General features: G+C 43.5%; 1 protein-coding gene across 1 annotated transcript; it reads right to left on the bottom strand.

Moving 5' to 3' along the window:
- Positions 1 to 38706: 38706 nt before the first annotated feature.
- Positions 38707 to 61894, bottom strand: VAX1 (ventral anterior homeobox 1). Its single transcript, XM_075257425.1, has 3 exons — positions 61530 to 61894; positions 53038 to 53225; positions 38707 to 39253 (listed from the first exon to the last, which is right to left on the bottom strand). The coding sequence occupies exons 1-3, from the start codon at positions 61756 to 61758 to the stop codon at positions 38786 to 38788; spliced, it is 885 nt and encodes a 294-aa protein (XP_075113526.1). The 5' UTR covers positions 61759 to 61894; the 3' UTR covers positions 38707 to 38785.
- Between the last annotated feature and the right edge of the window lie 10195 nt (positions 61895 to 72089).

Raw genomic sequence — 72089 nt, 5'->3', positions numbered from 1 at the left:
GCCTGAGATATATCCTGTATTATACCCCAGAGCTGCGCTCACCAGTATACATCACCTATACACTATACCGAGCCTGAGATATATCCTGTATTATACCCCAGAGCTGCGCTCACCAGTATACATCACCTATACACTATACCGAGCCTGAGATATATCCTGTATTATACCCCAGAGCTGCGCTCACCAGTATACATCACCTATACACTATACTGAGCCTGAGATATATCCTGTATTATACCCCAGAGCTGCGCTCATCAGTATACATCACCTATACACTATACCGAGCCTGAGCTATATCCTGTATTATACCCCAGAGCTGCGCTCACCAGTATACATCACCTATACACTATACTGAGCCTGAGATATATCCTGTATTATACCCCAGAGCTGCGCTCACCAGTATACATCACCTATACACTATACCGAGCCTGAGATATATCCTGTATTATACCCCAGAGCTGCGCTCACCAGTATACATCACCTATACACTATACCGAGCCTGAGATATATCCTGTATTATACCCCAGAGCTGCGCTCACCAGTATACATCACCTATACACTATACCGAGCCTGAGATATATCCTGTATTATACCCCAGAGCTGCGCTCACCAGTATACATCACCTATACACTATACTGAGCCTGAGATATATCCTGTATTATACCCCAGAGCTGCGCTCACCAGTATACATCACCTATACACTATACCGAGCCTGAGATATATCCTGTATTATACCCCAGAGCTCCCACATTACCCCACATGATATGATGTCATCTCAGGATAACTTTATAAGTCCGAGCTCCATCCACATGTTACAGGACACGACTGGTGACGGCTCATAAAGTCTTATGTTTGTGTAATGACAGTCACCTCTATTACAGAAGTGTCTGACCCCTGTATAAGCAATGCCGCCCCTGCTACCTCCTGTGTCACCCCCTCTACCTAATAGATTGTAAGCTCTTGTGTCCCCCCCTCTACCTCATAGATTGTAAGCTCTTGTGTCACCCCCTCTACCTCATAGAGTGTAAGCTCTTGTGTCCCCCCCTCTACCTCATAGATTGTAAGCTCTTGTGTCCCCCCCTCTACCTCATAGATTGTAAGCTCTTGTGTCACCCCCTCTACCTCATAGATTGTAAGCTCTTGTGTCCCCCCCCTCTACCCCATAGAGTGTAAGCTCTTGTGTCACCCCCTCTACCTCATAGATTGTAAGCTCTTGTGTCCCCCCCTCTACCCCATAGAGTGTAAGCTCTTGTGTCCCCCCCCTCTACCTCATAGATTGTAAGCTCCTGTGTCCCCCCTCTACCTCATAGATTGTAAGCTCCTGTGTCACCTCCTCTACCTCATAGATTGTAAGCTCTTGTGTCCCCCCCTCTACCTCATAGATTGTAAGCTCTTGTGTCACCCCCTCTACCTCATAGATTGTAAGCTCTTGTGTCCCCCCCCTCTACCTCATAGATTGTAAGCTCCTGTGTCCCCCCTCTACCTCATAGATTGTAAGCTCCTGTGTCACCTCCTCTACCTCATAGATTGTAAGCTCTTGTGTCCCCCCCTCTACCTCATAGATTGTAAGCTCTTGTGTCACCCCCTCTACCTCATAGATTGTAAGCTCTTGTGTCCCCCCCTCTACCTCATAGATTGTAAGCTCTTGTGTCACCCCTCTACCTCATAGATTGTAAGCTCTTGTGTCACCCCCTCTACCTCATAGATTGTAAGCTCCTGTGTCACCCCCTCTACCTCATAGATTGTAAGCTCCTGTGTCACCCCCTCTACCTCATAGATTGTAAGCTCTTGTGTCACCCCCCTCTACCTCATAGATTGTAAGCTCTTGTGTCCCCCCTCTACCTCATAGATTGTAAGCTCTTGTGTCCCCCCTCTACCTCATAGATTGTAAGCTCTTGTGTCACCCCCTCTACCTCATAGATTGTAAGCTCTTGTGTCCCCCCTCTACCTCATAGATTGTAAGCTCTTGTGTCCCCCCCTCTACCTCATAGATTGTAAGCTCTTGTGTCCCCTCTCTACCTCATAGACTGTAAGCTCTTGTGTCCCCCCCCTCTACCTCATAGAGTGTAAGCTCTTGTGTCCCCCCCTCTACCTCATAGAGTGTAAGCTCTTGTGTCCCCTCCTCTACCTCATAGACTGTAAGCTCTTGTGTCACCCCCTCTACCTCATAGATTGTAAGCTCTTGTGTCCCCCCTCTACCTCATAGATTGTAAGCTCTTGTGTCCCCCCCTCTACCTCATAGATTGTAAGCTCCTGTGTCACCCCTCTACCTCATAGAGTGTAAGCTCTTGTGTCACCCCCTCTACCTCATAGATTGTAAGCTCTTGTGTCACCCCCTCTACCTCATAGATTGTAAGCTCTTGTGTCCCCTCTCTACCTCATAGATTGTAAGCTCTTGTGTCACCCCCTCTACCTCATAGATTGTAAGCTCTTGTGTCCCCCCCTCTACCTCATAGATTGTAAGCTCTTGTGTCCCCCCTCTACCTCATAGATTGTAAGCTCTTGTGTCACCCCCTCTACCTCATAGATTGTAAGCTCCTGTGTCACCCCTCTACCTCATAGAGTGTAAGCTCTTGTGTCACCCCCTCTACCTCATAGATTGTAAGCTCTTGTGTCACCCCCTCTACCTCATAGATTGTAAGCTCTTGTGTCCCCTCTCTACCTCATAGATTGTAAGCTCTTGTGTCCCCCCTCTACCTCATAGATTGTAAGCTCTTGTGTCCCCCCCTCTACCTCATAGATTGTAAGCTCTTGTGTCACCCCCTTCTACCTCATAGATTGTAAGCTCTTGTGTCACCCCCTCTACCTCATAGATTGTAAGCTCTTGTGTCCCCCCCTCTACCTCATAGAGTGTAAGCTCTTGTGTCCCCCCCCTCTACCTCATAGATTGTAAGCTCTTGTGTCACCCCCTCTACCTCATAGATTGTAAGCTCTTGTGTCCCCCCTCTACCTCATAGACTGTAAGCTCTTGTGTCCCCTCCTCTACCTCATAGATTGTAAGCTCTTATGTCACCCCCTCTACCTCATAGATTGTAAGCTCTTGTGTCCCCCCTCTACCTCATAGACTGTAAGCTCTTGTGTCCCCCCCTCTACCTCATAGATTGTAAGCTCTTGTGTCCCCCCCCTCTACCTCATAGATTGTAAGCTCTTGTGTCACCCCCTCTACCTCATAGATTGTAAGCTCTTGTGTCCCCCCTCTACCTCATAGATTGTAAGCTCTTGTGTCCCCCCCTCTACCTCATAGATTGTAAGCTCTTGTGTCCCCCCTCTACCTCATAGATTGTAAGCTCCTGTGTCACCCCTCTACCTCATAGAGTGTAAGCTCTTGTGTCACCCCCTCTACCTCATAGACTGTAAGCTCTTGTGTCCCCCCCTCTACCTCATAGATTGTAAGCTCTTGTGTCCCCCCTCTACCTCATAGATTGTAAGCTCTTGTGTCACCCCCTCTACCTCATAGATTGTAAGCTCTTGTGTCCCCCCTCTACCTCATAGATTGTAAGCTCTTGTGTCCCCCCTCTACCTCATAGATTGTAAGCTCGTGTCCCCCCCTCTACCTCATAGATTGTAAGCTCTTGTGTCCCCCCTCTACCTCATAGATTGTAAGCTCCTGTGTCCCCCCCCTCTACCTCATAGACTGTAAGCTCCTGTGTCCCCCCCTCTACCTCATAGATTGTAAGCTCTTGTGTCCCCTCCTCTACCTCATAGATTGTAAGCTCTTGTGTCCCCCCCTCTACCTCATAGATTGTAAGCTCTTGTGTCCCCCCCTCTACCTCATAGATTGTAAGCTCTTGTGTCCCCCCTCTACCTCATAGACTGTAAGCTCTTGTGTCACCTCCTCTACCTCATAGATTGTAAGCTCTTGTGTCCCCCCTCTACCTCATAGATTGTAAGCTCTTGTGTCCCCCCTCTACCTCATAGATTGTAAGCTCTTGTGTCCCCCCTCTACCTCATAGATTGTAAAGCTCCTGTGTCCCCCCCCTCTACCTCATAGACTGTAAGCTCTTGTGTCCCCCCTCTACCTCATAGATTGTAAGCTCTTGTGTCCCCCCTCTACCTCATAGATTGTAAGCTCTTGTGTCACCCCTCTACCTCATAGAGTGTAAGCTCTTGTGTCACCCCCTCTACCTCATAGATTGTAAGCTCTTGTGTCACCCCCTCTACCTCATAGAGTGTAAGCTCTTGTGTCACCCCCTCTACCTCATAGATTGTAAGCTCTTGTGTCCCCCCCTCTACCTCATAGATTGTAAGCTCTTGTGTCCCCCTCTACCTCATAGATTGTAAGCTCTTGTGTCCCCCCTCTACCTCATAGAGTGTAAGCTCTTGTTGTCACCCCTCTACCTCATAGATTGTAAGCTCTTGTGTCCCCCCTCTACCTCATAGATTGTAAGCTCTTGTGTCCCCCCTCTACCTCATAGAGTGTAAGCTCTTGTGTCCCCCCTCTACCTCATAGATTGTAAGCTCTTGTGTCCCCCCTCTACCTCATAGATTGTAAGCTCTTGTGTCCCCCTCTACCTCATAGATTGTAAGCTCTTGTGTCCCCCCCTCTACCTCATAGATTGTAAGCTCTTGTGTCCCCCCCTCTACCTCATAGAGTGTAAGCTCTTGTGTCACCCCCTCTACCTCATAGATTGTAAGCTCTTGTGTCCCCCCTCTACCTCATAGATTGTAAGCTCTTGTGTCCCTCCTCTACCTCATAGACTGTAAGCTCTTGTGTCACCCCCTCTACCTCATAGATTGTAAGCTCTTGTGTCACCCCCTCTACCTCATAGATTGTAAGCTCCTGTGTCACCCCCTCTACCTCATAGATTGTAAGCTCTTGTGTCCCCCCTCTACCTCATAGATTGTAAGCTCTTGTGTCCCCCCTCTACCTCATAGATTGTAAGCTCTTGTGTCCCCCCCTCTACCTCATAGATTGTAAGCTCTTGTGTCCCCCCCTCTACCTCATAGAGTGTAAGCTCTTGTGTCCCCCCCTCTACCTCATAGATTGTAAGCTCTTGTGTCACCCCCTCTACTTCATAGATTGTAAGCTCTTGTGTCACCCCCTCTATCTCATAGATTGTAAGCTCCTGTGTCACCCCTCTACCTCATAGACTGTAAGCTCTTGTGTCACCCCCTCTACCTCATAGATTGTAAGCTCTTGTGTCACCCCCTCTACCTCATAGATTGTAAGCTCTTGTGTCACCCCCTCTACCTCATAGATTGTAAGCTCTTGTGTCACCCCCTCTACCTCATAGATTGTAAGCTCTTGTGTCACCCCCTCTACCTCATAGATTGTAAGCTCTTGTGTCACCCCCTCTACCTCATAGATTGTAAGCTCCTGTGTCACCCCCTCTACCTCATAGACTGTAAGCTCCTGTGTCACCCCCTCTACCTCATAGATTGTAAGCTCTTGTGTCCCCCCCCCCCTCTACCTCATAGATTGTAAGCTCCTGTGTCACCCCTCTACCTCATAGATTGTAAGCTCTTGTGTCACCCCTCTACCTCATAGAGTGTAAGCTCTTGTGTCACCCCCTCTACCTCATAGATTGTAAGCTCCTGTGTCACCCCTCTACCTCATAGATTGTAAGCTCTTGTGTCACCCCTCTACCTCATAGAGTGTAAGCTCTTGTGTCCCCCCCCTCTACCTCATAGATTGTAAGCTCTTGTGTCACCCCCTCTACCTCATAGAGTGTAAGCTCTTGTGTCCCCCCCTCTACCTCATAGATTGTAAGCTCCTGTGTCACCCCCTCTACCTCATAGAGTGTAAGCTCTTGTGTCCCCTCCTCTACCTCATAGACTGTAAGCTCTTGTGTCCCCCCCCTCTACCTCATAGAGTGTAAGCTCCTGTGTCCCCTCCTCTACCTCATAGACTGTAAGCTCTTGTGTCCCCCCCCTCTACCTCATAGACTGTAAGCTCTTGTGTCACCCCCTCTACCTCATAGATTGTAAGCTCTTGTGTCCCCCCCTCTACCTCATAGATTGTAAGCTCTTGTGTCACCCCCTCTACCTCATAGATTGTAAGCTCTTGTGTCACCCCCTCTACCTCATAGATTGTAAGCTCTTGTGTCACCCCCTCTACCTCATAGATTGTAAGCTCTTGTGTCACCCCCTCTACCTCATAGATTGTAAGCTCCTGTGTCACCCCCTCTACCTCATAGACTGTAAGCTCCTGTGTCACCCCCTCTACCTCATAGATTGTAAGCTCTTGTGTCCCCCCCCCCCTCTACCTCATAGATTGTAAGCTCCTGTGTCACCCCTCTACCTCATAGATTGTAAGCTCTTGTGTCACCCCCTCTACCTCATAGAGTGTAAGCTCTTGTGTCACCCCCTCTACCTCATAGATTGTAAGCTCCTGTGTCACCCCTCTACCTCATAGATTGTAAGCTCTTGTGTCACCCCTCTACCTCATAGAGTGTAAGCTCTTGTGTCCCCCCCCTCTACCTCATAGATTGTAAGCTCTTGTGTCACCCCCTCTACCTCATAGAGTGTAAGCTCTTGTGTCCCCCCTCTACCTCATAGATTGTAAGCTCCTGTGTCACCCCCTCTACCTCATAGAGTGTAAGCTCTTGTGTCCCCTCCTCTACCTCATAGACTGTAAGCTCTTGTGTCCCCCCCCTCTACCTCATAGAGTGTAAGCTCTTGTGTCCCCTCCTCTACCTCATAGACTGTAAGCTCTTGTGTCCCCCCCCTCTACCTCATAGATTGTAAGCTCCTGTGTCCCCCCCTCTACCTCATAGATTGTAAGCTCTTGTGTCCCCCCCTCTACCTCATAGATTGTAAGCTCTTGTGTCACCCCCTCTACCTCATAGAGTGTAAGCTCTTGTGTCACCCCCTCTACCTCATAGATTGTAAGCTCTTGTGTCACCCCCTCTACCTCATAGATTGTAAGCTCTTGTGTCACCCCCTCTACCTCATAGAGTGTAAGCTCTTGTGTCCCCTCTCTACCTCATAGACTGTAAGCTCTTGTGTCCCCCCTCTACCTCATAGATTGTAAGCTCTTGTGTCACCCCCTCTACCTCATAGATTGTAAGCTCTTGTGTCACCCCCTCTACCTCATAGATTGTAAGCTCTTGTGTCCCCTCTCTACCTCATAGACTGTAAGCTCTTGTGTCACCCCCTCTACCTCATAGATTGTAAGCTCTTGTGTCACCTCCTCTACCTCATAGATTGTAAGCTCTTGTGTCCCCCCTCTACCTCATAGACTGTAAGCTCTTGTGTCACCCCCTCTACCTCATAGATTGTAAGCTCCTGTGTCACCCCTCTACCTCATAGATTGTAAGCTCTTGTGTCACCCCCTCTACCTCATAGAGTGTAAGCTCTTGTGTCACCCCCTCTACCTCATAGAGTGTAAGCTCTTGTGTCACCCCCTCTACCTCATAGATTGTAAGCTCTTGTGTCCCCCCTCTACCTCATAGATTGTAAGCTCTTGTGTCACCCCCTCTACCTCATAGACTGTAAGCTCTTGTGTCACCCCCTCTACCTCATAGAGTGTAAGCTCTTGTGTCACCTCCTCTACCTCATAGATTGTAAGCTCTTGTGTCACCTCCTCTACCTCATAGATTGTAAGCTCTTGTGTCCCCTCTCTACCTCATAGACTGTAAGCTCTTGTGTCACCTCCTCTACCTCATAGATTGTAAGCTCTTGTGTCCCCTCTCTACCTCATAGACTGTAAGCTCTTGTGTCCTCCCCTCTACCTCATAGATTGTAAGCTCTTGTGTCACCCCCTCTACCTCATAGATTGTAAGCTCTTGTGTCACCTCCTCTACCTCATAGATTGTAAGCTCTTGTGAGCAGGGCCCTCAGTCCCATTGTGTGAAATGATTTTCTTTGTAATGTATCTTTCTGTCTGTATTTGAACCCTACAGATTGTACAGCGCTGCGGAATATGTTGGCGCTATAGAAATAACATTTATTATTATTATTATTACTACCTGTATATTTGTAAAGACCATTTAGGCATATGCTTATCTAAAATAGCGAAAATATAGTGATAGAGCCCCTTTAATAATCCAGTGATAGAGCCCCTTTAATAATCCAGTGATAGAGCCCCTTTAATAATCCAGTGAAGAGCCCCTTTAATAATCCTGTGATAGAGCCCCTTTAATAATCCAGTGATAGAGCCCCTTTAATAATCCAGTGATAGAGCCCCTTTAATAATCCAGTGAAGAGCCCCTTTAATAATCCTGTGATAGAGCCCCTTTAATAATCCTGTGATAGAGCCCCTTTAATAATCCAGTGATAGAGCCCCTTTAATAATCCAGTGATAGAGCCCCTTTAATAATCCAGTGATAGAGCCCATTTAATAATCCAGTAATAGAACCCCTTTAATAATCCAGTGATAGAGCCCCTTTAATAAGCCTGTGATAGAGCCCCTTTAATAATCCAGTGATAGAGCCCCTTTAATAATCCTGTGATAGAGCCCCTTTAATAATCCAGTGATAGAGCCCCTTTAATAATCCAGTGATAGAGCCCCTTTAATAATCCAGTGATAGAGCCCCTTTAATAATCCAGTAATAGAGCCCCTTTAATAATCCAGTAATAGAGCCCCTTTAATAATCCAGTAATAGAGCCCCTTTAATAATCCAGTGATCGAGTCCCTTTAATAATCCAGCAATAGAGCCCCTTTAATAATTCAGTGATGGAGCCCCTTTAATAATCCAGTAATAGAGCCCCTTTAATAATCCAGTGATAGAGCCCCTTTAATAATCCAGTGATAGAGCCCCTTTAATAATCCAGTGATAGAGCCCCTTTAATAATCCTGTTATAGAGCCCCTTTAATAATCCAGTGAAGAGCCCCTTTAATAATCCAGTGAAGAGCCCCTTTAATAATCCAGTGATAGAGCCCCTTTAATAATCCAGTGATAGAGCCCCTTTAATAATCCAGTGATAAAGCCCCTTTAATAATCCAGTGAAGAGCCCCTTTAATAATCCAGTGAAGAGCCCCTTTAATAATCCAGTGATAGAGCCCCTTTAATAATCCAGTGATAGAGCCCCTTTAATAATCCAGTGAAGAGCCCCTTTAATAATCCATAATAATCCAGTGATAGAGCCCCTTTAATAATCCAGTGATAGAGCCCCTTTAATAATCCAGTGATAGAGCCCCTTTAATAATCCAGTGATAGAGCCCCTTTAATAATCCAGTGATAGAGCCCCTTTAATAATCCAGTGATAGAGCCCCTTTAATAATCCAGTGATCGAGCCCCTTTAATAATCCAGTGATAGAGCCCCTTTAATAATCCAGTGATAGAGCCCCTTTAATAATCCAGTGATAGAGCCCCTTTGTAAGGCTCCCCATCAGTTACAGGGGGTTCTCCAGCAGGTTTTGGAGTGTGATGCAGCTGTGGTGCGATGTCTCGGGGGCCCCTGTAACAATGTGATGGGGGGTCCGCACATCTGTCACAGAAGATACACCCACGGAATCTACTTTTGGCCTTTGTTCTCCTCTAGAATATTTTGCTATTTGTTGAATATTTAGCATTCCGGACGCTCTGCCCTGATACATTGTAACAAACTGGACACAAGGCAGATGTGAGGAGGATTGTCAGGTACAGGACGGCTCAGAAACGTTCCCCGAGCAGCGGATGTTATAGGGTCTATGGAATCCTCCTATGACCTGTAATCTTGAGCTGCTGTAGAACTACAAGCACCAGCATTTCCACAGATGTCTGAGAGCCGAAAAATGTACAGAGGTGGCGGCAGTATTATAGGGAGACAATGGAAATAATTACCAAGCCAGGGTGAGAGCCACTTAGAGGGTGACCGCGTGCGCAGGAGCATTATGCAAACCATCACCATCATCATCATCCCCATCATCATCATCATCACCATCATCATCATCCCCATCATCATCACCATCACCATCATCATCATCACCATCATCATCACCATCATCATCACCATCATCATCATCACCATAATCATCACCATCATTATCATCACCATCATCATCATCATCACCATCATCATCATCATTATCATCACCATCATCATCATCACCATCATCATCACCATCATCATCATCCCCATCATCATCATCATCACCATCATCATCATCCCCATCACCATCATCATCACCATCATCATCACCATCATCATCACCATAATCATCACCATCATTATCATCACCATCATCATCATCATCATCATCACCATCATCATCATCATTATCATCACCATCATCATCATCACCATCATCATCATCATCACCATCATCATCATCATTATCATCACCATCATCATCATCACCATCATCATCACCATCATCATCATCCCCATCATCATCATCATCACCACCATCATCATCATCCCCATCATCATCATCATCCCCATCACCATCATCATCACCATCATCATCACCATCATCATCACCATAATCATCACCATCATCATCACCATCATCATCACCATAATCATCACCATCATCATCATCATCACCATCATCATCACCATCATCATCATCACCATCACCATCACCATCATCATCACTATCATCACCATAATCATCATCATCACCATCACCATCATCACCATAATCATCATCATCATCATCACCATCATCAACCATAATCATCATCATCATCATCACTATCATCACCATAATCATCATCATCACCATCACCATCATCACCATAATCATCATCATCATCATCATCACCATAATCATCACCATCACCATCACCATCATCATCACTATCATCACCATAATCATCATCATCACCATCATCACCATAATCATCATCACCATCATCACCATAATCATCATCATCACCATCACCATCATCACCATAATCATCATCATCATCATCACCATCATCACCATAATCATCATCATCACCATCATCATCACCATCATCATCACCATAATCATCACCATCATCATCACCATCATCATCACCATAATCATCACTATCATCATCATCATCACCATCACCATCACCATCATCACCATCACCATCACCATCACCATCATCACCATAATCATCATCATCATCATCACCATCATCATCATCGCGCTCATTTCACCTTCATCTCATAATACTCTTTACACACAAATGAGCGGAAGATCCAGAACGTAAACAGAAATAGCGCAACACTTGTGGGGGGACATTTATGCCGAGGCCTATAGAGGTACAGGGGGTCTGTGCAGAGGAATAAGGGGGTGTATGCAGAAGGACTGGGGTCCTATGTATAGAACTGGTTGGGGTCTATGCAGTGCTCACTGCAACCCCACGGACCTCACTGCAACCTCACAGCTCTTACAGTAAGAACCGGCTCCTGAGGTGACTATTCTACAGATATACAGCTCTTACAGTAAGAACCGGCCCCTGAGGTGACTATTCTACAGATATACAGCTATTACAGTAAGAACCGGCTCCTGAGGTGACTATTCTACAGATATACAGCTATTACAGTAAGAACCGGCTCCTGAGGTGACTATTCTACAGATATACAGCTCTCACAGTAAGAACCAGCTCCAGAGGTGACTATTCTACAGATATACAGCTCTTACAGTAAGAACCGGCCCCTGAGGTGACTATTCTACAGATATACAGCTCTTACAGTAAGAACCGGCTCCTGAGGTGGCTATTCTACAGATATACAGCCCTTACAGTAAGAACCGGCTCCTGAGGTGACTATTCTACAGATATACAGCTCTTACAGTAAGAACCGGCTCCTGAGGTGACTATTCTACAGATATACAGCTCTTACAGTAAGTACCGGCCCCTGAGGTGACTATTCTACAGATATACAGCTCTTACAGTAAGAACCGGCTCCTGAGGTGACTATTCTACAGATATACAGCTCTTACAGTAAGAACCGGCTCCTGAGGTGACTATTCTACAGATATACAGCTCTTACAGTAAGAACCGGCTCCTGAGGTGGCTATTCTACAGATATACAGCTCTTACAGTAAGAACCGGCTCCTGAGGTGACTATTCTACAGATATACAGCTCTTACAGTAAGAACCGGCTCCTGAGGTGACTATTCTACAGATATACAGCTCTTACAGTAAGAACTGGCTCCTGAGGTGACTATTCTACAGATATACAGCTCTTACAGTAAGAACCGGCTCCTGAGGTGACTATTCTACAGATATACAGCTCTCACAATAAGAACCGTCTCCTGAGGTGACTATTCTACAGATATACAGCTCTTACAGTAAGAACCGGCTCCTGAGGTGACTATTCTACAGATATACAGCTCTTACAGTAAGAACCGGCTCCTGAGGTGACTATTCTACAGATATACAGCTCTTACAGTAAGAACCGGCTCCTGAGGTGACTATTCTACAGATATACGGCTCTTATAGTAAAGAACCAGCTCCTGAGGTGACTATTCTACAGATATACAGCTCGTACAGTAAGAGCCGGCTCCTGAGGTGACTATTCTACAGATATACAGCCCTTACAGTAAGTACCGGCCCCTGAGGTGACTATTCTACAGATATACAGCTCTTACAGTAAGAACCGGCTCCTGAGGAGACTATTCTACAGATATACAGCTCTTACAGTAAGAACCGGCTCCTGAGGAGACTATTCTACAGATATACAGCTCTTACAGTAAAGAACCAGCTCCTGAGGTGACTATTCTACAGATATACAGCTCTTACAGTAAGAACCGGCTCCTGAGGTGACTATTCTACAGATATACAGCTCTTACAGTAAGAACCGGCTCCTGAGGTGACTATTCTACAGATATACAGCTCTTACAGTAAGAACCGGCTCCTGAGGTGACTATTCTACAGATATACAGCCCTTACAGTAAAGAACCAGCTCCTGAGGTGACTATTCTACAGATATACAGCTCTTACAGTAAGAACCGGCTCCTGAGGTGACTATTCTACAGATATACAGCCCTTACAGTAAAGAACCAGCTCCTGAGGTGACTATTCTACAGATATACAGCTCTTACAGTAAGATTCGGCTCCTGAGGTGACTATTCTACAGATATACAGCTATTACAGTAAGAACCGGCTCCTGAGGTGACTATTCTACAGATATACAGCTCTTACAGTAAGATCCGGCTCCTGAGGTGACTATTCTACAGATATACAGCCCCTACAGTAAGATCCGGCTCCTGGGGTGACTATTCTACAGATATACAGCTCTTACAGTAAGAACCGGCTCCTGAGGTGACTATTCTACAGATATACAGCTCTTACAGTAAGAACCGGCTCCTGAGGAGACTATTCTACAGATATACAGCTCTTACAGTAAAGAACCAGCTCCTGAGGTGACTATTCTACAGATATACAGCTCTTACAGTAAGAACCGGCTCCTGAGGTGACTATTCTACAGATATACAGCTCTTACAGTAAGAACCGGCTCCTGAGGTGACTATTCTACAGATATACAGCTCTTACAGTAAGAACCGGCTCCTGAGGTGACTATTCTACAGATATATAGCCCTTACAGTAAGAACCGGCTCCTGAGGTGACTATTCTACAGATATACAGCTCTTACAGTAGGAACCGGCTCCTGAGGTGACTATTCTACAGATATATAGCCCTTACAGTAAGAACCGGCTCCTGAGGTGACTATTCTACAGATATACAGCTCTTACAGTAAGAACCGGCTCCTGAGGTGACTATTCTACAGATATACAGCTCTTACAGTAGGAACCGGCTCCTGAGGTGACTATTCTACAGATATACAGCTCTTACAGTAAGAACCGGCTCCTGAGGTGACTATTCTACAGATATACAGCTCTTACAGTAAGATCCGGCTCCTGAGGTGACTATTCTACAGATATACAGCTCTTACAGTAAGAACTGGCTCCTGAGGTGACTATTCTACAGATATACAGCTCTTACAGTAAGGACCGGCTCCTGAGGTGACTATTCTACAGATATACAGCTCTTACAGTAAGAACCAGCTCCTGAGGTGACTATTCTACAGATATACAGCCCTTACAGTAAAGAACCAGCTCCTGAGGTGACTATTCTACAGATATACAGCCCTTACAGTAAGAACCGGCTCCTGAGGTGACTATTCTACAGATATACGGCTCTTATAGTAAGAACCGGCTCCTGAGGTGACTATTCTACAGATATACAGCTATTACAGTAAGAACCGGCCCCTGAGGTGACTATTCTACAGATATACAGCTCTTACAGTAAGAACCGGCTCCTGAGGTGACTATTCTACAGATATACAGCTCGTACAGTAAGAACCGGCTCCTGAGGTGACTATTCTACAGATATACAGCTCTTACAGTAAGATCCGGCTCCTGAGGTGACTATTCTACAGATATACAGCCCTGACAGTAAGAACCGGCTCCTGAGGTGACTATTCTACAGATATACAGCTCTTACAGTAAGAACCGGCTCCTGAGGGGACTATTCTACAGATATACAGCTCTTACAGTAAGAACCGGCTCCTGAGGTGACTATTCTACAGATATACAGCTCTTACAGTAAGATTCGGCTCCTGAGGTGACTATTCTACAGATATACAGCTCTTACAGTAAGAACCGGCTCCTGAGGTGACTATTCTACAGATATACGGCTCTTATAGTAAGATTCGTCTCCTGAGGTGACTATTCTACAGATATACAGCTCTTACAGTAAGAACCGGCTCCTGAGGTGACTATTCTACAGATATACAGCTCTTACAGTAAGAACCGGCTCCTGAGGTGACTATTCTACAGATATACAGCTCTTACAGTAAGAACCGGCTCCTGAGGTGACTATTCTACAGATATACAGCTCTCACAGTAAGAACCTGCTCCTGAGGTGACTATTCTACAGATATACAGCTCTCACAGTAAGAACCGGCTCCTGAGGTGACTATTCTACAGATATACAGCTCTTACAGTAAGAACCGGCTCCTGAGGTGACTATTCTACAGATATACAGCTCTTACAGTAAGAACCGGCTCCTGAGGTGACTATTCTACAGATATACAGCTCTTACAGTAAGATCCGGCTCCTGAGGTGACTATTCTACAGATATACAGCTCTTACAGTAAGAACTTGCTCCTGAGGTGACTATTCTACAGATATACAGCTCTTACAGTAAGAACCGGCTCCTGAGGTGACTATTCTACAGATATACAGCCCTTACAGTAAGAACCGGCTCCTGAGGTGACTATTCTACAGATATACAGCTCTTACAGTAAGAACCTGCTCCTGAGGTGACTATTCTACAGATATACAGCTCTCACAGTAAGAACCTGCTCCTGAGGTGACTATTCTACAGATATACAGCTCTCACAGTAAGAACCGGCTCCTGAGGTGACTATTCTACAGATATACAGCTCTTACAGTAAGAACCGGCTCCTGAGGTGACTATTCTACAGATATACAGCTCTTACAGTAAGAACCGGCTCCTGAGGTGACTATTCTACAGATATGCAGCTCTTACAGTAAGATCCGGCTCCTGAGGTGACTATTCTACAGATATACAGCTCTTACAGTAAGAACTGGCTCCTGAGGTGACTATTCTACAGATATACAGCTCTTACAGTAAGAACCGGCTCCTGAGGTGACTATTCTACAGATATACAGCTCTTACAGTAAGAACCGGCTCCTGAGGGGACTATTCTACAGATATACAGCTCTTACAGTAAGAAACGGCTCCTGAGGTGACTATTCTACAGATATACAGCCCTTACAGTAAAGAACCGGCTCCTGAGGTGACTATTCTACAGATATACAGCTCTTACAGTAAGACCCGGCCCCTGAGGTGACTATTCTACAGATATACAGCCCTTACAGTAAAGAACCGGCCCCTGAGGTGACTATTCTACAGATATACAGCTCTTACAGTAAGAACCGGCTCCTGAGGTGACTATTCTACAGATATACAGCTATTACAGTAAGAACCGGCTCCTGAGGTGACTATTCTACAGATATACAGCCCTTACAGTAAGATCCGGCTCCTGAGGTGACTATTCTACAGATATACAGCCCTTACAGTAAGAACCGGCTCCTGAGGTGACTATTCTACAGATATACAGCCCTGACAGTAAGAACCGGCCCCTGAGGTGACTATTCTACAGATATACAGCTCTTACAGTAAGAACCGGCTCCTGAGGTGACTATTCTACAGATATACAGCTCTTACAGTAAGAACCGGCTCCTGAGGTGACTATTCTACAGATATACAGCTCTTACAGTAAGAACCGGCTCCTGAGGTGACTATTCTACAGATATACAGCTCTTACAGTAAGAACCGGCTCCTGAGGTGACTATTCTACAGATATACAGCTCTTACAGTAAGAACCTGCTCCTGAGGTGACTATTCTACAGATATACAGCTCTTACAGTAAGACCCGGCCCCTGAGGTGACTATTCTACAGATATACAGCTCTTACAGTAAGAACCGGCTCCTGAGGTGACTATTCTACAGATATACAGCCCTTACAGTAAAGAACCGGCCCCTGAGGTGACTATTCTACAGATATACAGCTCTTACAGTAAGAACCGGCTCCTGAGGTGACTATTCTACAGATATACAGCTATTACAGTAAGAACCGGCTCCTGAGGTGACTATTCTACAGATATACAGCCCTTACAGTAAGAACCGGCTCCTGAGGTGACTATTCTACAGATATACAGCCCTTACAGTAAGAACCGGCTCCTGAGGTGACTACTCTACAGATATACAGCCCTGACAGTAAGATCCGGCCCCTGAGGTGACTATTCTACAGATATACAGCTCTTACAGTAAGAACTGGCTCCTGAGGTGACTATTCTACAGATATACAGCTCTTACAGTAAGAACCGGCTCCTGAGGTGACTATTCTACAGATATACTGCTCTTACAGTAAGAACCGGCCCCTGAGGTGACTATTCTACAGATATACAGCTCTTACAGTAAGAACCGGCTCCTGAGGAGACTATTCTACAGATATACAGCTCTTACAGTAAGAACCGGCTCCTGAGGTGACTATTCTACAGATATACAGCTCTTACAGTAAGAACCTGCTCCTGAGGTGACTATTCTACAGATATACAGCTCTTACAGTAAGAACCGGCTCCTGAGGTGACTATTCTACAGATATACAGCTCTTACAGTAAGAACCGGCTCCTGAGGTGACTATTCTACAGATATACAGCTCTTACAGTAAGAACCGGCTCCTGAGGTGACTATTCTACAGATATACAGCTCTTACAGTAAGAACCGGCTCCTGAGGTGACTATTCTACAGATATACAGCTCTTACAGTAAGAACCGGCTCCTGAGGTGACTATTCTACAGATATACAGCTATTACAGTAAGAACCGGCTCCTGAGGTGACTATTCTACAGATATACAGCTATTACTGTAAGAACCGGCTCCTGAGGTGACTATTCTACATATATACAGCTCTTACAGTAAGAACCGGCTCCTGAGGTGACTATTCTACAGATATACAGCTATTACAGTAAGAACTGGCTCCTGAGGTGACTATTCTACAGATATACAGCTCTTACAGTAAGAACCGGCTCCTGAGGTGACTATTCTACAGATATACTGCTCTTACAGTAAGTACCGGCCCCTGAGGTGACTATTCTACAGATATACAGCTCTTACAGTAAGAACCGGCTCCTGAGGTGACTATTCTACAGATATACAGCTATTACAGTAAGAACCGGCTCCTGAGGTGACTATTCTACAGATATACTGCTCTTACAGTAAGTACCGGCCCCTGAGGTGACTATTCTACAGATATACAGCTCTTACAGTAAGAACCGGCCCCTGAGGTGACTATTCTACAGATATACAGCTATTACAGTAAGAACCGGCTCCTGAGGTGACTATTCTACAGATATACAGCCCTTACAGTAAGAACCGGCTCCTGAGGTGACTATTCTACAGATATACAGCTCTTACAGTAAGAACCGGCTCCTGAGGTGACTATTCTACAGATATACAGCTATTACAGTAAGAACCGGCTCCTGAGGTGACTATTCTACGGATATACAGCTCTTACAGTAAGAACCGGCTCCTGAGGTGACTATTCTACAGATATACAGCCCTTACAGTAAGAACCGGCTCCTGAGGTGACTATTCTACAGATATACAGCTCTTACAGTAAGAACCGGCTCCTGAGGTGACTATTCTACAGATATACAGCCCTTACAGTAAGAACCGGCTCCTGAGGTGACTATTCTACAGATATACAGCTCTTACAGTAAGAACCGGCTCCTGAGGTGACTATTCTACAGATATACAGCTCTTACAGTAAGAACCTGCTCCTGAGGTGACTATTCTACAGATATACAGCTCTTACAGTAAGATCCGGCTCCTGGGGTGACTATTCTACAGATATACAGCTCTTACAGTATGATCCAGCTCCTGAGGTGACTATTCTACAGATATACAGCCCTTACAGTAAAGAACCGGCCCCTGAGGTGACTATTCTACAGATATACAGCTCTTACAGTAAGAACCGGCTCCTGAGGTGAATATTCTACAGATATACAGCTCTTACAGTAAGAACCTGCTCCTGAGGTGACTATTCTACAGATATACAGCTCTTACAGTAAGAACTGGCTCCTGAGGTGACTATTCTACAGATATACAGCTCTTACAGTAAGAACCGGCTCCTGAGGTGGCTATTCTACAGATATACAGCCCTGACAGTAAGAACCAGCTCCTGAGGTGACTATTCTACAGATATACAGCTCTTACAGTAAGATCCGGCTCCTGAGGTGACTATTCTACAGATATACAGCTATTACAGTAAGAACCGGCCCCTGAGGTGACTATTCTACAGATATACAGCTCTTACAGTAAGAATCGGCTCCTGAGGTGACTATTCTACAGATATACAGCCCTTACAGTAAGAACCGGCTCCTGAGGTGACTATTCTACAGATATACAGCCCTTACAGTAAGAACCGGCTCCTGAGGTGACTATTCTACAGATATACAGCTCTTACAGTAAGAACCGGCTCCTGAGGTGACTATTCTACAGATATACAGCTATTACAGTAAGAACCGGCCCCTGAGGTGACTATTCTACAGATATACAGCTCTTACAGTAAGATCCGGCTCCTGGGGTGACTATTCTACAGATATACAGCTATTACAGTAAGATCCGGCTCCTGAGGTGACTATTCTACAGATATACAGCTCTTACAGTAAGAACCGGCTCCTGAGGTGACTATTCTACAGATATACAGCTCTTACAGTAAGATCCGGCTCCTGGGGTGACTATTCTACAGATATACAGCTCTTACAGTAAGAACCGGCTCCTGAGGTGACTATTCTACAGATATACAGCTCTTACAGTAAGATCCGGCTCCTGAGGAGACTATTCTACAGATATACAGCTCTTACTATACTTCGGACTATCAGGACCCCTCTGCTCTCTCTGGACCTCTCGGAGATCGTGGCCGGTCACCCTCAGATTATTCGCGCTGCCTTCTCCAGGTTTCTCGTCTTGTGGTGAATTCTGCGGAGATGACATTTCAGGAGGTTAATGAAGAAAGTAAAGGCAATCCATCCGGAGGAAGAAGAATGGAAATAGCGTCTGGGAATCCATTAGGCGGCCGGTGCGAGGCGTCCGAAACCCTCAAACCTATTAAAGTATCCGCCATGCAAACGGGCAAATGCTTTTAAAATCATTAATGAAGATCTTAAAGAAAACACGAAGCAGCAGCAGCGCGGCCGGAGACGCCGCCGAGGTCATTAACTGCGACCTTTGTGTGCTAATGGGCTTGTATTAATGTGCCGCGAGCAGGAAGCCGCACGCCATCGCAACACTTGGGGATGAATTCAATTATCTCAAGATTTTACATATCCCCCCCCCCCCCCCAATCCTCCTCCGCGGACTTCAGATTTGGGGAATCTTCACTTGTTCGTAGGATTTTTTTTACCTTTAAATGGAGGTTATTATGTAAAAGGAAAGTCTGCAGCACAAAGAGAAGTCTGAGAAGTCTGCAGCACTACAAGTCCCAGCACAAAGAGAAGTCTGCAGCACTACAAGTCCCAGCACAAAGAGAAGTCTGCAGCACTACAAGTCCCAGCACTACAAGTCCCAGCACAAAGAGAAGTCTGAGAAGTCTGCAGCACTACAAGTCCCAGCACAAAGAGAAGTCTGCAGCACTACAAGTCCCAGCACAAAGAGAAGTCTGCAGCACTACAAGTCCCAGCACAAAGAGAAGTCTGCAGCACTACAAGTCCCAGCACTACAAGTCCCAGCACAAAGAGAAGTCTGCGGCACTACAAGTCCCAGCACTACAAGTCCCAGCACAAAGAGAAGTCTGCAGCACTACAAGTCCCAGCACAAAGAGAAGTCTGCAGCACTACAAGTCCCAGCACTACAAGTCCCAGCACAAAGAGAAGTCTGCAGCACTACAAGTCCCAGCACTACAAGTCCCAGCACAAAGAGAAGTCTGCAGCACTACAAGTCCCAGCACTACAAGTCCCAGCACAAAGAGAAGTCTGCAGTACTACAAGTCCCAGCACTACAAGTCCCAGCACAAAGAGAAGTCTGCAGCACTACAAGTCCCAGCACAAAGAGAAGTCTGCAGCACTACAAGTCCCAGCACTACAAGTCCCAGCACTACAAGTTCCAGCACAAAGAAAAGTCTGAGAAGTCTGCAGCACTACATGTCCCAGCACAAAGAGAAGTCTGCAGCACTACAAGTCCCAGCACTACAAGTCCCAGCACAAAGAGAAGTCTGCAGTACTACAAGTCCCAGCACTACAAGTCCCAGCACAAAGAGAAGTCTGCAGCACTACAAGTCCCAGCACTACAAGTCCCAGCACAAAGAGAAGTCTGCAGCACTACAAGTCCCAGCACTACAAGTCCCAGCACTACAAGTTCCAGCACAAAGAGAAGTCTGAGAAGTCTGTGGCACTACAAGTCCCAGCACAAGTCCCAGCACAAAGAGAAGTCTGAGAAGTCTGCAGCACTACAAGTCCCAGCACAAAGAGAAGTCTGCAGCACTACAAGTCCCAGCACAAAGAGAAGTCTGCAGCACTACAAGTCCCAGCACTACAAGTCCCAGCACAAAGAGAAGTCTGCAGCACTACAAGTCCCAGCACTACAAGTCCCAGCACAAAGAGAAGTCTGCAGTACTACAAGTCCCAGCACTACAAGTCCCAGCACAAAGAGAAGTCTGCAGCACTACAAGTCCCAGCACAAAGAGAAGTCTGCAGCACTACAAGTCCCAGCACAAAGAGAAGTCTGCAGCACTACAAGTCCCAGCACTACAAGTCCCAGCACTACAAGTTCCAGCACAAAGAAAAGTCTGAGAAGTCTGCAGCACTACATGTCCCAGCACAAAGAGAAGTCTGCAGCACTACAAGTCCCAGCACTACAAGTCCCAGCACAAAGAGAAGTCTGCAGTACTACAAGTCCCAGCACTACAAGTCCCAGCACAAAGAGAAGTCTGCAGCACTACAAGTCCCAGCACTACAAGTCCCAGCACAAAGAGAAGTCTGCAGCACTACAAGTCCCAGCACTACAAGTCCCAGCACTACAAGTTCCAGCACAAAGAGAAGTCTGAGAAGTCTGTGGCACTACAAGTCCCAGCACAAGTCCCAGCACAAAGAGAAGTCTGAGAAGTCTGCAGCACTACAAGTCCCAGCACAAAGAGAAGTCTGCAGCACTACAAGTCCCAGCACAAAGAGAAGTCTGCGGCACTACAAGTCCCAGCACAAGTCCCAACACAAAGAGACGTCTGCAGCACTACAAGTCCCAACACAAAGAGAAGTCTGCAGCACTACAAGTCCCAGCACTGATCCCAGGCCACCCCTACTGATGGGGAGAGGGATCCTGAGCACGGTGGTAACATGAAGCTGCTGGGCCCCAGTGCAAAACATGGGTTACACATGTAGTCGGCCCCAACTTACCATGTGCCTGTATCTATAACACTAGGGTCGTCTTATGTGCTAGAGAAGCCTGTGGGGCCCCTGAGGCTCCAGGGCCCAGTAGTGATTGCTATCTCTGTGCCCCTATAGCTAGGTCTCTGATCCTGAAGTGACTGTCTATATGACTAACACTTGAGCTAGACACGTGCAGGCAACACGTTGTAAGTCTCCACCCTGAGGGTATACAGGACACATGCTAGAGGAATGTCTGCAGCTCCAGGGCATGAAGCTCGTCTGCAAATAATAGCAGTGAAATCCCATTGGGTGAGGATAGGCACTGCAAGAAGGGAGGACCCTGGAGGAAGAGAGGACCTTGGAGGAAGGGAGGACGCTGGAAGAAAGGAGGACGCTGGAGGAAGAGAGGACCCTGGAGGAAGAGAGGACGCTGGAGGAAGAGAGGACGCTGGAGGAAGAGAGGACGCTGGAGGAAGAGAGGACGCTGGAAGAAGGGAGGACGCTGGAAGAAAGGAGGACACTGGAGGAAGAGAGGACCCTGGAGGAAGAGAGGACCTTGAAGGAAGAGAGGACGCTGGAGGAAGGGAGGACGCTGGAAGAAGGGAGGACGCTGGAAGAAGGGAGGACGCTGGAAGAAAGGAGGACGCTGGAGGAAGGGAGGACGCTGGAGGACGCTGGAAGAAAGGAGGACGCTGGAGGAAGAGAGGACCCTGGAGGAAGAGAGGACGCTGGAAGAAGGGAGGACGCTGGAAGAAAGGAGGATGCTGGAAGAAAGGAGGACGCTGGAAGAAGGGAGGACACTGGAGGAAGGGAGGACCTTGAAGGAAGAGAGGACGCTGGAGGAAGGGAGGACGCTGGAGGACGCTGGAGGAAGAGAGGACCCTGGAGGAAGAGAGGACGCTGGAAGAAGGGAGGACGCTGGAAGAAAGGAGGACGCTGGAAGAAAGGAGGACGCTGGAAGAAGGGAGGACACTGGAGGAAGGGAGGACCTTGGAGGAAGAGAGGACGCTGGAAGAAGGGAGGACGCTGGAAGAAGGGAGGACGCTGGAAGAAGGGAGGACGCTGGAAGAAAGGAGGACGCTGGAAGAAGGGAGGACGCTGGAAGAAAGGAGGACGCTGGAAGAAGGGAGGACACTGGAGGAAGGGAGGACCTTGGAGGAAGAGAGGACGCTGGAAGAAGGGAGGACGCTGGAAGAAGGGAGGACGCTGGAAGAAGGGAGGACGCTGGAAGAAAGGAGGACGCTGGAAGAAGGGAGGACACTGGAGGAAGGGAGGACCTTGGAGGAAGGGAGGAGGCTGGAGGAAGGGAGGACGCTGGAGGAAGGGAGGAGGCTGGAGGAAGGGAGGACGCTGGAGGAAGGGAGGAGGCTGGAGGAAGAGAGGACGCTGGAAGAAGGGAGGACGCTGGAAGAAAGGAGGACGCTGGAAGAAGGGAGGACACTGGAGGAAGGGAGGACCTTGGAGGAAGGGAGGAGGCTGGAGGAAGGGAGGACGCTGGAAGAAGGGAGGACCCTGGAGGAAGGGAGGACCCTGGAGGAAGAGAGGACGCTGGAGGAAGGGAAGACCTTGGAGGAAGGGAGGAGGCTGGAAGAAAGGAGGACGCTGGAGGAAGAGAGGACCCTGAAGGAAGGGAGGACCCTGGAGGAAGAGAGGACGCTGAAGGAAGGGAGGACCCTGGAGGAAGAGAGGACGCTGGAAGAAGGGAGGACGCTGGAAGAAAGGAGGACGCTGGAGGAAGGGAGGACGCTGGAAGAAGGGAGGACGCTGGAAGAAGGGAGGACGCTGGAAGAAAGGAGGACGCTGGAGGAAGGGAGGACACTGGAGGACGCTGGAAGAAAGGAGGACGCTGGAGGAAGAGAGGACCCTGGAGGAAGAGAGGACCTTGGTGGAAGAGAGGACGCTGGAGGAAGAGAGGACGCTGGAAGAAGGGAGGACGCTGGAAGAAGGGAGGACGCTGGAAGAAAGGAGGACGCTGGAAGAAGGGAGGACACTGGAGGAAGGGAGGACCTTGGAGGAAGGGAGGAGGCTGGAGGAAGGGAGGACGCTGGAAGAAGGGAGGACGCTGGAAGAAAGGAGGACGCTGGAGGAAGGGAGGACGCTGGAAGAAAGGAGGACGCTGGAAGAAGGGAGGACACTGGAGGAAGGGAGGACCTTGGAGGAAGGGAGGAGGCTGGAGGAAGGGAGGACGCTGGAAGAAGGGAGGACGCTGGAAGAAGGGAGGAAGCTGGAGGAAGAGAGGACCCTGGAGGAAGGGAGGACCCTGGAGGAAGAGAGGACGCTGGAGGAAGGGAGGACCCTGGAAGAATGGAGGACGCTGGAGGAAGGGAGGACCTTGGAGGAAGAGAGGACGCTGGAAGAAGGGAGGACGCTGGAGGAAGGGAGGACCCTGGAGGAAGGGAGGACCCTGGAAGAAAGGAGGACGCTGGAGGAAGGGAGGACGCTGGAGGAAGGGAGGACGCTGGAGGAAGGGAGGACGCTGGAAGAAGGGAGGACGCTGGAAGAAGGGAGGACGCTGGAAGAAAGGAGGACACTGGAAGAAGGGAGGACGCTGGAAGAAAGGAGGACGCTGGAAGAAGGGAGGACGCTGGAAGAAAGGAGGACGCTGGAGGAAGGGAGGACGCTGGAAGAAAGGAGGACCCTGGAGGAAGAGAGGACCTTGGAGGAAGGGAGGACGCTGGAAGAAGGGAGGACGCTGGAAGAAGGGAGGACGCTGGAAGAAAGGAGGACGCTGGAGGAAGGGAGGACGCTGGAGGAAGGGAGGACCTTAGAGGAAGGGAGGACGCTGGAAGAAGGGAGGACGCTGGAGGAAGGGAGGACGCTGGAAGAAAGGAGGACGCTGGAGGAAGGGAGGACCCTGGAGGAAGGGAGGAGGCTGGAAGAAAGGAGGACGCTGGAGGAAGGGAGGACGCTGGAAGAAATGGTGTTGTCCATAGTCTGCTGTATCTTACGCCTCGGTGTTGTCCATAGTCTGCTGTATCTCAACCCCAATGTTGTCCATACTCTGCTGTATCTTACGCCTCGGTGTTGTCCATACTCTGCTGTATCTTACGCCTCGGTGTTGTCCATACTCTGCTGTATCTCATGCCCCGTTGCTGTTCATACTCTGCTGTATCTTACGCCCCGGTGTTGTTCATACTCTGCTGTATCTTACACCCCAGTGTTGTCCATAGTCTGCTGTATCTTACACCTCGGTGTTGTCCATAGTCTGCTGTATCTTACACCCCGGTGTTGTCCATAGTCTGCTGTATCTTACACCCTGATGTTGTCTATACTCTGCTGTATCTTACGCCCCGGTGTTGTCTATACTCTGCTGTATCTTACGCCTCGGTGTTGTCCATACTCTGCTGTATCTTACGCCTCGGTGTTGTCCATAGTCTGCTGTATCTTACACCCCGGTGTTGTCCATAGTCTGCTGTATCTTACACCCCGGTGTTGTCTATACTCTGCTGTATCTTACGCCTCGGTGTTGTCTATACTCTGCTGTATCTTACGCCTCGGTGTTGTCCATAGTCTGCTGTATCTTACACCCCGGTGTTGTCCATAGTCTGCTGTATCTTACACCCCGGTGTTGTCTATACTCTGCTGTAACTTACGCCTCGGTGTTGTCTATACTCTGCTGTAACTTACGCCTCGGTGTTGTCTATACTCTGCTGTATCTTACACCCCAGTGTTGTCTATACTCTGCTGTATCTTACACCCCGGTGTTGTCCATACTCTGCTGTATCTTACACCCCTGTGTTGTCTATACTCTGCTGTATCTTACGCCCCGGTGTTGTCTATACTCTGCTGTATCTTACACCCCAGTGTTGTCTATACTCTGCTGTAACTTACGCCTCGGTGTTGTCTATACACTGCTGTATCTTACACCCCAGTGTTGTCTATACTCTGCTGTATCTTACACCCCAGTGTTGTCCATAGTCTGCTGTATCTTACACCCCAGTGTTGTCCATAGTCTGCTGTATCTTACACCCCAGTGTTGTCCATAGTCTGCTGTATCTTACACCCCGGTGTTGTCCATAGTCTGCTGTATCTTACACCCCGGTGTTGTCTATACTCTGCTGTAACTTACGCCTCGGTGTTGTCCATAGTCTGCTGTATCTTACACCCCAGTGTTGTCTATACTCTGCTGTATCTTACACCCCAGTGTTGTCTATACTCTGCTGTATCTTACACCCCAGTGTTGTCTATACTCTGCTGTATCTTACGCCCCGGTGTTGTCCATAGTCTGCTGTATCTTATGTCTCGGTTCTGCTTGATACTGTTGTGTATATTTGTATTTTCCACCTTCTCCATTATCGTTGGCGCCATCACTACTAGAATGCCAGGTCAGTAGCCTGTGAAGTTATCTCACCAAGATATTATCGGCCGTCTGAATGGGGGAATTGCAGAAACCATGTGACAAGAAATAAAGGTTGGGCGTTGTCCCCATTTGTGTCTTTCACGCTAGAGGCCATTAATGGCGCTGTCATAGGAGACAATTAGAGCGGTTCATGGGATTGTCCGTCCTCCATCTGTGTAGTCCGCCAGCGGCGAGGGCCATTGTTCGCTCGGGGCCACCATACTGCTCAGGGTTTTGTATCAAGCGTCAATCCCATGGCCAATATGAAAGCTATGAGGAAATTAGCAGAGAGCGGCCCCATGACAGCGCTGTATGGCCTGGCGGGGTGTCTGCGCTGCCCCACTAATTAGGCCCCAAGTAACAAAGTGACCTGTCAGTGCCCGCGCAGCCTTCACATGGGCACACCTGCAACTAATCACACACAAGAATGGGCACCTACCTGACCACCAATTATCCTGGGGGGCAGAGAACCCCCCGATCCCTGGGAATCCAGAAGACTGCCAGCAAGACCAGAGAGGCTACATCGTATCTAACATGTGTGATACTGTCTGCGGAGCTATATCTAATCCTATCCTGTGTAATACTGTATACTGAGCTGTGTATCTAATCCTATCCTGTGTGATACTGTATACTGAGCCGTGTATCTAATCCTATCCTGTGTGATACAGTATACTGAGCCGTGTATCTAATCCTATCCTGTGTGATACTGTATACTGAGCCGTGTATCTAATCCTATCCTGTGTGATACTGTATACTGAGCCGTGTATCTAATCCTATCCTGTGTGATACTGTATACCGAGCCGTGTATCTAATCCTATCCTGTGTGATACTGTATACCGAGCCGTGTATCTAATCCTATCCTGTGTGATACTGTATACCGAGCCGTGTATCTAATCCTATCCTGTGTGATACTGTATACCGAGCCGTGTATCTAATTCTATCCTGTGTGATACTGTATACTGAGCCGTGTATCTAATTCTATTCTGTGTGATACTGTATACTGAGCTGTATCTAATCCTATCCTGTGTGATACAGTATACTGAGCTGTGTATCTAATCCTATCCTGTGTGATACTGTATACTGAGCTGTGTATCTAATCCTATCCTGTGTGATACTGTATACTGAGCTGTGTATCTAATCCTATCCTGTGTGATACTGTATACTGAGCTGTGTATCTAATCCTATCCTGTGTGATACTGTATACTGAGCTGTGTATCTAATCCTATCCCGTGTGATACTGTATACCGAGCTGTGTATCTAATCCTATCCTGTGTGATACTGTATACTGAGCTGTATCTAATCCTATCCTGTGTGATACTGTATACTGAGCTGTGTATCTAATCCTATCATGTGAGATACTGACTGCTGAGGATCACATAGGATAGGATTAGATACACAGCTCAGCAGACTGCACTGACACCTGATCACATCTCTGCAGGAGCTGCACTGACACCTGATCACATCTCTGCAGGAGCTGCACTGACACCTGATCACATCTCTGCAGGACCTGCACTGACACCTGATCACATCTCTGCAGGACCTGCACTGACACTTGATCACATCTCTGCAGGAGCTGCACTGACACATGATCACATCTCTGCAGGACCTGCACTGACACCTGATCACATCTCTGTTGGTCCTGCACTGACACATGATCACATCTCTGCAGGAGCTGCACTGACACCTGATCACATCTCTGCAGGAGCTGCACTGACACCTGATCACATCTCTGCAGGAGCTGCACTGACACCTGATCACATCTCTGCAGGAGCTGCACTGACACCTGATCACATCTCTGCAGGAGCTGCACTGACACCTGATCACATCTCTGCAGGAGCTGCACTGACACATGATCACATCTCTGCAGGACCTGCACTGACACTTGATCACATCTCTGCAGGACCTGCACTGACACCTGATCACATCTCTGCAGGAGCTGCACTGACACCTGATCACATCTCTGCAGGAGCTGCACTGACACATGATCACATCTCTGCAGGACCTGCACTGACACTTGATCACATCTCTGCAGGACCTGCACTGACACCTGATCACATCTCTGCAGGACCTGCACTGACACATGATCACATCTCTGCAGGAGCTGCACTGACACCTGATCACATCTCTGCAGGAGCTGCACTGACACCTGATCACATCTCTGCAGGAGCTGCACTGACACCTGATCACATCTCTGCAGGAGCTGCACTGACACTTGATCACATCTCTGCAGGAGCTGCACTGACACCTGATCACATCTCTGCAGGAGCTGCACTGACACCTGATCACATCTCTGCAGGACCTGCACTGACACAAGATCACATCTCTGTTGGTCCTGAGCACTATGAGTACACCGAGGGGAGCGGCTGCTGTGTGCGGGGGTGCTCTTCATTTATATCGGTGGTCTGGGGTCTGCAATAGTTTTTTGTTTAGGTCTGGAATCAGAATTTATTTTGAATTCTGGTCTGGGCTATAAATTTAACTTTGGGTCTGAAATTATTTTGAAATCTAAGTTTATTTTGGGGTCAGTATTTATTTTGGGATCCGGTCTGGGGTCTGCAAATATTTGGGGTCTGATCTGTATAGATGTTATCGGCAATGTTTGAAATCCGGCACTCTATAGAATGCCTAAAACTAGCCGGCAATGTATGAAACGATTCGTCATCTCACACCGAGGCGTTCTATACAATGCTGAAGGAGAAAGTGGCAAAGTATGAAGTAATAGGTGACATCTCCAATCGCAGGCTCCGCCTTTACCATGGACCCGATGGGCTGAGTATACAGTAAAGCAGGGACAAAGCAGAAGAGTAGATAGATACTATCTACTCACGAACTTCGCTCAACTTACCTGCACAGAAGTGCTGTCGCCGCCGTTTCCAATCTTCTCGCTCCTCTTCTGTTAGAGATGCTGGGAGAAGGCGGAGCTTGTGGATTAGGAGAGTGTGGGTGGGTACTGGGAGGGGAGATATGAGTGATGCACTCACGTCTCCCTGCCCACACTCCCCTAAGCCACGACAAGCCCCGCCTACTCCCATCATCTCTAAGGGTCCACTCACACGGCCGCAAAATAACGCTGCATATACGATCCAGGCTCCCATTGAAATCAATGGGAGCTTTTACGCCGCACAAAGTCTCACACGCCGTATACATGCCACATCACGCGGCACGTTACTCGTGTGAATGGACCCTAACATTATAGGGAGGTGGGGGAGCGCACGGCGCTCTGAAGGCATGTGAAGCAGAAAGAAGAGGAGCAGCAGCAGATCTGTGCAGGTAAGTGGACACCAGGGGAGCTAAGTAGTCAGGAGATTTTTTTAAATCCCTACATAGCATGAAGTCCAAAAATTGAAACAATCTGGAAATCCGAGCCAAAAAAATGAAAATGAATTTGGATCAAAAATTTCCCACCTCTTCTTTGGGAACTACGGTGCGAGTTCATGTTCCTGATGTCGACAAGGGACGAGGTGATTCTTGCAATATATCGGCAGCCGTAATGAGTGACAGACGACGGCTTCTACCGGCTCGGGACTTCTGAAGGGATCTGAGAACAAGTATCTGCGAGATCACAATTCACTGTCTGCCCTAAGAACTTGCTTCGGATTGAAGAGATTCCCGATCATGAAATTCCTCTGCGGTCCGTTGTAATCGCTCAGTCCAGTGGCAGCGGCCGAGGATTCGTATAATGTACAAAGTGCCCAAATATCAAATCGCCATTCGCGCCTTCCATGTCGCAACAAGTAGGTGCATTAGAATTTCTTATGTTTTGCAGAAAATTTGGTTTCCCTTAAATAAGAAAGGCAACAATTTGGCGCTTAATAAATTTTGGCTTTTGTACAACTTTCATTGTATTTTAATAAACGTTTTTGTAAATGGCGCGCTCATTCCAGGTTTGGGGTTTCATACTTTGCCTAAATAGTATTCGGCATTCTATAGAACGTGTAGGCGAAGTGCGGAGCCATTCTCCCATTTCATACATTGCCTAAAAACACCGCCGGTCCTTCTCTACCTAGACACTATAGAATGCCGGCTGAATTATTGGCCATTATGGAGACACTCTATAAAGGAGGGCTCTGCAGGCGGGACCACAGACCACATCCCAGTACCAAGGCTTTCTGGCTGAGGTTTTGGTCACATTCACACTGGTGGTAGCAGGAGACGGACAACCCAGCAGCAGGACCGCTACCTCCGCCTTTGTGCAAGGAGGAACAGGAGGAGCACGGCCAGAGCCCTGCAGGCCACAAATGTACATGTGTCTGCACAAATGGTTAGAAACCGACTCCATGTGGATGGTCTGAGGGTCCGACGTCCACAGATAGGGGTCGTGCTCACAGCCTGGATCAGCCTCTAGTGGGGTTTTCCATTTTAATTTTGGGGGGCTCCAAATCCAGAACTTCATGAGGTAATAAATGTGATTTCCATTGATGATTTTTGTGGGCTTTTGTTGTCATCACATTCAGCTTTGTACAGAACAATAAGATTTCGCTCCTTTATATCCAGGAGGTTATTGGGGGGGGGCTGTATATGTTTTGGGGTACCCTGACATCATCACCACGAGGGGGGCAGACATATAAGTGACACCAGACAGGGCAGCTGCCCAGATTGATTTACTTTCCATTTAATAGCAGATAATGAGACATGACTGTCGCGGTGATGGCGGTCGGTCGGTGGCGGTCAGCGTCCAATCTGTCTCGCATTCCACATATCAAATAATTAACATTTGGTGTTTAAATAGAATGTGAAAAATACATAAATCTCTTCTCATATATATATATATGTGCGGCTTCTATATATATATATGCGTCAAGTCACTCACACGACATCAACACGAGACGCCCCCGAGAGCCAGAACCGAACCTGGCGGCCGATCCCGCCCACATTGATCCCCTTTTCCCTTCATTAAATAATTTACAATAAAGTTACTCTAATTTGATGAGGCGCCGAGCGCTTCCCCCGATCAGCTGGTCACATGGTCGCCAGGTCAGCTGATCAGAAGGCGCCGGCACACTGCGACACATTCAAGTACAACCCACAAATCGCTGGTGGTTTAATCATGTCATGCACAGCCGGGGCTCTGAGGCAAGCGGGGCGGAGCGCGGACCCCACCGGGTGGTCACATGGTCACGTCTCACCTACTGTGCTGCTGTATGGGGGGAGGGGTACACTGGGGGGAGGGGGGGGGCTCACGGCGAATAATAGGCTGGAAACAACAGTAACTCCAACCACAGCCGCCCGATCCCCGCACATAACAGGCCTGAGTTTTCCTGATGATGTTCATGTTGTGCTCATATCACCGAAGCAGCCAATCCCTAACCTCAGTAGTCACATGACCCTTGTGTACAGGTCACCGCAGCAGCCAATCCCTGACCTCAACAATCACATGACCCTTGTGTACAGGTCACCGCAGCAGCCAATCCCTGACCTCAGCAGTCACATGACCCTTGTGTACAGGTCACCGCAGCAGCCAATCTCCGACCTCTGCAGTCACATGACCCTTGTGTACAGGTCACCGCAGCAGCCAATCTCCGACCTCTGCAGTCACATGACCCTTGTGTACAGGTCACCGCAGCAGCCAATCTCCGACCTCTGCAGTCACATGACCCTTGTGTACAGGTCACCGCAGCAGCCAATCTCCGACCTCTGCAGTCACATGACCCTTGTGTACAGGTCACCGCAGCAGCCAATCCCTGACCTCAGCAGTCACATGACCCTTGTGTACAGGTCACCGCAGCAGCCAATCCCCGACCTCTGCAGTCACATGACTCTTGTGGCTGCGCTCATACGTCATATCTGATACTGTAGTCACACCCAGAGCTGCGCTCATACGTCGTATCCTATACTACAGTCACACCCGGAGCTGCGCTCATACGTCGTATCCTATACTACAGTCACACCCGGAGCTGCGCTCATACGTCATATCTTATACTGTAGTCACACCCGGAGCTGCGCTCATACGTCATATCTTATACTACAGTCACACCCGGAGCTGCGCTCATACGTCATATCCTATACTACAGTCGCCCCCGGAGCTGCGCTCATACGTCGTATCCTATACTACAGTCGCACCCGGAGCTGCGCTCATACGTCGTATCCTATACTACAGTCGCACCCGGAGCTGCGCTCATACGTCGTATCCTATACTACAGTCACACCCGGAGCTGCGCTCATACGTCGTATCCTATACTACAGTCGCACCCGGAGCTGCGTTCATACGTCATATTCTATACTACAGTCACACCCGGAGCTGCGCTCATACGTCATATCTTATACTGTAGTCACACCCGGAGCTGCGCTCATACGTCATATCTTATACTACAGTCGCACCCGGAGCTGCGCTCATACGTCATATCCTATACTACAGTCGCACCCGGAGCTGCGCTCATACGTCGTATCCTATACTACAGTCGCACCCGGAGCTGCGCTCATACGTCGTATCCTATACTACAGTCGCACCCGGAGCTGCGCTCATACGTCATATCCTATACTACAGTCGCACCCGGAGCTGCGCTCATACGTCGTATCCTATACTACAGTCGCACCCGGAGCTGCGCTCATACGTCATATCTTATACTACAGTCGCACCCGGAGCTGCGCTCATACGTCGTATCCTATACTACAGTCGCACCCGGCTCTGTGCTCAGATGTCGTATCTTATACTGCAGTCACACCCGGAGCTGCGCTCATACGTCATAACTTATACTGCAGCCACATCCGGAGCTGCACTCACTGTGTTATTACATAGTCCCAGTCCCGCGGTTGCATCCGGTGATCGTATAGATCAGGGGTACGAAACCTTTTTTGCACAGTGTTCCGGACCCTAAATGTGAGGAGGCCGAATCCTTCATGAACCCGCACAAACTTCTCTAAGCCACGTTCCTCCTGCAGCGCTTTAAACAGAAAGGTGGCAGAATTTTCCTCCGTGCACGTTCTGTTGCACTTGTGGGAAAACCGCCGGCGTTTCCGTAGATATAACGGACATGCTGCGATCTCCAGAACCATGGCGCCTGTTTTGGAATTCATGGCGTGTCTGCGCGGCGGTTTTTACTACAAAGTGGGCATGAGATTCGCTATAATTCCCTCCACCTTGTCTGTACAGTAAAACGCTGCGACTTTTCCCGCAGTGAGCAAATCGCGGCGTTGCCGTTCCGCGGAGCCACAGCCTAAAACACTTTGTTTTGACAAAAATTGAAACAACCTAGTGAGGCGTCACCAAACCCCCCGCGGAAAGCCTGCGCTGGGAACGTTGCGTTTTTTTCCCACTGTTGTTCCCAGTCCTGTCGAGACTTTGTGCCGCTATTACACCTCTGCGTTTCCGGACGTATTTCTGACGTGCCGGGAGTTTTATAAACACAATAGTCTGTGAACGCGACGCTTTTCGGCTGCAGATTGTTTTCTGCAATGTGCGGATTAGCGGTAATGTAAAAACGCAACGTGTCTGCAACATGCAGCCCTGACCTTGACCTTTTCTGTACTGCTGTTAGTGAGTGGGGGTCTCTGCTTGCGCCCCTGTCCACCTGTCGGGTCTCCATCCTTTATCCTGGGTAACTGGACAGGGGGACGCCTTCCCGAGGGTCAGTTTTATACCTCGTTCCTTTGACCGCTGTGTCCGTATTCGGCCTCTCCGTGGGGTATATCACAGGCACTGAAGCACGAGCAGGCGGTCAATCCTGTCAGGGACTGGCGAGCTGTGGCAGTGACCTCAATGTAATGACGCAATTCTCAATGGACAAGTTTTGAGAGCTACAAGCAGCGCAACATAACACTGCACCACTGCTGGGAGGGGGTGGGAGGAGCGGGGCTGCGGGTGGACCGGGGGATGTTATTGAATAAGGTCAATGGCGGATGGTATTCTCGTGCCATCCCAATGTCTCCCATGTGCCAGGAATTGCCGACCCCCGCTATACATGATGGTACTGACAATTTTAATGGGATCTATTAAAAGTTAAATTTTAACTTCACATAGGGAGCCCTGGTGTGTATATGCAGGTCTTGTGCTCCAGTCACATCCAGAGCTGCACTTACAGAAATTGAGCATACCTCCCAACTATCAAAGGACAGAAAGAGGGGGGAAGGGGGAGGGACAGGATGCTCAGCACGTGAATTTAGCCCCATCCACTTCCATTTTAATTCCACCATTTCTCTTTTCACACAGTAAAACCCCTCTACAGTCAACATAACGTGGTATGCCCCATCATTATAATGTCCCCCCTCCAGCTCCCCCCACAGTACAATGTCCCCCCTCCAGCTATACACACAGTACAATGTCCCCCCTCCAGCTATACACAGTACAATGTCCCCCCTCCAGCTATACACACAGTATAATGTCCCCCCTCCGGCTATACACACAGTACAATGTCCCCCCTCCAGCTATACACAGTATAATGTCCCCCTCCAGCTCCCCCCACAGTACAATGTCCCCCTCCAGCTATACACACAGTACAATGTCCCCCCGTCCAGCTATACACACAGTATAATGTCCTCCCTCCAGCTACACGCACAGTATAATGTCCCCCCTCCAGCTACACGCACAGTATAATGTCCCCCCTCCAGCTACACGCACAGTATAATCTCCCCCTCCAGCTATACACACAGTATAATGTCCCCCCTCCAGCTATACACACAGTATAATGTCCCCCCTCCAGCTATACACACAGTATAATGTCCCCCCTCCAGCTATACACAGTATAATGTCCCCCCTCCAGCTATACACACAGTACAATGTCCCCCCTCCAGCTATACACACAGTACAATGTCCCCCCTCCAGCTATACACACAGTACAATGTCCCCCCTCCAGCTATACACACAGTATAATGTCCCCCTCCAGCTATACACAGTATAATGTCCCCCCTCCAGCTATACACAGTATAATGTCCCCCCTCCAGCTATACACACAGTACAATGTCCCCCCTCCAGCTATACACACAGTACAATGTCCCCCTCCAGCTATACACACAGTACAATGTCCCCCCTCCAGCTATACACACAGTACAATGTCCCCCCTCCAGCTATACACACAGTACAATGTCCCCCTCCAGCTATACACACAGTACAATGTCCCCCTCCAGCTATACACACAGTATAATCTCCCCCTCCAGCTATACACAGTATAATGTCCCCCCCTCCAGCTATACACACAGTATAATGTCCCCCCTCCAGCTATACACACAGTATAATGTCTCCCCTCCAGCTATACACAGTATAATGTCCCCCCTCCAGCTACACACACAGTATAATGTCCCCCCTCCAGCTATACACAGTATAATGTCCCCCCTCCAGCTACACACACAGTATAATGTCCCCCCTCCAGCTATACACAGTATAATGTCCCCCCTCCAGCTATACACACAGTACAATGTCCCCCCTCCAGCTATACACACAGTACAATGTCCCCCCTCCAGCTATACACACAGTATAATGTCCCCCCTCCAGCTATACACAGTATAATGTCCCCCCCTCCAGCTATACACACAGTATAATGTCCCCCCCTCCAGCTATACACAGTATAATGTCCCCCCCCCTCTTTCAGCTACCCCCACAGTATAATGTCCCCCCTCCAGCTATACACACAGTATAATCTCCCCCTCCAGCTATACACAGTATAATGTCCCCCCCTCCAGCTATACACACAGTATAATGTCCCCCCTCCAGCTACACACAGTATAATGTCCCCCTCCAGCTATACACACAGTACAATGTCCTCCTCCAGCTATACACACAGTATAATGTCCCCCCTCCAGCTATACACAGTATAATGTCCCCCCTCCAGCTATACACACAGTATAATGTCCCCCCCTCCAGCTATACACACAGTATAATGTCCCCCTCCAGCTATACACACAGTATAATGTCCCCCCTCCAGCTATACACACAGTATAATGTCCCCCCTCCAGCTATACACAGTATAATGTCCCCCCCCTCTTTCAGCTACCCCCACAGTATAATGTCCCCCCTCCAGCTATACACACAGTATAATCTCCCCCTCCAGCTATACACAGTATAATGTCCCCCCCTCCAGCTATACACACAGTATAATGTCCCCCTCCAGCTATACACACAGTATAATGTCCCCCCTCCAGCTACACACAGTATAATGTCCCCCTCCAGCTATAGACACAGTATAATGTCCCCCCCTCCAGCTATACACACAGTACAATGTCCCCCCTCCAGCTATACACACAGTACAATGTCCCCCCTCCAGCTACACACACAGTACAATGTCCCCCCTCCAGCTACACACACAGTACAATGTCCCCCCTCCAGCTACACACACAGTACAATGTCCCCCCTCCAGCTACACACACAGTACAATGTCCCCCCTCCAGCTACACACACAGTACAATGTCCCCCCTCCAGCTACACACACAGTACAATGTCCCCCCTCCAGCTATACACACAGTACAATGTCCCCCTCCAGCTATACACACAGTATAATGTCCCCCCTCCAGCTATACACACAGTATAATGTCCCCCTCCAGCTATACACACAGTATAATGTCCCCCCTCCAGCTATACACACAGTATAATGTCCCCCTCCAGCTATACACACAGTATAATGTCCCCCCTCCAGCTATACACAGTATAATGTCCCCCCTCCAGCTATACACAGTATAATGTCCCCCCCCCCCTCTTTCAGCTACCCCCACAGTATCTGGGACTGTCCTACTGAATCCAGGATGCTTGGAGGGTTTGGTGGAGTGCAGATCTAGATGTGACTGGAGGGGCTTCTTCATATAGTCCATTATGTAACGACTGCTAAAAACACTGGCGCTCTATCTTTGTGCATCAAAGCAGACATGTATAATGCCATGTGAACTGACACCTAGATATCCACGGCCATGTCCATACGTGGCTCTTGTGAGTGCAGCCGTCAATGTAACTTGAGTTTAAGACAAGATGTAGCCATGAAGTTAGGAATGCTGCTCTAGAGGTAACTGGAGTACAGCCATGATATAACAGGAGGGCTGTGAGTGCAGCTCTGGTGGTGACTGGAGTATAAATCAAGGATTCCACAGTGCTTCGCCTTCATATAGGGAAATGTGCAGAGTTTATCTTACAATTGGACACTTCCCATGAGGCTGGGTCAGCAGATGACAGGTTACAGGGGGCAGCACAAAAAACAACCCCTCTGGGGACCCCCCAGTTCACACCCTAACTGTTTACACCTTAGTTTGCTTTTCTCTAGGGCCAGGTAGAGGGGTGAACAATTTGGGGCCGGGGTCCCCAGTAATAATGCTCATGGGCCCTTGACATACTTTGAATAGCACTTATCTCATGTATACATGCATTTGGCCCATAGCAGCATCATGGCTTCCTTTATGCACCTTGCTGCTGCCTGTAGTCTGCTGACAGGTGAGGAACATTCAGGTATAGTCCTGTGAGCCCCCTTTCCTCTATACACCATGCTGCTGCCTGTAGTCTGCTGACAGGTAAGTGTCATTCAGATACATTCCTGTGAGCCCCCCTTCCTCTATACACCATGCTGCTGCCTGTAGTCTGCTGACAGGTTAGGAACATTCAGGTATGAGCCCCTCTTCGTCTATGTGCCATGCCTGTAGTCTGCTGACAGGTGAGGGACATTCAGGTATAGTTTTGTGAGCCCATCTTCGTCTATATACCGTGCTGCTGCCTGTAGTCTGCTGCCAGGTGAAGGACATTCGGGTATAGTCGTGTGAGCCCCCCCTTCCTCTATACACCATGCTGCTGCCTGTTGTCTGCTGACAGGTGAGGGACATTCGGATATAGTCCTGTGAGCCCCCCTTCCTCTATACACCATGCTGCTGCCTGTTGTCTGCTGACAGGTGAGGGACATTCGGGTATAGTCCTGTGAGCCCCCCTACCTCTATACACCATGCTGCTGCCTGTTGTCTGCTGACAGGTGAGGGACATTCGGGTATAGTCCTGTGAGCTTCCCTTCCTCTATACACCATGCTGCTGCCTGTTGTCTGCTGACAGGTGAGGAACATTTGGGTATAGTCCTGTGAGTTTCCCTCTATACACCATGCTGCTGCCTGTTGTCTGCTGACAGGTGAGGGACATTCGGGTATAGTCCTGTGAGCTTCCCTTCCTCTATACACCATGCTGCTGCCTGTTGTCTGCTGACAGGTGAGGAACATTCGGGTACAGTCCTGTGAGTTTCCCTCTATACACCATGCTGCTGCCTGTTTTCTGCTGACAGGTGAGGGACATTTGCGTATAGTCCTGTGAGCCCCCACCCCTTCCTCTATACACCATGCTGCTGCCTGTTGTCTGCTGACTGGTGCGAAACATTCAGGTATAGTCCTGTGAGCCCCCCTTTCTCTATACACCATGCTGCTGCCTGTAGTCTGCTGACAGGTGAGGGGCATTCAGTTATAGTCCTATGAACCCACCTCAGTAGGTGATAATAGGCCTTGCCTGACCACAGATGTCCTAGGAACCCCGATTACTCCAGTAGAATCCCCAGAGCCAGGCAGCCAATGTGCTTACAAAGTGACTGCTGGTGCGAGAATTTGGGGAGTCATTTTCCATAAGATCAGTGGATACTTTGACTCCCTAAGTGACCCACTGACTGGATTTGACTGCCTGGCTGGTAGATTCTGTCTAGGTGTCTCTTGGCACCTCACTGACCTGTAGCTCTGGGTTTGGGGGTACAGTAATGTCTGGGGTACACTTACACCTATCTTCACACATGACACAGATACACACACACACACATACAATCTGTTGGGTCAGTCCAGAGACTTCTTCTCTAGCACCTCCTTGGAGGAACTCCGGGAGTAGGGCTCAAAGGCGGAGGAGCTGAGGTACCGAGCAGACAGTTCCTGCAGGTTTCCTGCCATTGTCAAGGGGTTGGACGTCAGCCGGTTGGCGACTGTGCCCAGCAGGGACGGTACTGGCATACTGAAGATACTGTGTCCAGTGGGGGAGCTGTGGAGTCCAGAGTGATGAGTGGGAGCGCTGGTGACTTCAGGGAGGGACGGGGCCCCTGGGCCAGAACTGCTGGGGGCCCTCAAAGCACCTGTGGCACAAGCAGGGATTAGTCCAGGTAGCCCAGGAGGGGACAACAGGCGACCCTGCTCCAGAAGTCTGAGAACACTGCAGGTGGCCGCCGTCTCCGAAACCACCGAACGCAACTCAGAGTCTTTGCCCTGGTCCTTCTTCTGCTTTGTTCTACGGTTCTGGAACCAAACCTTCACCTGCAAAAGGAAAACACATGAGATGAGATAGATAGGAGAGAGAGAGGAGAGAGATAGGAGAGAGAGAGGAGAGAGAGAGATAAGAGAGAGAGAGAGATAGGAGAGAGAGAGATAGGAGAGAGAGAGAGAGAGATAGGAGAGAGAGAGATAGGAGAGAGAGAGATAGGAGAGAGAGAGATAGGAGAGAGAGATAGGAGAGAGAGAGATAGGAGAGAGAGATAGGAGAGAAGGAGATAGAGATAAGAGAGAGAGATAGGAGAGAGAGATAGGAGAGAGAGAGATAGGAGAGAGAGATAGGAGAGAAGGAGATAGAGATAAGAGAGAGAGATAGGAGAGAGAGATAGGAGAGAGAGAGATAGGAGAGAGAGATAGATAGGAGAGAGAGATAGATAGGAGAGAGAGATAGATAGGAGAGAGAGATAGGAGAGAGAGAGAGATAGGAGAGATAGGAGAGAGAGAGATAGGAGAGAGAGAGAGAGGAGAGAGAGATAGGAGAGAGAGAGAGGAGAGAGAGAGATAGGAGAGAGAGAGAGATAGGAGAGAGAGAGAGAGATAGGAGAGAGAGAGATAGGAGAGAGAGAGAGATAGGAGAGAGAGAGATAGGAGAGAGAGATAGGAGAGAAGGAGATAGAGATAAGAGAGAGAGATAGGAGAGAGAGATAGGAGAGATAGGAGAGAGAGAGAGATAGGAGAGAGAGATAGGAGAGAGAGAGATAGGAGATAGAGAGATAGGAGAGAGAGATAGGAAAGATAGGAGAGAGAGATAGGAGAGATAGGAAAGAGGAGAGAGAGATAGGAGAGATAGGAGAGAAAGAGATAGGAGGGAGAGATAGGAAAGATAGGAGAGAGAAAGAGAGAGATAGGAGAGAGAGATAGGACAGAGAGAGATAGGAGAGAAAGAGATAGGAGAGAAAGAAATAGGAGAGAGAGAGAGATAGGAGAGAGAGAGATAGGAGGGCGAGAGAGAGAGAGAGAGGAGAGAGTGAGCGAGAGAGATAGGAGAGAGAGATAGGAGATAGAGAGAGAGATAGGAGATAGAGAGAGAGATAGGAGATATAGAGAGAGATAGGCGATAGATAGATTAATAGGAGATAGAGAGAGAGATAGGAGATATAGAGAGAGATAGGCGATAGATAGATGAATAGGAGATAGATAGATAGATAGGAGATAGATAGATAGATAGATAGATAGATAGATAGATAGGAGATAGATAGATAGATAGATAGATAGGAGATAGATAGATAGATAGATAGATATGCCACCTGTATATAATATAACTCTATATCCAGCCTATGTAATAACATATCGTACAGCTATGCCACCTGTAGTGCTTGATGGTTTTTGCAACTGCACTTGGGAACACTTTCAAAGTTTTCCCAATGTTTCGGACTGACTGACCTACTTTTCTTACAGTAATGATGGCCGCTCGTTTTTCTTTACTTAGCTGCTTTTTTCTTGCCATAATATAAATTCCCACAGTCTATTCAGTCGGACTATCAGCTGTGTATCCATCTGACTTCTGCACAACACAACTGATGGTCCCAACCCCATTTATAAGGCAAGAAATCCAACTTATTACACCTGACAGCATGGCACACCTGTGAAGTGAGAACCATTCCTGGTGACTACCTCATGGAGCTCACCAAGAGAACGCCAAGAGTGTGCAAAGCAGGAATCAAAGCAAAAGGTGGCTACTTTAATGAACCTAGAGTATAAGACATATTTTCAGTTGTTTCGCACTTTTTTGGTAAGTCTATAATCCCAAATGTGTTACTACTGAGTTTGATGCCTCAGTGTGATCTACAATTGTCATAGTCATGGAAATACAGAAAACTCTGCGAATGAAAAGGTGTGGCAAAACTATTGGTCTGTACTGAAGCTATACCCAGCCTATGTAATCACATATCGTACAGCTATATCATCTGTATATAATATATCTCTATACCCAGCCTATGTAATCACATATCGTACAACTATATCACCTGTATATATAATATAGCTATACCCAGCCTATGTAATAACATATCAGACAGCTGTATTACCTATATATAATATATCTCTATACCCAGCGTATGTAATAACACATTGTACAGCTATATCACCTGTATATAATATATAGCTATACCCAGCCTATGTAATAACATATCGTACAGCTATATCACCTGTATATAATATATAACTATACCCAGCCTATGTAATAACATATTATACAGCTATATCATCTGTATATAATATATCTCTATACCCAGCCTATGTAATCACATATCGTACAGCTATATCACCTGTATATAAAATATCCTGCCAATGTAATACCATATCGTACAGCTGTATCACCTATATATAATATATCTCTATACCCAGCCTATGTAATAACACATTGTACAGCTATATCACCTGTATATAATATATAACTATACCCAGCCTATGTAATCACATATCGTACAGCTATATCACCTGTATATAATATATAGCTATATCCCGTCTATGTAATCACATATCGTACAGCTATATCACCTGTATATAATATATAGCTATATCCCGTCTATGTAATCACATATCGTACAGCTATATCACCTGTATGTATAATATATCTCTATATCCAGCCTATGTAATCACATATCGTACAGCTATATCACCTGTATATACTATATCTCTATACCCAGCCTATGTAATCAGATATTGTACAGCTATATCACCTGTATATAATATATCTCTATATCCAGCCTATGTAATCACATATCATACAGCTATATCACCTGTATGTATAATATATCTCTATATCCAGCCTATGTAATCACATATCGTACAGCTATATCACCTGTATATACTATATCTCTATACCCAGCCTATGTAATAACACATTGTACAGCTATATCACCTGTATATAATATATAGCTATACCCAGCCTATGTAATAACATATCGTACAGCTATATCACCTGTATATAATATATAACTATACCCAGCCTATGTAATAACATATCGTACAGCTATATCACCTGTATATAATATATCTCTATACCCAGCCTATGTAATCACATATCGTACAGTTATATCATCTGTATATAATATATCTCTATACCCAGCCTATGTAATAACATATTGTACAGCTATATCACCTGTATATAAAATATCCTGCCAATGTAATACCATATCAGACAGCTGTATCACCTATATATAATATATCTCTATACCCAGCCTATGTAATAACACATTGTACAGCTATATCACCTGTATATAATATATCTCTATACCCAGCCTATGTAATAACACATTGTACAGCTATATCACCTGTATATAATATATCTCTATACCCAGCCTATGTAATAACACATTGTACAGCTATATCACCTGTATATAATATATAACTATACCCAGCCTATGTAATCACATATCGTACAGCTATATCACCTGTATATAATATATAGCTATATCCCGTCTATGTAATCACATATCGTACAGCTATATCACCTGTATGTATAATATATCTCTATATCCAGCCTATGTAATCACATATCGTACAGTTATATCATCTGTATATAATATATAGCTATATCCCGTCTATGTAATCACATATCGTACAGCTATATCACCTGTATGTATAATATATCTCTATATCCAGCCTATGTAATCACATATCGTACAGCTATATCACCTGTATATAATATATAGCTATATCCCGTCTATGTAATCACATATCGTACAGCTATATCACCTGTATGTATAATATATCTCTATATCCAGCCTATGTAATCACATATCGTACAGCTATATCACCTGTATATACTATATCTCTATACCCAGCCTATGTAATCAGATATTGTACAGCTATATCACCTGTATATAATATATCTCTATATCTAGCCTATGTAATAACACATCATACAGCTATATCACCTGTATATACCGTATATACTCGAGTATAAGCCGACCCGAATATAAGCCGAGGCCCCTAATTTTACCACAAAAAACTGGGAAAACTTATAGACTCGAGTATAAGCTGAGGGGGGGTAATGCAGCAGCTACTGGAAGATTTCTAAAACTAATATGGTATTTGGGTGCAGTAGTTGCTGGGGAGGGGGAGGGGGTGTTCTGGTTGTCTGTCTGCCCCTTCCCCGAGCTACAGGACTGTTTTTTTTTCCCCCCACTTGGAATTCAGCCTGGCTGACTATAGGGGATCTGCAATGCTCCTATTAACCCCTTCCTGACGGCACAGGAGCACTGCAGATCCCCTGTATTCAGTAGACCGGGCAGGTCAGACACACGGATACCTCATGTGTTTGTGTCACAGTCATTTTCTACTTTTGTGTCTATTCTAGGAAAAGGAGGGATTTAGAATTTAGAACTTTCAAATTTTTTTTAAAGCTTGTTTCCCCCCCCCCCCCCCCCCCACACTATTTTATGGGAGATTCTATACATTGATATTGCTGCTGGTCATAGATCTACCCCCTTAAAAAAAAAAAAAATATTTTTTTTTTTTTTTTTTTTTTTGCTGACTCGAGTATAAGCCGAGGGGGGCTTTTTCAGCACAAAAACTGTGCTGAAAAATTTGGCTTATCCGCTAGTATATATAGCTATATCCAGCCTATGTAATCACATATTGTACAGCTATATCACCTGTATATATAATATATCTCTATATACAGCCTATGTAATCACATATCGTACAGCTATATCACCTGTATATAATATATAGCTATATCCAGCCTATGTAATCACATATCGTACAGCTATATCACCTGTATATAATATATAGCTATATCCAGCCTATGTAATCACATATCGTACAGCTATATCACCCGTATATATAATATATCTATATATACAGTCTATGTAATCACATATCATACAGCTATATCACCTGTATATATAATATATCTCTATATCCAGCCTATGTAATCACATATCGTACAGCTATATCACCTGTCTATATAATATATCTCTATACCCAGCCTATGTAATCACATATCATACAGCTATATCACCTGTATATAATATCTATCTATATCCAGCCTATGTAATCACATATCGTACAGCTATATCACCTGTATATATAATATATCTCTATATCCAGCCTATGTAATCAAATATCGTACAGCTATATCACCCGTATATAATGTATAGCTATATCCAGTATATGTAATCACATATCGTACAGCTATATCACCTGTATGTATAATATATCTCTATATCCAGCCTATGTAATCACATATCATACAGCTATATCACCTGTATATATAATATATCTCTATATCCAGTCTATGCAACCACATATCGTACAGCTATATCACCTGTATATAATATATAGCTATATCCAGTCTATGTAATCAGATATCGTACAGCTATATCACCTGTATATAATATATAGCTATATCCCGTCTATGTAATCACATATCGTACAGCTATATCACCTGTATATATAATATATCTCTATATCCAGCCTATGTAATCACATACCGTACAGCTATATCACCTGTATATATAATATATCTCTATATCCAGCCTATGTAATCACATACCGTACAGCTATATCACCTGTATATATAATATATCTCTATATCCAGCCTATGTAATCACATATCGTACAGCTATATCACCTGTATATATAATATATCTCTATATCCAGCCTATGTAATCACATACCGTACAGCTATATCACCTGTATATAATATATCTCTATACCCAGCCTATGTAATAACATGTCGTACAGCTATATCACCTGTATATAATATATCTCTATACCCAGCCTATGTAATCACATATCGTACAGCTATATCACCTGTATATAATATACAGCTATATCCAGTCTATGTAATCACATATCGTACAGCTATATCACCTGTATGTAAAATATATCTCTATATCCAGCCTATGTAATCACATACCGTACAGCTATATCACCTGTATATATAATATATCTCTATATCCAGTCTATGTAATCACATATCGTACAGCTATATCACCTGTATATATAATATATCTCTATATCCAGCCTATGTAATCACATATCGTACAGCTATATCACCTGTATATATAATATATCTCTATATCCAGTCTATGTAATCACATATCGTACAGCTATATCACCTGTATATAATATATCTCTATACCCAGCCTATGTAATCACATATCATACAGCTATATCATCTGTATATAATATATAGCTATACCCAGCCTATGTAATCACATATCATACAGCTATATCACCTGTATATAATATATAGCTATATCCAGCCTATGTAATCACATATCGTACAGCTATATCACCCGTATATATAATATATCTCTATATCCAGCCTATGTAATCACATATCGTATAGCTATATCACCTGTATATATAATATATCTCTATACCCAGCCTATGTAATCACATATCGTACAGCTATATCACCTGTCTATATAATATATCTCTATATCCAGCCTATGTAATCACATATCGTACAGCTATATCACCTGTATATATATCTCTATATCCAGCCTATGTAATCAAATATCGTACAGCTATATCACCTGTATATATAATATATCTCTATATCCAGCCTATGTAATCACATATCATACAGCTATATCACCTGTATATAATATATAGCTATATCCAGCCTATGTAATCACATATCGTACAGCTATATCACCTGTATATATAATATATCTCTATATCCAGCCTATGTAATCACATATCGTACAGCTATATCACCTGTATATATAATATATCTCTATATCCAGCCTATGTAATCAAATATCGTACAGCTATATCACCTGTATATAATGTATAGCTATATCCAGCCTATGTAATCACATATCGTACAGCTATATCACCTGTATATATAATATATCTCTATATACAGCCTATGTAATCACATATCATACAGCTATATCACCTGTATATAATATATAGCTATATCCAGCCTATGTAATCACATATCGTACAGCTATATCATCTGTATATAATATATAGCTATACCCAGCCTATGTAATCACATATCATACAGCTATATCACCTGTATATATAATATATCTCTATACCCAGCCTATGTAATCACATATCGTACAGCTATATCACCTGTATATATAATATATCTCTATATACAGCCTATGTAATCACATATCATACAGCTATATCACCTGTATATAATATATAGCTATATCCAGCCTATGTAATCACATATCGTACAGCTATATCACCTGTATATATAATATATCTCTATATCCAGCCTATGTAATCACATATCATACAGCTATATCATCTGTATATAATATATAGCTATACCCAGCCTATGTAATCACATATCATACAGATATATCACCTGTATATAATATATAGCTATATCCAGCCTATGTAATCACATATCGTACAGCTATATCACCTGTATATATAATATATCTCTATATCCAGCCTATGTAATCACATATCGTATAGCTATATCACCTGTATATATAATATATCTCTATATCCAGCCTATGTAATCAAATATCGTACAGCTATATCACCTGTATATAATATATCTCTATACCCAGCCTATGTAATCACATATCATACAGCTATATCACCTGTATATAATATATAGCTATATCCAGCCTATGTAATCACATATCGTACAGCTATATCACCTGTATATATAATATATCTCTATATCCAGCCTATGTAATCACATATCGTACAGCTATATCACCCGTATATAATGTATAGCTATATCCAGTATATGTAATCATATATCGTACAGCTATATCACCTGTATGTATAATATATCTCTATATCCAGCCTATGTAATCACATATCATACAGCTATATCACCTGTATATATAATATATCTCTATATCCAGTCTATGCAACCACATATCGTACAGCTATATCACCTGTATATAATATATAGCTATATCCAGTCTATGTAATCAGATATCGTACAGCTATATCACCTGTATATAATATATAGCTATATCCCGTCTATGTAATCACATATCGTACAGCTATATCACCTGTATATATAATATATCTCTATACCCAGCCTATGTAATCACATACCGTACAGCTATATCACCTGTATATATAATATATCTCTATATCCAGCCTAAGTAATCACAATACGTACAGCTATATCACCTGTATATATAATATATCTCTATATCCAGCCTATGTAATCACATATCGTACAGCTATATCACCTGTATATATAATATATCTCTATATCCAGCCTATGTAATCACATACCGTACAGCTATATCACCTGTATATATAATATATCTCTATATCCAGCCTATGTAATCACATATCGTACAGCTATATTATCTGTATATAATATATCTCTATATCCAGCCTATGTAATAACATGTCGTACAGCTATATCACCTGTATATAATATATCTCTATACCCAGCCTATGTAATCACATATCGTACAGCTATATCACCTGTATATAATATATCTCTATACCCAGCCTATGTAATCACATATCGTACAGCTATATCACCTGTATATAATATACAGCTATATCCAGTCTATGTAATGACATATCGTACAGCTATATCACCTGTATGTAAAATATATCTCTATATCCAGCCTATGTAATCACATATCATACAGCTATATCACCTGTATATAATATATCTCTATATCCAGCCTATGTAATCACATATCGTACAGCTATATCACCTGTATATAATATATCTCTATATCCAGCCTATGTAATCACATATCGTACAGCTATATCACCTGTATATAATATATCTCTATACCCAGCCTATGTAATCACATATCGTACAGCTATATTATCTGTATATATAAAAAATCTCTATATCCAGCCTATGTAATCACATATTGTACAGCTATATCACCTGTATATATAATATATCTCTATATCCAGCCTATGTAATCACATATCGTACAGCTATATCACCTGTATATAATATATCTCTATATCCAGCCTATGTAATCACATACCGTACAGCTATATCACCTGTATATATAATATATCTCTATATCCAGCCTATGTAATCACATATCGTACAGCTATATCACCTGTATATATAATATATCTCTATATCCAGCCTATGTAATCACATATCGTACAGCTATATCACCTGTATATATAATATATCTCTATATCCAGCCTATGTAATCACATACCGTACAGCTATATCACCTGTATATAATATCTTTCTATACCCAGCCTATGTAATAACATATCGTACAGCTATATCACCTGTGTGTATAGTCAGTGGTGTATATAATACTATATATAATACAGGCAGTCAGTGGAGTATATAATACTATATATAATACAGGCAGTGGTGTATGTAATACTATATATAATACAGGCAGTCAGTGGTGTATATAATACTATATATAATACTATATATAATACAGGCAGTCAGTGGTGTATATAATACTATATATAATACAGGCAGTGGTGTATATAATACTATATATAATACAGGCAGTCAGTGGTGTAAATAATACTATATATAATACAGGCAGTCAGTGGTGTATATAATACTATATATAATACAGGCAGTCAGTGGTGTAAATAATACTATATATAATACAGGCAGTCAGTGGTGTATATAATACTATATATAATACAGGCAGTCAGTGGTGTATATAATACTATATATAATACAGGCAGTCAGTGGTGTATATAATACTATATATAATACAGGCAGTCAGTGGTGTATATAATACTATATATAATACTATATATAATACAGGCAGTCAGTGGTGTATATAATACTATATATAATACAGGCAGTCAGTGGTGTAAATAATACTATATATAATACAGGCAGTCAGTGGTGTATATAATACTATATATAATACAGGCAGTCAGTGGTGTATATAATACTATATATAATACAGGCAGTCAGTGGTGTATATAATACTATATATAATACAGGCAGTCAGTGGAGTATATAATACTATATATAATACAGGCAGTGGTGTATGTAATACTATATATAATACAGGCAGTCAGTGGTGTATATAATACTATATATAATACAGGCAGTCAGTGGTGTATATAATACTATATATAATACAGGCAGTGGTGTATATAATACTATATATAATACAGGCAGTCAGTGGTGTATATAATACTATATATAATACTATATATAATACAGGCAGTAAGTGGTGTATATAATACTATATATAATACTATATATAATACAGGCAGGCAGTGGTGTATATAATACTATATATAATACAGGCAGTCAGTGTGTATATAATACTATATATAGTACAGGCAGTCAGTGGTGTATATAATACTATATATAATACAGGCAGGCAGTGGTGTATATAATACTATATATAATACAGGCAGTCAGTGTGTATATAATACTATATATAATACAGGCAGGCAGTGGTGTATATAATACTATATATAATACAGGCAGTCAGTGGTGTATATAATACTATATATAATTCAGGCAGTCAGTGGTGTATATAATACTATATATATAATACAGGCAGTCAGTGGTGTATATAATACTATATATAATACAGGCAGTCAGTGTGTATATAATACTATATATAATACAGGCAGGCAGTGGTGTATATAATACTATATATAATACAGGCAGTCAGTGGTGTATATAATACTATATATAATACAGGCAGTCTGTGGTGTATATAATACTATATATAATACAGGCAGTGGTGTATATAATACTATATATAATTCAGGCAGGCAGTGGTGTATATAATACTATATATAATACAGTCAGTGGTGTATATAATACTATATATAATACAGGCAGTCAGTGGTGTATATAATACTATATATAATACAGGCAGTCAGTGGTGTATATAATACTATATATAATACAGTCAGTGGTGTATATAGTACTATATATAATACAGGCAGTCAGTGGTGTATATAATACTATATATAATACAGGCAGTCAGTGGTGTATATAATACTATATATAATACAGGCAGTCAGTGGTGTATATAATACTATATATAATACAGGCAGTCAGTGGTGTATATAATACTATATATAATACAGGCAGTCAGTGGTGTATATAATACTATATATAATACAGTCAGTGGTGTATATAGTACTATATATAATACAGGCAGTCAGTGGTGTATATAATACTATATATAATACAGGCAGTCAGTGGTGTATATAATACTATATATAATACAGGCAGTCAGTGGTGTATATAATACTATATATAATACAGGCAGTAAGTGGTGTATATAATACTATATATAATACAGGCAGTCAGTGGTGTATATAATACTATATATAATACAGGCAGTCAGTGTGTATATAATACTATATATAATACAGTCAGTGGTGTATATAATACTATATATAATACAGGCAGTGGTGTATATAATACTATATATAATACAGGCAGTCAGTGGTGTATATAATACTATATATAATACAGTCAGTGGTGTATATAATACTATATATAATACAGGCAGTCAGTGGTGTATATAATACTATATATAATACAGGCAGTGGTGTATATAATACTATATATAATACAGGCAGTGGTGTATATAATACTATATATAATACAGGCAGTCAGTGGTGTATATAATACTATATATAATACAGTCAGTGGTGTATATAATACTATATATAATACAGGCAGTCAGTGGTGTATATAATACTATATATAATACAGGCAGTGGTGTATATAATACTATATATAATACAGGCAGTCTGTGGTGTATATAATACTATATATAATACAGGCAGTCAGTGGTGTATATAATACTATATATAATTCAGGCAGGCAGTGGTGTATATAATACTATATATAATACAGTCAGTGGTGTATATAATACTATATATAATACAGGCAGTCAGTGGTGTATATAATACTATATATAATACAGGCAGTCAGTAGTGTATATAGTACTATATATAATACAGGCAGTAAGTGGTGTATATAATACTATATATAATACAGGCAGTCAGTGGTGTATATAATACTATATATAATTCAGGCAGGCAGTGGTGTATATAATACTATATATAATACAGTCAGTGGTGTATATAATACTATATATAATACAGGCAGTCAGTGGTGTATATAATACTATATATAATACAGGCAGTCAGTGGTGTATATAATACTATATATAATACAGGCAGTAAGTGGTGTATATAATACTATATATAATACAGGCAGTCAGTGGTGTATATAATACTATATATAATACAGGCAGTCAGTGTGTATATAATACTATATATAATACAGTCAGTGGTGTATATAATACTATATATAATACAGGCAGTGGTGTATGTAATACTATATATAATACAGGCAGTCAGTGGTGTATATAATACTATATATAATACAGGCAGTGGTGTATATAGTACTATATATAATACAGGCAGTCAGTGTGTATATAATACTATATATAATACAGGCAGTCAGTGTGTATATAATACTATATATAATACAGGCAGTCAGTGGTGTATATAATACTATATATAATACAGGCAGTCAGTGGTGTATATAATACTATATATAATACAGGCAGTCAGTGGTGTATATAATACTATATATAATACAGGCAGTCAGTGGTGTATATAATACTATATATAATACAGGCAGTGGTGTATATAATACTATATATAATACAGGCAGTCAGTGGTGTATATAATACTATATATAATACAGGCAGTCAGTGGTGTATATAATACTATATATAATACAGGCAGTCAGTGGTGTATATAATACTATATATATAATACAGGCAGTCAGTGGTGTATATAATACTATATATAATACAGGCAGTCAGTGGAGTATATAATACTATATATAATACAGGCAGTGGTGTATGTAATACTATATATAATACAGGCAGTCAGTGGTGTATATAATACTATATATAATACAGGCAGGCAGTGGTGTATGTAATACTATATATAATACAGGCAGTCAGTGGTGTATATAATACTATATATAATACAGGCAGTGGTGTATATAATACTATATATAATACAGGCAGGCAGTGGTGTATATAATACTATATATAATACAGGCAGCCAGTGGTGTATATAATACTATATATAATACAGGCAGTAAGTGGTGTATATAATACTATATATAATACAGGCAGTCAGTGGTGTATATAATACTATATATAATACAGGCAGTGGTGTATATAATACTATATATAATACAGGCAGTGGTGTATATAATACTATATATAATACAGGCAGTGGTGTATATAATACTATATATAATACAGGCAGTCAGTGGTGTATATAATACTATATATAATACAGGCAGTGGTGTATATAATACTATATATAATACAGGCAGTCAGTGGTGTATATAATACTATATATAATACAGGCAGTCAGTGGTGTATATAATACTATATATAATACAGGCAGTGGTGTATATAATACTATATATAATACAGGCAGTCAGTGTGTATATAATACTATATATAATACAGGCAGTCAGTGTGTATATAATACTATATATAATACAGGCAGTCAGTGGTGTATATAATACTATATATAATACAGGCAGTCAGTGGTGTATATAATACTATATATAATACAGGCAGTCAGTGGTGTATATAATACTTTATATAATACAGGCAGTGGTGTATGTAATACTTTATATAATACAGGCAGTGGTGTATGTAATACTATATATAATACAGGCAGGCAGTGGTGTATATAATACTATATATAATACAGGCAGGCAGTGGTGTATATATTACTATATATACTATATGCTATATATGTATACAGTCCTCCATATAATAACTATGATACTAATGCTGTATACATAATGTGTCCGGTACCTGGGTCTCGGAGAGGTTGAGTTGTCGGGCTAGTTCGGTTCTCTCCCGGCCCACCACATACTGGCACCTCTGGAACTCCATCTCCAGCCGGTAGAGCTGCTCCGCAGTGAAGGAGGTCCGCGTCCGCTTGGGTCGGTCCAGGTCCAGTCCTTTGGGCAGGATGATCTCTCGGATGGAGCCTTTGGCATCTGTGAGAGTAAATCCCAGAGGCTCAGTAAAGTCACCCCTCGACCCTCTTACCCCCTCCCCCCCCCATACTCTAAATTCCAAACCCGGGGTATAGGCATCCGTGATATTAGGAACTGAGGCAGCACCACTCAGATCTACCAGGCTACAGCCCCCAGTGCCACGGCTGATATATTCATATACCAGAAATCAACACTATAGACAGAAATATATCACATGTTATATATGATCACAATATATAGTAGAATGTAACAGAATATCAAATATAATTTATAGTCTGAAGTTACATTATATACATATCACAATATATGGAGTAGAAAGTAAAAGAATATCAAATATCCCAATATACAGTGCAATGTAAAAGAACATCAAATATAATCCATAGTATCACAATATATAGTGTAATGTAACAGAATATCCAATATCACAATATATAGAATAATACAATGAAATATCAAATATCACAATATATCATATAATGTAATAGAATACATAGTATCACAATATACAGTATAATGCAATCAGATATCACAATCTATAGTATAAAGTAACAGAATATCTAATATCCCAATATACAGGGTAATGTAACGAAATATAAAATATCCCAATCTATAATATAATGTAACAGAATATGTAGTATGTTCAACCAAATCTAAAATATCACAATATATAGAATACAATGAAATATCAGATATCTCAATCTACAGTGTAAAGTAACAGAGTATCAAATACCCAATAAACAGTGTAATGTAAAAGAACATCAAATATAATATCACACTATATAGGGTAATGCAATGAAGTATCCGATATCAAAAAATATTGTATAATGTAACGAAATATCAAATATCCCAATCTATTATATAATGTAACAGAATATGTAGTATGTTCAACCAAATCTAAAATATCACAATATATAATATAATGTAACAATACAAAAATACAATGTTTTCATATAATGTAACGGAATATGAAATTAAATATTGTATAATAAAGAAGAATATAAAATATAAGTCATTGCAACAGAATATTAAATAACTCAATCTAATATAACAGAGTATAAAACCTCACGTTACATAACAGAATATAGAACTTATCTTATAAATGTAAGGGATAACACAATTTATCATAATAGCAAATATCAAATAACACAATATACCATGGCAGAACAGAACATGAAATAACATGTAACAGTATTACAGATGACACATTGTATCACAGGAAATAGAGGAACAGAGAAATCAGAACTCTAAGTAACTGAATGTCAAATATTACATTATAGCAGAATATCAAGTAACACAGCCAATAAAAGAAGAAGTTTACATAATGTTACAGATAATAGATGGAGAACATTGTATAACACAACAGAAAAGATCACAATAAATTGTGTCATAGATAATAAAATATACCAACATATTAGAAGAGAAAATAAATCATCACAAAACATCTTTTAGGACAGAGTATAAAATAAGAGATTAGAATAGAATAGAATATAGCATAACAGTATAGCAGAAGATAATACATCACAATACAACATAATACATTATATAATGGCATAGTGTAATAGAATGTAATATAACACAGTATAACAGAAGATAATATACCACAATATAACATAACATTATACATTAGAAAATTATAATAGAATGTAATATAACACAATATAACATAATACGTTATAAAACAGCATAGTGTACTATAATGTAATATAACACAGTATAACAGAAGATAATATATCACAACACAACATAATACGTTATATAACGGCATAGTGTAATAGAATGTAATATAACACAGTATAACAGAAGATAATATAACACAATATAACATAATAGATTAGAAAATAGAATCTTATAATAGAATGTAATATAACACAATATAACATAATACATTATATAACGGCATAGTATAATAGATTGTAATATAACACATTATAAGGTAACGTAATAGATAAAAGTAACATAACATAAGAAAGCTTAATAGATAATAAAATAATACCATATACCAGAATGTAAAACAACAGAAATGAATATACAATATGAAAACATTTCAGAATATGAAATAATACAAAAATAAATACAAAAGAACACATTGTAACAAAAATAGAAAAAAAATACAACATCACATCATTTAAAGTAGCAAACCAATACATCAGGTTATAAAATACCACAATATAACATAAGATCCTATACAAATATCACATCCTTTAGTCTTCAGGTTGTAATGCCGTTGTTGGAGTTGTAACAAGTAAAGTTGTATTATTAGTAGTCGCCTTGTTAAGCCAAAATGATCACATAATATAATGTCACCAGATATCTAATGATAATAGTATAAAGTAATAATAACAACGGTCAGAATCAGGATGGATCACTCCTGTGTATGATTACTGCTAATAGGATATCCCATAGTATATAATAATAATAATAATAATAATAATAACATCATCATCATCATCATTATTATTATTATGATGAAGTCCGCTTACCAGTAATATAATGTCTCTTGGTATATAATAATAATAATAATAATAATAATAATAATAATAGGGATCAGGATTTATCACTCCTGTATAGGATTAGCGGGAATAGAATTAGCAGCAGATTTCCACTTTGTGTCCTGTTGGGTGAAGGTTTCCAGTTCTATATAAAATCCTCCTATATAATAACCAGCCGGAAAATAATCTAATAAATGTTAAGCAAATCACCAGAAATACAGAGAAGAAAGTACAGGAAGTGGTTAAGAGGGAGAGTGGATCGGGTGTGATCGATGGATGTGATCGACATGTGCGATATGTGGTGTATTGTATACGGGTGTGATACACAGGTGTCATATATGAGTGTATTATGCAGGTGTGATATACAGGCAATATATGAGTGTAACACAGAAGCATTACACAGGAGTGATATACAGGTGTCATATATGAGTGTATTACACAGGAGTGATATACAGGTGTCATATATGAGTGTATTACACAGGAGTGATATACAGGTATGATATATGGGTGTAATGTGGATATTAGGTAGGTGATGGGTGTGCAGGAGTGGTACACACAAGTATATTATACAGGTATGGTATAAAGGTCTGATTTAAAGGGTGTAAAGGGTGTAATATGTTAGTATATTATGCAGGTATGATATATGCGTGTATTAGACAGAAGTGATATACAAGTGTGATATAAAGGTATATTATATGGATGTGATATATGAATGCATTATACAGATGTGATATATGGGTGTATTATACAGGAGATATATATATATATATATATATGTGTATGTAGGTGACTGTATACGTTATTCTACAAAGGTGACTGTATGTAGCTTATTCTATAGAGGTGACTATATGTACGTTATTCTATAGAGGTGACTGTATATATGTTATTGTATAGAGGTGATTGTATGTAGCTTATTGTACAGAGGTGATTGTATGTTATTGTATAGAGGTGACTATATGTATGTTATTGTATAGAGGTGACTATATGTATGTTATTGTATAGAGGTGACTGTATGTATGTTATTGTATAGAGGTGATTGTACGTTACTGTATAGAGGTGACTATATGTATGTTATTGTATAGAGGTGACTATATATATGTTATTGTATAGAGGTGACTATATGTATGTTATTGTATAGAGGTGACTATATGTACGTTATTGTATAGATGTGACTATATGTATGTTATTGTATAGAGGTGACTATATGTACGTTATTGTATAGAGGTGACTATATGTACGTTATTGTATAGATGTGACTATATGTATGTTATTGTATAGAGGTGACTATATGTATGTTATTGTATAGAGGTGACTATATGTATGTTATTGTATAGAGGTGACTATATGTATGTTATTGTATAGAGGTGACTATATGTATGTTATTGTATAGAGGTGACTATATGTATGTTATTGTATAGAGGTGACTATATGTATGTTATTGTATAGAGGTGACTGTATGTACGTTATTGTATAGAGGTGACTATATGTATGTTATTGTATAGAGGTGATTGTACGTTACTGTATAGAGGTGACTATATGTATGTTATTGTATAGATGTGACTATATGTATGTTATTGTATAGAGGTGACTATATGTATGTTATTGTATAGAGGTGACTATATGTATGTTATTGTATAGAGGTGACTATATGTATGTTATTGTATAGAGGTGACTATATGTATGTTATTGTATAGAGGTGACTGTATGTATGTTATTGTATAGAGGTGATTGTACGTTACTGTATAGAGGTGACTATATGTATGTTATTGTATAGAGGTGACTATATGTATGTTATTGTATAGAGGTGACTATATGTATGTTATTGTATAGAGGTGACTATATGTATGTTATTGTATAGAGGTGATTGTACGTTACTGTATAGAGGTGACTATATGTATGTTATTGTATAGAGGTGACTATATGTATGTTATTGTATAGAGGTGACTATATGTACGTTATTGTATAGAGGTGACTATATGTATGTTATTGTATAGAGGTGACTATATGTATGTTATTGTATAGAGGTGATTGTACGTTACTGTATAGAGGTGACTATATGTATGTTATTGTATAGAGGTGACTATATGTATGTTATTGTATAGAGGTGACTATATATATGTTATTGTATAGAGGTGACTATATGTATGTTATTGTATAGAGGTGACTATATGTATGTTATTGTATAGAGGTGACTATATGTATGTTATTGTATAGAGGTGACTATATGTACGTTATTGTATAGAGGTGACTATATGTATGTTATTGTATAGATGTGACTATATGTATGTTATTGTATAGAGGTGACTATATGTATGTTATTGTATAGAGGTGACTGTATGTACGTTATTGTATAGAGGTGACTATATGTATGTTATTGTATAGAGGTGATTGTACGTTATTGTATAGAGGTGACTATATGTACGTTATTGTATAGATGTGACTATATGTATGTTATTGTATAGAGGTGACTATATGTATGTTATTGTATAGAGGTGACTATATGTATGTTATTGTATAGATGTGACTATATGTATGTTATTGTATAGAGGTGACTATATGTATGTTATTGTATAGAGGTGACTGTATGTATGTTATTGTATAGAGGTGACTGTATGTAGATGACTATATTCTTTTACTTATATAGCATCATTATATTCCGCATATGTACAGATATAGTCAGTCACTGTCCCATATAGGGCTCACAATCTACATTTCCTATCAGTTTGTCTTGCATGCAAGAGGAAACTGAAGTACCCCGAGGAAACCCACCCAAGCCTGGGGAGAACATTATACAGAGGTGAGTGTATATAGGGATTGTATTTTATAGAGGGGACTGTAGGTGACTGCATAGTGGTGACTATACATGGGTGGTTTTATAGAGGCGACTGTGCGTCAGTGATTGTACAAAGGAGACTACATGTAGATTATTGTATAGAGATGATTGTATTTAGGTGGTTTTATAGAGGTGACTGTATATAGATGATTGTATAAAAGGGGACTATGTAGGTGATTGTATAGACGTGACTGTATATAGATGATTGTATAAAAGGGGACTATGTAGGTGATTGTATAGATGTGACTGTATGGAGGTTACAATGCCTAGATATTGTCAAGAGGTTACTATATGTAGATGGTTGTATGTAGGTGATTGTATATAGGTGATTATATGTAGGTGGATTTATAGAAGTGACTAGGTTACTATATAGAGGTGACTGTATGTGACTGATCGTACAGAGGTACCTATAAATAGGTAGTAGTAGTATAGAGGTGACTATAAAGGAGATTGTATGGAGGAGACGGGATGGAGGACTGTATTTCGGCATTTCATAGTGCTGATTATTTCTAGGTGACTTTATAGAGGTGACTGTATGAAAATGGTCTTATAGATGTCACTTTTTGTAGGTAATGGATTAGAGGTGACAGTATGTAGGTGATAGCAGAGGTGACTATATATGTACGTTATTACATAGAGGTGACTATATATGTACGTTATTACATAGAGGTGACTATATATGTACGTTATTACATAGAGGTGACTATATATGTACGTTATTACATACAGGTGACTATATATGTACGTTATTACATACAGGTGACTATATATGTACGTTATTACATACAGGTGACTATATATGTACGTTATTACATACAGGTGACTATATATGTACATTATTACATAGAGGTGGCTATATATGTACATTATTACATAGAGGTGACTGTACGTAGGTGATAACATAGAGGTGACTATATATGTATGTTATTACATAGAGGTGACTATATATGTACGTAGGTGATAACATAGAGGTGACTATATATGTACGTTATTACATAGAGGTGACTATATATGTACGTTATTACATAGAGGTGACTATATATGTACGTTATTACATAGAGGTGACTATATATGTACGTTATTACATAGAGGTGACTATATATGTACGTTATTACATAGAGGTGACTATATATGTACGTTATTACATAGAGGTGACTATATATGTACGTTATTACATAGAGGTGACTATATATGTACGTTATTACATAGAGGTGACTATATATGTACGTTATTACATAGCAGTGACTATATATGTACGTTATTACATACAGGTGACTATATATGTACGTTATTACATACAGGTGACTATATATGTACGTTATTACATACAGGTGACTATATATGTACGTTATTACATACAGGTGACTATATATGTACGTTATTACATACAGGTGACTATATATGTACATTATTACATAGAGGTGACTATATATGTACGTTATTACATAGAGGTGACTATATATGTACGTTATTACATAGAGGTGACTATATATGTACGTTATTACATACAGGTGACTATATATGTACGTTATTACATACAGGTGACTATATATGTACATTATTACATAGAGGTGACTATATATGTACATTATTACATAGAGGTGACTATATATGTACGTTATTACATACAGGTGACTATATATGTACATTATTACATAGAGGTGGCTATATATGTACATTATTACATAGAGGTGACTATATATGTACGTTATTACATACAGGTGACTATATATGTACGTTATTACATAGAGGTGACTATATATGTACATTATTACATAGAGGTGACTATATATGTACGTTATTACATAGAGGTGACTATATATGTACGTTATTACATAGAGGTGACAGTATGTTAGTGGTAAGTAAAGGTGACGGTATAGTGCTTACTGTATGTAGGTGGTAAGATAGAGGTGACTGTATGGATGTGGTTGTATAGAGGTTATTCGAGGTGGAATATGCCTATAGTGTGAAATTTTGGGAACATGGTAGGTAGAAGTATATATATACATATATATATGGCCAGGAGTAGAAAATATATCTAGAAACTAAGGTGAGTATTTGGGATTGGTGGCTGGAGATTACGGTACGTGGATGGTTTCAGGGGCAACAACATTAGAACATTCTGGGGTCTGGATCCAGGGTAAGGAGATGGATATATGAGGGTGTAAGGCAGGGGGCTGGGTTTTGTGGTGTATGTACTGTATATACACTATGGAGAGGTGCATAGAGCTATATAGGTTTAGGGATAATTGTATGAGGTCCAGTATAAAGGCGCGAGTAGTGGAAAAGGTATAAGGCAGATATGTATCAGAAGGAGAATATATATATATATATATACGGGCTGATATACAGAGGAAATGTATGAAGATGTATATATAGGGGTAGATAGAAAGGGCTATAATGGTAGATATATAATACACGCATATGGGAATGTGAATATCCATTAGGGTAGGAATAGAAGGTAGGGATGGATAGGAGGTACGTATAAAGTTTTCTGAAGATATTTGTATAAGGGTGGATATATTGAGCGGGTTTAGGACATTATATATAGCTACATATACCTACCCCGTAAATATTTATACAGTTAAGAAGGTATAGGGGTATATATATGTATAAAGGGTTATGGAAATTGGTATATAAGTAGAAAGGGCTAGGGGCACACAGGTGTGTTCAGTTATATAGTTATAGGTAGATATATATAGGTATATATGGAGTCCATGTATAAAAGTTTGTATATGGGGTTATAGAGATATGTATAGCGTTATGGAAGATGGTATATAGTGGTAATGCATAAGGGGGTTCTGGACATCTGTATATAAAAAGTATATATGGGCACATGGGGTAAATATGGGCACAGAAGAGTAGAGCCATGTACAGTGATCTTAGGCTCTCTTATATAATGTGACACTGTATAGCCCATGTTATAAGTAATGTTGGGTGTCTATAGGGTTAGGGGTACAAGGGGGTGACAATGCAGGTTACCTCGCACCAGGATCCTCCGGCAGTAGTCTGGGTCTGTGCTTTTGCTCTTGGAGCAGGGGTCGGAGGCTCCCGGGGCTGGAGGGTAAGTGCCCTGTGATGGCTGCTCCTTCAAATAAGGACTGGGAATGCCCGGTTGGGGGTCCCGGGGGTCCTTGCCCTCCTTGTGCCCGAGCTTTGAGCCACGGGTGTTCTCCTCCCTCAGGTCCATGCTGCGCACCTTCTCAAACATCGATGGCTGATCCGGCGCTAATCCGGCGCAGTGCTGCTGCCTCCTGAACGTGTCCAGCACTGAGCAGACGAGCGGAGCGCGCTACATGAGGTGGAGGCTGTGCTGAGTGCGCGGAGTCTTCAGCCTCCACTCTGAGGTCTCCTCATCAGTACAGATGGAGGAGATGTCAAGTGGCCCCAATCAATGCCAAGAGATGATGAGGGGCCCTAATCACTGACTGCAGAAGATGAAGGGCCCCAGGCACTCAGGAGAGGGGTGAGAATTGCTAAGGGGAAGGTTGTGGATAAAAGATTAGGGGACCCCAATTACTGAGAGAGGAAGCAGGTAAGGGCCCCAGTCACTCTGGAGAGTTTAAGGAGACCCCAGTCATTCCACAGAGGTGATGAGGGGCCCCAGTAGGTGTAGTGAGATGATGAGGAGCCCCAGCCGGTGAAGCGAGATGATGAGGGGCCCCAGTAGGTGTAGCGAGATGATGAGGGGCCCCAGCAGGTGCAGCAAGGTGATGAGGGGCCCCAGTAGGTGCAACAAGATGATGAGGGGCCCCAGTAGGTGCAGCGAGATGATGAGGGGCCCCAGCAGGTGCAGCGAGGTGATGAGTGGCCCCAGCAGGTGCAGCGAGGTGATGAGTGGCCCCAGTAGGTGCAGCGAGATGATGAGGGGCCCCAGCAGGGGCAGCGAGGTGATGAGGGGCCCCAGTAGGTGCAGCGAGATGATGAGGGGCCCCAGCAGGTGCAGCGAGGTGATGAGGAGCCCCAGCAGGGGCAGCGAGGTGATGAGGGGCCCCAGCAGGTGCAGCGAGGTGATGAGGGGCCCCAGTAGCTGCAACGAGGTGATGAGGGTCCCCAGTAGGTGCAGCGAGATGATGAGGGGCCCCAGCAGGTGCAGTGAGGTGATGAGGAGCCCCAGCAGGTGCAGCGAGGTGATGAGGGGCCCCAGCAGGTGCAGCGAGGTGATGAGGGGCCCCAGTAGGTGCAGCGAGATGATGAGGGGCCCCAGCAGGTGCAGTGAGGTGATGAGGAGCCCCAGCAGGTGCAGCGAGGTGATGAGGGGCCCCAGCAGGTGCAGCGAGGTGATGAAGGGCCCCAGTAGGTGCAACAATATGATGAGGGGCCCCAGTAGGTGCAGTGAGGTGATGAGGGGCCCCAGTGAGTGTGTCGAGGCGATGAGGAGCAGAGCAGAGTGTCAGCCCCGCTGCCCAGTATTTATCCCTGCCCTCCAGGCTCTGATGACATAAAATTATACTCTTTTGTTGGAATGTGCAGCACGGGAGAAGATCAGCGGCTCAGACAGAGGTCCCGGGGGCCGCCTCTGCCTCCTGCCCTCTACTCCGGGGTCTGTCCATCCTGGAGACGGCTGAGGTGCTGAGACAGGCGAAAAATCCTCAGAGGAACAGCAGAAAGTTTGTGCTGGCAGCGGTGGCCGCCTGTTGTCCTAGTCCCACATCTCAGGAGGCGCAGAAAGTAATCCAATAAAGCATTGATTAGGCCACAATGGCTCCATTCACATCAATGGCCTGAGAGAGAGGACGCAGCGCTCCTTGTCACCTTACAAGGGACCCCTCCTCACATAGAGAATGGCCCCACAGACGCTAATTATCTAATGGGGCGGTGGGGTGGGGAGAGGAGACAAACCCACAAGACTGAATGAGAAGCGGAGATCTGGGCGGAGAGGAGAAGAAAAGCAACCCAACAAGTCAACTACCAGGGGCCCATCATTAACCCCTGCAAGGGCCACACTGCTCACAGCTTACTGCCCTCACCTGGAAACCACAACCAAGGCAAAGATCAAAATCACTGGATAAGAAGACAAATCCTACAGACACCAGGATATAGAAGGGCGGCCACATAGTCAGGAGCGCAGTACAAAATGAGACGTGCAAAACAGAAAAGGAAACGTCCAAAGATTATTAATTGACATATATTGAAATGAAAGATCCAAAAATTTGATCAGCCCCAGAGAGCAAGCAAATAATCTACTAACCTGTCCTACAGTCGGCCTCTCCTCTCCTGACATGGCTGATAACAGATAGTAATAGATTGTATTCCCCTGTCCTACAGTCGGCCTCTCCTCTCCTGACATGGCTGATAACAGATAGTAATAGATTGTATTCCCCTGTCCTACAGTCGGCCTCTCCTCTCCTGACATGGCTGATAACAGATAGTAATAGATTGTATTCCCCTGTCCTACAGTCGGCCTCTCCTGACATGGCTGATAACAGATAGTAATAGATTGTATTCTCCTGTCCTACAGTCGGCCTCTCCTGACATGGCTGATAACAGATAGTAATAGATTGTATTCTCCTGTCCTACAGTCGGCCTCTCCTGACATGGCTGATAACAGATAGTAATAGATTGTATTCCCCTGTCTTACAGTCGGCCTCTCCTCTCCTGACATGGCTGATAACAGATAGTAATAGATTGTATTCCCCTGTCCTACAGTCGGCCTCTCCTGACATGGCTGATAACAGATAGTAATAGATTGTATTCCCCTGTCCTACAGTCGGCCTCTCCTCTCCTGACACGGCTGATAACAGATAGTAATAGATTGTATTCCCCTGTCCTACAGTCGGCCTCTCCTGACATGGCTGATAACAGATAGTAATAGATTGTATTCTCCTGTCCTACAGTCGGCCTCTCCTCTCCTGACATGGCTGATAACAGATAGTAATAGATTGTATTCCCCTGTCCTACAGTCGGCCTCTCCTGACATGGCTGATAACAGATAGTAATAGATTGTATTCTCCTGTCCTACAGTCGGCCTCTCCTCTCCTGACATGGCTGATAACAGATAGTAATAGATTGTATTCCCCTGTCCTACAGTCGGCCTCTCCTGACATGGCTGATAAGAGATAGTAATAGATTGTATTCCCCTGTCCTACAGTCGGCCTCTCCTGACATGGCTGATAACAGATAGTAATAGATTGTATTCCCCTGTCCTACAGTCGGCCTCTCCTGACATGGCTGATAACAGATAGTAATAGATTGTATTCTCCTGTCCTACAGTCGGCCTCTCCTCTCCTGACATGGCTGATAACAGATAGTAATAGATTGTATTCCCCTGTCCTACAGTCGGCCTCTCCTGACATGGCTGATAACAGATAGTAATAGATTGTATTCCCCTGTCCTACAGTCGCCCTCTCCTGACATGGCTGATAACAGATAGTAATAGATTGTATTCCCCTGTCCTACAGTCAGCCTCTCCTCTCCTGACATGGCTGATAACAGATAGTAATAGATTGTATTCCCCTGTCCTACAGTCGGCCTCTCCTCTCCTGACATGGCTGATAACAGATAGTAATAGATTGTATTCCCCTGTCCTACAGTCGGCCTCTCCTCTCCTGACATGGCTGATAACAGATAGTAATAGATTGTATTCCCCTGTCCTACAGTCGGCCTCTCCGCTTCTGACTTGTCACTGTCAGGGCTCCTAGGACTATATATATCTATAATACATAGTGTATGACACTGTCAGGGCTCCTAGGACTATATATATCTATAATACATAGTGTATGACACTGTCAGGGCTCCTAGGTCTATATATATCTATAATACATAGTGTATGACACCGTCAGGGCTCCTAGGACTATATATATATATATATATATATATATATATATATATATATATATATATATATATATATATATATATATATATATACCTATAATACATAGTGTATGACACTGTCAGGGCTCCTAGGACTATATATATCTATAATACATAGTGTATGACACTGTCAGGACTCCTAGGACTATATATATCTATAATACATAGTGTATGAAACGGTCAGGGCTCCTAGGACTATATATATCTATAATACATAGTGTATGACACTGTCAGGGCTCCTAGGTCTATATATATCTATAATACATAGTGTATGACACTGTCAGGGCTCCTAGGACTATATATATCTATAATACATAGTGTATGACACTGTCAGGACTCCTAGGACTATATATATCTATAATACATAGTGTATGACACGGTCAGGGCTCATAGGACTATATATATCTATAATACACAGTATGTGACACTGTCAGGGCTCCTAGGACTATATTTATCTATAATACATAGTGTATGACACTGTCAGGGCTCCTAGGACTATATATATCTGTAATACATAGTGTATGACACTGTCAGGGCTCATAGGACTATATATATCTATAATTCATAGTATATGACACTGTCAGGACTCCTAGGACTATATATATATCTATAATACATAGTGTATGACACTGTCAGGGCTCCTAGGACTATATATATCTATAATACATAGTGTATGACACTGTCAGGGCTCCTAGGACTATATATATATCTATAATACATAGTGTATGACACTGTCAGGGCTCCTAGGACTATATATATCTATAATACATAGTGTATGACACTGTCTGGGCTCATAGGACTATATATATCTATAATACACAGTATATGACACTGCCAGGACTCCTAGGACTATATATATCTATAATCCATAGTGTATGACACTGTCAGGACTCCTAGGACTATATATATCTATAATACATAGTGTATGACACTGTCAGGACTCCTAGGACTATATATATATATATATATATATATATATATATATATATATATATATATATATATATATATATATATATATATATATATATATATATCTATAATACATAGTGTATGACACTGTCAGGGCTCCTAGGACTATATATATCTATAATACATAGTGTATGACCCTGTCAGGGCTCCTAGGTCTATATATATCTATAATACATAGTGTATGATACTGTCAGGGCTCCTAGGTCTATATATATCTATAATACATAGTGTATGAAATTGTCAGGACTCCTAGGACTATATATATCTATAATACATAGTGTATGACCCTGTCAGGGCTCCTAGGTCTATATATATCTATAATACATAGTGTATGACACTGTCAGGGCTCCTAGGTCTATATATATCTATAATACATAGTGTATGACACTGTCAGGGCTCCTAGGACTATATATATATCTATAATACATAGTGTATGACACTGTCAGGACTCCTAGGACTATATATATCTATAATACATAGTGTATGACACTGTCAGGGCTCCTAGGTCTATATATATCTATAATACATAGTGTATGACACTGTCAGGGCTCCTAGGACTATATATATCTATAATACATAGTGTATGACACTGTCAGGGCTCCTAGGACTATATATATATATATATATATATATATATATATATATATATATATATATATATATATATATATATATCTATAATACATAGTGTATGACACTGTCAGGGCTCCTAGGACTATATATATCTATAATACATAGTGTATGACCCTGTCAGGGCTCCTAGGTCTATATATATCTATAATACATAGTGTATGACACTGTCAGGGCTCTTAGGTCTATATATATCTATAATACATAGTGTATGAAATTGTCAGGACTCCTAGGACTATATATATCTATAATACATAGTGTATGACCCTGTCAGGGCTCCTAGGTCTATATATATCTATAATACATAGTGTATGACACTGTCAGGGCTCCTAGGTCTATATATATCTATAATACATAGTGTATGACACTGTCAGGGCTCCTAGGACTATATATATATCTATAATACATAGTGTATGACACTGTCAGGGCTCCTAGGACTATATATATATCTATAATACATAGTGTATGACACTGTCAGGGCTCCTAGGTCTATATATATATATCTATAATACATAGTGTATGACACTGTCAGGGCTCCTAGGACTATATATATCTATAATACATAGTGTATGACACTGTCAGGGCTCCTAGGACTATATATATAATACATAGTGTATGACACTGTCAGGGCTCCTAGGACTATATATATCTATAATACATAGTGTATGACACTGTCAGGGCTCCTAGGACTATATATATCTATAATACATAGTGTATGACACTGTCAGGGCTCCTAGGTCTATATATATCTATAATACATAGTGTATGACACTGTCAGGGCTCCTAGGACTATATATATCTATAATACATAGTGTATGACACTGTCAGGGCTCCTAGGACTATATATATCTATAATACATAGTGTATGACACTGTCAGGGCTCCTAGGTCTATATATATCTATAATACATAGTGTATGACACTGTCAGGGCTCCTAGGACTATATATATCTATAATACATAGTTTATGACACTGTCAGGGCTCCTAGGACTATATATATCTATAATACATAGTGTATGACACTGTCAGGGCTCCTAGGACTATATATATCTATAATACATAGTGTATGACACTGTCAGGGCTCCTAGGACTATATATATCTATAATACATAGTGTATGACACTGTCAGGGCTCCTAGGACTATATATATCTATAATACATAGTGTATGACACTGTCAGGGCTCCTAGGACTATCTATATCTATAATACATAGTGTATGACACTGTCAGGGCTCCTAGGACTATATATATCTATAATACATAGTGTATGACACTGTCAGGGCTCCTATCACTATATATATCTATAATACATAGTGTATGACACTGTCAGGGCTCCTAGGACTATATATATCTATAACACATAGTGTATGACACTGTCAGGACTCCTAGGACTATATATATCTATAATACATAGTGTATGACACTGTCAGGGCTTCCAGGACTATATATATCTATAATACATAGTGTATGACACTGTCAGGGCTCCTAGGACTATATATATCTATAATACATAGTGTATGACCCTGTCAGGGCTCCTAGGTCTATATATATCTATAATACATAGTGTATGACACTGTCAGGACTCCTAGGACTATATATATTACATAGTGTATGTATGTTGGAGAGGGCAGGGCAGGACAGGAGAGGACAGCACAGGACAGGACAGCACAGGGCAACAGGGCAGGATAGCACAGGACAGGAAGCCTAGGAATGGAGAGCACAGCACAGGAGAGGAGAGGACAGCACAGGACAAGACAGCACAGTACAGGAGAGGACAGCACAACCCTGGACATCACAGGACAGCACAGCACAGGACAACACAGGACGACACAAGACAGAACAGCACAGGACAGGAGAGGACAGCACAGGACAAGACAGCACCGGACAAGACAGCACAGCACAGCAGAAGACAGGACAGCACAACACCGGACAGCACAGGACAGCACAACATCGGACAGCACAGGACAGCACAACACCGGGCAGAACAGGACAGGACAGCACAGGACAGGACAGTACAGGAGAGGACAGCACAGCATAGCACAGCACAGGAGAGGACCGGACAGCACAGGACAGGAGAGGACAGCACAGCATAGCACAGCACAGGAGAGGACAACACAGGACAGGACAGGACAGCACAGGACAGTACAGGAGAGGACAGCACAGCACAGCACAGGACAGGACAACACAGGACAGGTCAGCACAGGACAGGACAGCACAGGACAGGACAACCCAGGACAGGACAGCACAGCACAACACAGGACAGCACAGGAGAGGATAGCACAACACAGGACAGGACAACCCAGGACAGGACAGCCCAGGACAGTACAGGAGAGGACAGCACAGCATAGCACAGCACAGGACAGGACAACACAGCACAGGACAGTACAGGACAGCACAGGACAGGACAGCACAGCACAGGACAGGACAGGACAGGACAGGACAGCACAGGTCAGCACAGGAGAGGACAGCACAGCATAGCACAGCACAGGACAGGACAACACAGGACAGCACAGGTCAGGACAGCACAGGACAGGACAGCACAGGACAGGACAGCACAGGACAGGACAGTACAGGAGAGGACAGCACAGCATAGCACAGCACAGGAGAGGACCGGACAGCACAGGACAGGAGAGGACAGCACAGCATAGCACAGCACAGGAGAGGACAACACAGGACAGGACAGGACAGCACAGGACAGTACAGGAGAGGACAGCACAGCACAGCACAGGACAGGACAGCCCAGGACAGGACAGCTCAGGACAGGACAGGACAGGACAGCACAGGACAGTACAGGAGAGGACAGGACAGCACAGCACAGGACAGGACAGCCCAGGACAGGACAGCACAGCAAAACACAGGACAGCACAGGAGAGGATAGCACAACACAGGACAGCACAGGACAGGACAACCCAGGACGACACAAGACAGAACAGCACAGGACAGGAGAGGACAGCACAGGACAAGACAGCACCGGACAAGACAGCACAGCACAGCACAAGACAGGACAGCACAGGACAGCACAGGACAGCACAACACCGGACAGCACAGGACACCACAACATCGGACAGCACAGGACAGCACAACATCGGACAGCACAGGACAGCACAACACCGGGCAGAACAGGACACAGTACAGGACAGGACAGCACAGGAGAGGACAGCAAAACACAGGACATGAGAGGACAGCACAGGACATCACAGGACAGTACAGCACAACACCGAACAGCACAGGAGAGGACAGCACAGCACAGGAGAGGACAGCACAGCATAGCACAGCACAGGAGAGCACAGGACAGCACAGGACAGGACAGCACAGTACAGGACAGAACAGCACAGGACAGTACAGGACAGGACAGCACAGGACAGTACAGGAGAGGACAGCAAAACACAGGACATGAGAGGACAGCACAGGACATCACAGGACAGTACAGCACAGCACCGAACAGCACAGGAGAGGACAGCACAGCACAGGAGAGGACAGCACAGCATAGCACAGCACAGGAGAGCACAGGACAGGACAGCACAGTACAGGACAGAACAGCACAGGACAGTACAGGACAGGACAGCACAGGACAGTACAGGAGAGGACAGCACAGCATAGCACAGCACAGCACAGGACAGGACAGCACAGGACAGTACAGGAGAGGACAGCACAGCATAGCACAGGAGAGGACCGGACAGGACAGCACAGGACAGGAGAGGACAGCACAGCATAGCACAGCACAGGAGAGGACAACCCAGGACAGGACAGCCCAGGACAGCACAGCACAACACAGGACAGCACAGGAGAGGATAGCACAACACAGGACAGGACAGCACAGGACAGGATAACCCAGGACAGGACAGCCCAGGACAGGACAACACAGGACAGGACAGCCCAGGACAGGACAGGACAGCACAGGACAGCACAGGACAGGACAGCCCAGGACAGGACAGCACAGCACAACACAGGACAGCACAGGAGAGGATAGCACAACACAGGACACAGGACAGGACAACCCAGGACAGCCCAGGACAGGACAACCAAGGACAGGACAGCCCAGGACAGTACAGGAGCGGACAGCACAGCAGAGCACAGCACAGGACAGGACAACACAGCACAGGACAGTACAGGACAGCACAGGACAGCACAGCACAGGACAGTACAGGACAGCACAGGACAGTAGAGGACAGGACAGCACAGCATAGCACAGGACAGGACAGGACAACACAGGACAGGACAGCACAGGTCAGGACAGCACAGGACAGTACAGGAGAGGACAGTACAGGAGAGGACAGCACAGCACAGGACAGGACAACACAACACAGGACCGGACAGGACAGCACAGGACAGCACAGCACAACACAGGACAGGACAGGACAGCACAGGACAGTACAGGAGAGGACAGCACAGCACAAGACAGGACAACACAAGACAGGACAGGACAACCCAGGACAGGACAGCCCAGGACAGCACAGCACAACACAGGACAGCACAGGAGAGGATAGCACAACACAGGACAGCACAGGACAGGACAACACAGCACAGGACAGGACAGCACAGGACAGGACAGCCCAGGACAGGACAGCCCAGGACAGGACAGCCCAGGACAGGACAGCCCAGGACAGGACAACCCAGGACAGGACAACCCAGGACAGGACAGCCCAGGACAGTACAGGACAGGACAGCACAGGAAAGGACAGCACAGCACAGGACAGGACAACACAGGACAGCCCAGCACAGGACAGGACAACCCAGGACAGGACAGCCCAGCACAACACAGGACAGCACAGGAGAGGATAGCACAACACAGGACAGCACAGCACAGGACAGGACAGCACAGGACAGCACAGGACAGCACAGGACAGCACAGGACAGGACAGCACAGGACAGGACAGCACAGGACAGGACAGCACAGCACAGGACAGGACAGGACAGCACAGGACAGGACAGGACAGCACAGGACAGGACAGCCCAGGACAGGACAGCACAGCACAGCACAACACAGGACAGCACAGGAGAGGATAGCACAACACAGGACAGCACAGGACAGGACAACCCAGGACGACACAAGACAGAACAGCACAGGACAGGAGAGGACAGCACAGGACAAGACAGCACCGGACAAGACAGCACAGCACAGCACA

This window comes from Leptodactylus fuscus, chromosome 10 (genome assembly GCF_031893055.1).
Source record: "Leptodactylus fuscus isolate aLepFus1 chromosome 10, aLepFus1.hap2, whole genome shotgun sequence".
NCBI lineage: Eukaryota > Metazoa > Chordata > Amphibia > Anura > Leptodactylidae > Leptodactylus > Leptodactylus fuscus.
The sequence above is the reverse complement of the archived record's forward strand: the minus strand, read 5'-3'. Positions and strand labels throughout refer to the sequence as shown.

Bases quoted from the DNA above. Each gene is read 5' to 3' on its own strand.
- VAX1 (XM_075257425.1), bottom strand. From the start codon at position 61,758: ATGTTTGAGAAGGTGCGCAGCATGGACCTGAGGGAGGAGAACACCCGT. The intron at 53,226-61,529 runs GTAACCTGCATT...TTACTCTCACAG, and splicing joins CCGGAGGATCCTGGTGCGAG to ATGCCAAAGGCTCCATCCGA. The intron at 39,254-53,037 runs GTACCGGACACA...TTCCTTTTGCAG, and splicing joins TCAACCTCTCCGAGACCCAG to GTGAAGGTTTGGTTCCAGAA.